Here is a 72089-nt window from a genome sequence, read left to right as displayed (position 1 = left end):
GAATTATTGGGATCGCAGAAGAAGAAGAAAGAGAGAGAGGGGCAGAAGGTATATTGGAGCAAATTATAGCAGAGAACTTCCCTAATTTGGGGAAGGAAACAGGCATCAAAATCCAGGAAGCACAGACAACCCCTCTCAAAATCAATAAAAATAGGTCAACACCCCAACATCTAATAGTAAAACTTACCAGTCTCAGAGACAAAGAGAAAATCCTGAAAGCAGCTCGGGAGAAGAGATATGTCACCTACAATGGTAGAAACATTAGATTGGCAACAGACCTATCCACAGAGACGTGGCAGGCCAGAAAGGACTGGCATGATATATTCAGAGCACTAAATGAGAAAAATATGCAGCCAAGAATACTGTATCCCGCTAGGCTGTCACTGAAAATAGAAGGAGAGATAAAAAGAAGAAGTCAAACTCTCACTCTTTGCAGATGATATACCTATATATATATAGGTATATATACCTATAACCACCAAGGAAATTGAAGCAGTCATCAAAAATCTCCCAACAAACAAAAGCCCAGGGCCAGATGGCCTCCCAGGGGAATTCTACCAAACATTTAAAGAAGAATGAATACCTATTCTTCTGAAACTATTCCAAAAAATAGAAATGGAAGGAAAACTTCCAAACTCGTTTTATGAAGCCACCATTACCTTGATCCCCAAACCAGACAAAGACCCCATCAAAAAGGAGAATTACAGAGGAAGGGGGGGAAAGATGGCGGAGGAGTAGGGGACCCTATTTCAACTGGTCCCCAGAATTGAGCTGGATATCTACCAGACCACTCTGAGCACCCACAAAACCAGCCTGAGATGTAAGAAGATCTGGATCTCTAGGAACAGAATATCGCAGGTGGTTGGTTTTGAGGTAGGAAGCAGAGAGCCGTGATTCTGCGGGCAGATATCGGAGGATAAACGGCAGCGGGAGGGTGCCTGGCCGTGGAGTCCTACACCACCGGTGAGTGACAGCCTTGCGCGCTGCAGACGGGGCACAGACTCGCAGACCGGTAGCGTTGGGAAAGAACTTTAGGGCAGCCCCCGGGGTGGAGGACCAGACCAGCGGGGTCGCGTGCACGTGAACCGCAGCCCCCAGACAGAAACCCGGAACGACGGTCGCGCACACGCGAACTGCAGCCTCCCAGACGGAAACCCGGTGCGCCGGGGTCCCGCCGGTGAACTGCAACCCCCAGGGTGGAAACGCCGAACGGCGGAGTCACGGGCACGTGAACTGCAGTCCCCGGGACAGAACGCCAAGTGGCCGAGTTGCGCGCGCGCCCGAACTGGGAGCGGCTGGCTGTTTTAGAAGCACAAAGGGCAGAGACGTGCCCCGACCTGGAGGCAGGACTGGGAGCGCTGCGGAGGGGCACACAACCCAGGACGCTGCAGTTTATAGCAGCACGGACAGGACAGAAACGGAGACAGTGTGGCCTGGAGAGCTCACTGAAGAACAGACTGCGGTCTCTCTGCTCTGAGGCAGAAGGTTGGAAATGGTCTCTTCCGCTCTGACTTGCGGAAGAGACGTGGAAAGCCACCAGGGAAAGGCGCCAGAGGACAAAAGCCCCAAAGACTGATTCCCACTGAGCCCATCCTCCACCACAGGGGCGCAGGGCAACTCCGCCCAAACAGGATTGCCTGAGTAACAGCGCAGCAGGCCCCTCCCCCAGAAGACAGGCTGGGAAAACAAGAGGCCAGCAACCCTAAGGTCCCAAGAAAACAGGTGCATCTTGCTTGGGTTCTGGTCAATAATTTGGACTCTATACATTCCCTCAAACACCAATCAACAGAATGACTAGGAGGAGGAGCCCCCAAAACCGAAAAGACTCAGAGATCATGACTTATGCTGCAGATTTACAAATGGATGCAGATATAACCAAGATGTCAGAGATGGAATTCAGGCTAGCAATTGTGAAGACAATGGCTAGAATGGAGAAATCAATTAATGGCAACATAGAGTCTCTAAGGGCAGAAATAAAAGGGGAATTGGCAGAACTTAAAAATGCTATCAATGAGATCCAGTCCAATCTAGATAATCTAACAGCTAGGGTAACTGAGGCAGAAGAACGAATAAGCGATCTGGAAGACAGTATAATAGATAAAAAGGGAAAAGAGGAGGCCAGGGAAAAACAACTCAGAATCCATGAAAATAGAATCAGAGAAATAAGTGACACCATGAGGCGTTCCAATGTCAGAATCATTGGAATCCCGGAGGGAGTGGAGAGAGAGGGCTAGAAGATGTATTTGAGCAAATCGTAGCTGAGAACTTCCCTAATCTGGGGAATGAAACAAACATTCGAGTCCTAGAGGCAGAGAGGACCCCTCCTAAGATCAAGGAAAACAGGCCAACACCCCGGCATGTAATAGTAAAACTTGCAAATCTTAGAACCAAGGAAACCATCTTAAGGGCAGTTAGGGGGAAGAGATTCCTTACGTACAGAGGGAGGAACATCAGAATAACGTCAGACCTATCCACAGAGACCTGGCAAGCCAGAAAGGCCTGGCAAGACATATTCAGGGTACTAAATGAGAAGAACATGCAGCCAAGAATACTTTATCTGGCAAGGCTTTCATTTAGAATGGATGGAGAGATGCAGAGCTTCCACGACCGGCAGAAGTTGAAAGAATATGTGACCACTAAGCTGGCCCTGCAAGAAATATTAAGGGGGGTTCTATAAAAGGAGAAAGACCCCAGGAGTGATCTACAACAGAAATTTACAGGGACAATCTATAAAAACAACGTCTTCACAGGCAACATGATGACAATTAATTCATATCTTTCAATAATCACTCTCAATGTGAATGGCCTAAATGCTCCCATAAAACGGCACAGGGTTGCAGATTAGATAAAAAGACAGGACCCATCCATATGCTGTCTACAAGAGACGCATTTTGAACCTAAAGATAGATCCAGACTGAAAGTGAAGGGATGGAGATCCATCTTCCATGCCAGCGGACCTCAAAAGAAAGCTGGGGTAGCAATTCCTATATCAGACAAATTAGATTTTAAACTAAAGTCTGTAATAAGAGACACAGAAGGACACTATATCATTCTTAATGGGTCTATCCAACAAGAAGATCTAACAATTGTAAATATCTATGCCCCCAACATGGGAGCAGCCATCTACATAAGCCAACTGTTAACCAAAATAAAGAGTCATATTGATAACAATACGTTAATTGTAAGAGACCTCAATACTCCACTCTCAGCAATGGACAGATCATCTAAGGAGAAAATCAACAAGGAAACAAGAGCTTTGAATGATACATTGGACCAGATGGACCTCATAGATATTTACAGAACATTCCACCCTAAAACAACAGAATACTCATTCTTCTTGAGCGCACATGGAACTTTCTTCAGAATAGACCATATACTGGGTCACAAATCAGGTCTCAACCAATACCAAAAGATTGAGATTATTCCCTGCATATTCTCAGACCACAATGCTCTAAAACTGGAACTCAATCACAAGAAAAAAAATTGGCAGAAATTCAAACACTTGGAAGCTAAAGACCACTCTGCTCAAGAATGTTTGGGTCAACCAAGAAATCAAAGAAGAACTTAAACAATTCATGGAAATCAATGAGAACGAAAACACATCGGTCCAAAACCTATGGGATACTGCAAAGGCGGTCCTAAGGCGGAAATACATAGCCAACCAAGCCTCACTCAAAAAAATAGAAAAATCCCGAATTCACCAACTAACTCTACACCTTAAAGAACTAGAGAAAAAGCAACAAACGACGCCTAAGCCATGCATTAGAAGAGAAATAATTAAAATTAGAGCAGAAATCAATGAATTAGAAACCAGAAACACAGTAGATCAGATCAATGAAACTAGAAGTTGGTTCTTTGAAAGAATTAATAAGATTGATAAACCACTGGCCAGACTTATCCAAAAGAAGAGAGAAAGGACCCAAATTAATAAAATTATGAATGAAAGGGGAGAGATCACGACTAACACCAAGGAAATAGAAACAATTATTAGAAATTATTATGAACAACTATATGCCAATAAACTGAGCAATCTGGATGAAATGGAGGCCTTCCTGAAAACCTATAAGCTGCCAAGACTGAAACAGGAAGAACTTGACAACCTGAATAGGCCAATAACCAGTAACGAGATTGAAGCAGTGATCAAAAACCTCCCAAAATACAAGAGTCCAGGGCCTGATGGATTCCCTGGGGAATTCTACCAAACATTCAAAGAAGAAATAATACCTATTCTACTGAAGCTGTTTCAAAAAATAGAAACAGAAGGAAAACTTCCAAACTCATTCTATGAGGCCAGCATTACCTTAATCCCCAAACCAGGCAAAGACCCCATCAAAAAGGAGAATTTCAAACCGATATCCCTGATGAATATGGATTCCAAAATCCTCAACAAAATCCTACCTAATAGGATCCAACAACACATTAAAAGGATGATCCACCATGACCAAGTGGGCTTTATCCCCGGGATGCAAGGGTGGTTCAACATTCGCAAATCAATCAATGTGATCGAACACATTAATAAGAGGAGGGAGAAGAACCATATGGTCCTCTCAATTGATGCAGAAAAAGCATTTGACAAAATACAACATCCTTTCCTGATTAAAACTCTTCAGAGTATAGGGATAGAGGGAACATTCCTCAAGCTCATAGAATCCATCTATGAAAAACCCACGGCGAATATCATCCTCAATGGGGAAAAGCTGAGAGCCTTTCCCTTAAGATGAGGAACACGTCAAGGGTGCCCACTCTCACCACTGTTGTTCAACACAGTACTAGAAGTCCTAGCCACAGCAATCAGACAACAAAAAGAAATAAAAGGTATTCAAATTGGCAAAGAAGAAGTCAAACTCCCTCTTTTCGCAGACGACATGATACTTTATGTGGAAAACCCAAAAGACTCCACCCCCAAATTACTAGAACTCATCCAGCAATTCAGTAATGTGGCACGATACAAAATCAATGCACAGAAATCAGTTGCTTTCTTATACACTAACAACGCAACTGTAGAAAGAGAAATTAAAGAAACAATTCCACTTACAATAGCACCAAAAACCATAAGATACCTCGGAATAAACCTAACCAAAGAGGTAAAGGATCTATACTCTAGGAACTACAAAACACTCATGAAAGAAATTGAAGAAGACACAAAAAGATGGAAAAATATTCCATGCTCATGGATCGGAAGAATAAACATTGTTAAAATGTCTATGCTACCCAGAGCAATCTATACCTTCAATGCCATCCCGATCAAAATTCCAATGACATTTTTCAAAGTGCTGGAACAAACAATCCTAAAATTTGTGTGGAATCAGAAAAGACCCCGAATCGCCAAGGAGATGTTGAAAAAGAAAAACAAAGCTGGGGGCATCACATTGCCCAATTTCAAGCTATATTACAAAGCAGTGATCACCAAGACAGCATGGTACTGGCACAAAAACAGACATACAGACCAATGGACAGAATAGAGAACCCAGATATGGACCCTCAACTCTATGGTCAAATAATCTTTGACAAAGCAGGAAAAAACATGCAATGGAAAAAAGACAGTCTCTTCAGTAAATGGTGCTGGGAAAATTGGACAGCCACATGCAAAGAATGAAACTCGACCATTCTCTAACACCATTCACAAAGATAAACTCAAAGTGGATGAAAGACCTCAATATGAGACAGGAATCCATCAAAATCCTAGAGGAGAACATAGGCAGTAACCTCTTTGACGTCGGCCACAGCAACTTCTTTCAAGATACATCTCCAAAAGCTAGTGAAACAAAAGCAAAAATGAACTTTTGGGACTTCATCAAGATAAAAAGCTTCTGCACAGCAAAGGAAACAGTCAACAAAACAAAGAGGCAACCCACAGAATGGCAGAAGATATTTGCAAATGACACTACAGATAAAGGGCTGGTATCCAAAATCTATAAAGAACGTCTCAAACTCAACACCCAAAAAACAAATAATCAAGTCAAAAAGTGGACAGAAGAGATGAACAGACACTTCTCTGAAGAAGACATACAAATGGCTAACAGACACATGAAAAAAATGTCCATCATCATTGGCCATCAGGGAAATCCAAATCAAAACCACACTGAGATATCACCTTACACCAGTTAGAATGGCCAAAATGGACAGGGAAAGAAACAACAAATGTTGGAGAGGTTGTGGAGAAAGGGGAACCCTCTTACACTGTTGGTGGGAATGCAAGTTGGTACAGCCACTTTGGAAAACAGTGTGGAGCTTCCTAAAAAATTTAAAAATAGAGCTACCCTATGACCCAGCAATTGCACTACTGGGTATTTACCCCAAAGACACAGATGTAGTGAAAACAAGGGCCATATGCACCCCAATGTTCATAGCAGCAATGTCCGCAATAGCCAAACTGTGGAAAGAGCCGAGATGCCCTTCAACAGATGAATGGATAAAGAAGATGTGGTCCATATATACAATGGAATATTACTCAGCCATCAGAAAAGATGAATACCCAACTTTTACATCAACATGGATAGGACTGGAGGAGATTATGCTAAGTGAAATAAGTCAAGCAGAGAAAGTCAATTATCATGTGGTTTCACTTATTTGTGGAACATAAGGAATAACATGGAGGACATTAGGAGAAGGAAGGGAAAAATGGTGGGGGGAATTGGAGGGAGAGATGAACCATGAGAGACTATGGACCTGAGAAACAAACAGGGTTTTAGAGGGGAGGGGGGAGGGGGGATTGGTTAGCGCGGTGATGGATATCAAGAAGGGCACGTACTGCATGGAGCACTGGGTGTTATACGAAAACAACGGATCATGGATCACTACATCAAAAACTAATGATGTATTGTACGGTGACTAACATAACATAATAAAATTTTTTTAAAAATTAAAAAAAAAAAGGAGAATTACAGACCAATATCCTTGATGAACATGGATGCAAAAATTCTCACCAAAATACTACCCAATAGGATCCAACAGTACATTAAAAGGATTATTCACCACGACCAAGTGGGATTTATCCCTGGGCTGCAAGGTTGGTTCGACATCCGCAAATCAATCAACGTGATACAATACATTAACATATACAATACAATACATAAAAGAAAGAACAAGAATCATATGATCCTCTCAATTGATGCAGAAAAAGCATTTGACAAAGTACAGCATCCTTTCTTGATCAAAACTCTTCAGAGTATAGGGATAGAGGGTACATACCTCAATATCGTAAAACCCATCTATGAAAAACCTACAGCGAATATCATTCTCAATGGGGAAAAACTGAGAGCTTTCCCCCTAACATCAGGAATGCGGCAGGGATGTCCACTATCACCACTGCTATTCAACATAGTATTAGAAGTCCTAGCCACAGCAATCAGACAACAAAAAGAAATAAAAGGCATCCAAATCAGCAAAGAAGAAGTCAAACTCTCACTGTTTGCAGATGATATGATACTTTATGTGGAAAATCCAAAAGACTCCACCCCAAAACTGCTAGAACTCATACAGGAATGCAGTCAAGTGGCAGGATATAAAATCAATGCACAGAAATCAGTGCTTCCTATACACCAACAAGACAGAAGAAAGAGAAATTAAGGAGTTGATCTCATTTACAACTGCACCCAAAACCATAAGATACCTAGGAATAAATATAACCAAAGAGGCAAAGGATCTGTACTCAGAAAACTATAAAATACTCATGAAAGAAATTGAGGAAGACACAAAGAAATGGAAAAACATTCCATGCTCATGGACTGGAGGAACAAATATTGTGAAGATGTCAATGCTACCTAGAGCAATCTACACATTTAATGCAATCCCCATCAAAATACCATCCACTTTTTTCAAAGAAATGGAACAAATAATCCTAAAATTTGTATGGAACCAGAAAAGACCCCGCATAGCCAGAGGAATGTTGAAAAAGAAAAGCAATGCTGGTGGCATCACAATTCTGGACTTCAAGCTCTATTACAAAGCTGTCATCATCAAAACAATATGGTACTGGCACAAAAACAGACACATAGATCAGTGGAACAGAATAGAGAGCCCAGAAATAGACCCTCAACTCTATGGTCAACTAATCTTTGACAAAGTAGGAAAGAATGTCCAAATGGAAAAAAGACAGTCACTTCAACAAATGGTGTTGGGATAATTGGACAGCCACATGCAGGAGTCCATCAAAATCCTAAAGGAGAAAACAGGCAGCAACCTCTTCGACCTCTTCAACCTCAGCTGCAGCAACTTCTTTCTAGAAACATTGCCAAAGGCAAGGGAAGCAAGGGCGAAATGGGACTTCATCAAGATAAAAAGCTTTTGCACAGCAAAAGAAACAGTCAACAAAACCAAAAGACAACTGACAGAATGGGAGAAGATATTTGCAAATGACATATCAGATAAAGGGCTAGTATCCAAAATCTATAAAGAACTTATCAAACTCAACACCCAAAGAACAAAGAATCCAATCAAGAAATGGGCAGAAGACATGAACAGTCATTTTTCCAAAGAAGACATCCAAATGGCCAACAGACACATGAAAAAGTGCTCAACATCGCTTGGCATCAGGGAAATCCAAATCAAAACCTCAATGAGATACCACCTCACACCAGTCAGAATGGCTAAAATTAACAAGTCAGAAAATGACAGATGTTGGCAGGGATGCGGAGAAAGGGGAACCCTCCTACACTGTTGGTGGGAATGCAAGCTGGTGCAACCACTCTGGAAAACAGTATGGAGGTTCCTCAAAAAGTTGAAAATTGAGCTACCATACAATCCAGCAATTGCACTACTGGGTATTTACCCCAAAGATACAAATGTAGAGATCCGAAGGGGTACGTGCACCCCGATGTTTATAGCAGCAATGTCCACAATAGCCAAACTGTGGAAAGAGCCAAGATGTCCATCGACAGATGAATGGGTAAAGAAGAGGTGGTATATATATACAATGGAATATTATGCAGCCATCAAAAGGAATGAGATCTTGCCATTTGCAACGACGTGGATGGAACTGGAGGGTGTTATGCTGAGCGAAATAAGTCAATCAGAGAAACACATGTATCATATGACCTCACTGATATGAGGAATTCTTAATCTCAGGAAACAAACTGAGGGTTGCTGGGTTGGGGGTGGGGTGGGAGGGATGGGGTGGCTGGGTGATAGACATTGGGGAGGGTATGTGCTATGGTGAGTGCTGTGAATTGTGCAAGACCGTTGAATCACAGATCTGTACCTCTGAAACAAATAATGCAGTATATGTTAAGAAAAAAAGAAGAAGAAGATAGCAGGAGGGGAAGAATGAAGGGGGGAAATCGGAGGGGGAGACGAACCATGAGAGACGATGGACTCTGAAAAACAAACTGAGGGTTCTAGAGGGGAGGGGAGTGGGAGGATGGGTTAGCCTCGTGATGGGTATTAAAGAGGGCATGTTCTGCTTGGAGCACTGGGTGTTATGCACAAACAATGAATCATGGAACACTATTTCAAAAACTAATGATGTAATGTATGGTGATTAACATAACAAGAAAAATTAATTAAAGTTAGTCTATGCCTATCCAACACACCTAGTTGCATTACTAAGTCAAAAACCTCAGTAAACAATCTAAATGGTCTCTATTCATGTTGCCAAAAATCTAGAGACTGAAAATTTCCCACTGAATTTCACAATTAAATTTTCCAAAAAACAAACCTGAGTTAAAGAGAGAAGCATGGTTTCCTCTATGACAGCCTACACTAAGGCAGAGGTTTGGCTTTTAAAAATAATTTTATTTAATTATATTTTACTATTTTGTGTGGCTTTTTGATTATTTAAATGAACAAAATAAATAGGTGAGATGGTATGTTGGTTTTGGTTGATCTTTCAAATCATTTCTTGCAATGTACACACAAATTCAGTTTGCTGGGACATTCAGATACTAGGTGCACAGAATCCTAAAATGACAGATCTTGAAGATGGAACATATCCAGCCAAACTTCTGCATTTAAGAAATAAAGAAATGGCAGTTGAGTAATAAAGGTCATCCAGTGAGCTGGTGGCAGAGTTAGGGTCAGGGTTCAAGTTTTCCAGTAGCAAACAAATATGCTCTCCTCCATCACCATGCATGGAATTTCATCCTTGCCACAAGTCCTGGTCACCTGGTGTGGGACTGTTAAGGAGAATACATAAAAGGAAATAAGATAACAATAAATAGTAATGCTTTGTCCCAGGAAATGTGCTTTCAACAGTGACAGTATGAAGTACATGTTATTACTACTGTTGCTGTTTTGTTAGTTGCTGTTACTGCTGCTACCATCATCATCATCATCATCATCATCCCCTTTTACACTGAGGACATCAAAGTTCCAAAACATTAGGTAATTTACCCAAGGTCACAGAAATAGTAAGTGACTGAACAAGGTTTTTAATTTAGATTTGGCTCCAAAACATTTGCCCCATTCACCAACACATTGTGCTGCTTCCCTATTTCTCCTTTAGCTTGCTTCCTTCAAAAACATTTGGTTTTATGTTCATCTACATAAGATGCACTAAATCTCTGGTAATGACACTGTTCAACATTTCCAACCAGATGCAGCTGAGCAGATCCATGCATGAGGTAAATCACAAAATAGAGTGAATTTAATGGGCAAGTTATTTAGATGTCTTATTATCTATAATTATATAAACTCAGTAGAATTCAAATGAATGGTACCCACATTGCAATGTTTAGCCACACCTGGCTAAATAGTATCTGCTATTATTATTGTTACTATTAACAAAAAATAATATACATGTGTAATGTCTGTTAGATGCCAGCTAATTTATAGACCTAACTTCACATAATCCTCAAAACAACCTCACAATATAGGTACTAGCCATACCATTATATGGATGAAGAAACCAAGGTCCAGAGAATTTAGATCACTTGTCCACCTTTTAATGTCATTTTGGCTGGCTTTGATGTTTCCAGGACTTGGCCTGCTTCAAAGGACAAACCACTTCCCAGTGGGGCTGCGTCCCACATTTTGTTAATCCAGCCAGGGCAGCAAGTGCCTGGTTTGTTTAGTTTTATTTTTGTTCCAATGTATTTCGGTGTATATTGTGATGGTTGCTCAGCAGAACTGGATGGCTTGCACACTGCCAAGCATATCTCTCATTATCCCACAGCTGAGCATGTGCTCATGTTGTTCTCTTGTCCTGAAAAGCCCTTCCTTTTATCTCCAAATACTCAAATCTCCACAATCAAGGCTCAAAAGGCAACTCTTCCATGTTATTTTCCCTGACTTTTCTACTCCAGAAAATATCTACTCCCTCCCAACTTCCATAGAATCTCATTCAAATGACTCCCTAGTTCATTTACTTATTAATCCATTCATTGTGCAAAGGAGGCTCTACTCCCTACCAAACATTGTACTTAAAAATTGGGTTGGTTAAACACACATGTCATTTATTGAAACATCTTATTTTTTAAATTTTTTTATTATTTTATTATTTTTATTTTTTTAATTTAATTTTATTATGTTATGTTAGTTGCCATACAATACATCATTAGTTTTTGATGTAGTGATCCACGATTCATTGTTTTCATATAACACCCAGTGCTCCATGCAGTACATGCCCTCCTTAATACCCATCACCAGGCTAACCCATCCCCCCTCCCCCCTCCCCTCTAAAACCCTCAGTTTGTTTCTCAGAGTCCATAGTCTCTCATGGTTCATCTCTCCCTCCAATTCCCCCTCCCCATTTTTCCCTTCCTTCTCCTAATGTCCTCCATGCTATTCCTTAGGTTCCACAAATAAGTGAAACCATATGATAATTAACTTTCTCTGATTGAAACACCTTATGGCATTTATTACATTCTGTCTTTTGTCCTGCTTATTCATTTTCATTTTTCTTTCATCCTAATACATGCTAAATGCTTTAGGACAAAAATTTTATTTTCTTCATCTTCATAGTATACACCCAAATGCCTAGGAGAGTGCTTTACACATATGTTCAATAAATAATTAAATATTTTGAGGGAAAAAAATGTATTATTTGACAAAATGAGAATGTTGGTTAATTTTACAATTTATATAACCAAATCATTTTTTACAACAATCTAATCCCATGCAAAGTAATCCAGTAGTAATATCATCAAAAACAAATGCACAAACCAACCAACCAGGGAAAGAAAGGAGAGCAATACTCCACATTTCCATCGCTTTTGATCTTCTTTCAAAAATGTTTTTGTTTTGGGGTGCCTGGGTGGCTCAGTTGGTTAAACGACTGCCTTCGGCTCAGTCATGATCCTGGAGTCCCGGGACCCACGTCAGGCTCCCTGCTCAGCGGGGAGTCTGCTTCTCCCTCTGACCCTCCCCCCCTCTCATGTGCTCTCTCTCTCTCATTCTCTCTCTCTCTCAAATAAATAAAATAAAATCTTTTAAAAAAATGTTTTTGTTTTATGTTTATCCAGATCGCTAGTAAAAGTATGTGTTAAGCAAACTGGTGCTGGGGGAAATTACAAAAGAGAAGTGAAACTTACGAACAATCGAGGAAGTCTTCATCACACTATTTGGGGCCACTGACATTCTGCCCCCTCTCTGAGGCCTTGCCCTGCAAGGAAGTTAACAATTGAACCTATTCCTACCTTGACTTCAGTTCTTAGAGCCTGGGACACCTGGCTCCATGTGGTTTTGGTTTTTTTTGTGTTTTTTTTTTTCCATGACCATGTGGTTTTCTGGCACCATGCAGGCTCTTCCCCTCAGTTGGTGACTTCACTTTCTGCCATCTGTGAGCTCACTGCCTGCAACTAGAATCTATAAAACTCTGTGGGTGAAGTTGTTTTTGTAATTGTTGCCTGAGCATTTTTTTTCTCTTTTAAAAATTTTCCTTTGTAACTTTAAAGAATCCTCAGCCTGGTATTAGGTAAACAATCTCCAGGACATTAACTTCAAAACCTCCAGGGGGCCCTAAGTGCTGCCAATTCAAGGTCTTGGGAAAAATACGGGGTTGACTCTTGGTGGAAACTGGGTGTAGATCCCATTTCCTATTCTAGGAATTCCTATTCTAGGACACCCTGGAATCTATAATCTCAAGCTATTAGGGAAGAGTCTTTCTGACCATACCATCTGTCCAAATGATGAAAATCCAGCCCACTTCCAGCCTTTGGGGCTGATTATTTTCAAACCTGCTTTACAAAATTCTGTACATTTTCTCTTGCAGTTGGTGACAGTACCAACATGTGTGCATGAGGGGTCTCTTCAGGGCAGGTCCTAAATTAGCTATGCACATCTGAATATCCTCTATATTCACTAAGTTAAGACCTCCAAAAGAAAGAGATAAAAGAAACAGCTCAGAGGAGAGGGCAGAATATTTCTGAGATACTATGGAACTCTTCCAAAGAGTTTCATTCAGTGAGGTGTGTTTTGTTTTGATGGACTCTCTCTTGCTCACTGGCTCTCTCCCTTTTAAATGCATACCTTTAAAAAAATCACTAATAAAAGTTTGAGAATCCACTAGTAAAAAGATTTCCAAAGGCTGATTGATCAGTTTGCTGAATTTATACTTCCATCAATTACCTAGAGAAATACACCTGGGAGAAGCCCTTCCCCCTTCTTTGACACTGAAAAATCTGCCCATAACTAAAACATCTGTAAATCTCTCTCCTGATTCTTTGCCCCACTGGAGCCATAAAGCTGGGTTGTTATGGAAATGTGGCAAGATGGGGGTTACAATGCACCTTCTGTCTCTGCTATAGAAAGCTCTCTGATGCAAGGCCATTATATTTACTCTTATTTCATAGACTATCATTATAGTAACATATTTATTCCACCTGAAGCACTGAAAGGCCATGGTGAATGGGCTCCCATCTGGGGGAAGACTCAGCCTTATTGAATGGAGTCTTGTGTAAATTCTAGATGTGATCATCTCCTCCATTCTGATGAGAGCAACCACATGGCTCCAGGTTTATAGATAAGCTATCTGTGCTTGGGGAAGCAGGAGACTACTGTACAGAGGAAACCTCCATGGCTTTTTAATTTGCCCTTGCATGGGGAATGTGGAGAATATAGGACAACAACCAGATGGAAATTCAGCTGCTCCGGCTGAAAACACTTAGAAAATCAAAAAACTGGTGTGTTGTAATCGATGAAACAAGGAGAAGGGGGAGAGGCATCTGTAAAGAGATGGTAGCATACAGTCCGTGAGTTAATAAGCAATGCTGTGGGGATCTAAGACATTAACCCAGGTTTCCCATTATGATAAAAATAACTATTTTTGTGTTGAAACACGTTTTCTTTAGAAAATCCCTGTTTGGCAACATTTGTTGAGCCCTTTTTACATATCTAGCCACACAAATTTCCCATGGAGTGGTTAATAGGGAACATCACTTTCAATTCTGTAGTTTGAATTCCAACTCATGTATTGCTTTTCTGGGCCTGTTTCTTTTTTTATACTAAGAAGTAATAACTTTAAATGTTGAACATTATTATAAGGTTTACATCCAGAACACAGTAAAAATGTCTACATATCTGAGTTAGAATTCTGGTCCATCTATGTGACTCAAATGAGTTATTTGACTCTTTTTGGGGCCTTGTTTCTTGGTCTGTAAAATGAGAGTGAGAATACCTACATCTTAGTGTTGCTGTAAAGATAAAATTATATAATGCATGTAAAGTTCATTTCCTGGTTTGCAGCACATAGTTTAGGAACTGAGAAAATGACAGAAAGTTTGACACAAGGTCAGTCATTTCCAGATATTAATGTATAATTTGGATAGACAAGAAACTGAGGCAGAGAGGTTCTGGTTTGGGGTAAAAGGAACAAAGTAGGGTCCACTCTGTCTGGTCCATTGTAGAATGAATGGAGCAGTTACCTAATGACTCCAAAAAGTTAAAAGTAGCAGACCAATCTCATTTTTTTAGTTCTGATTCTGTAGACCTGGACTCAAACTTAGCCCAAATCTTGAAACTTCATACTAGTTAGAGACAGAAAGAGTTTCAAAGGAAGTCATTTATTTCTGGTCCAAAGAATGAGAAAGAGGGTACCTACAGAACAGAGAGAGTACAGAAAATTCCCCTATTTTTTGTTTTATACTTTCATTTTCTTTTATTCCAGTCCTCAGGCAACCCCCAATCCCAAAATTTAATCCCACAGTGGGTGGGTAGCTGCCATCCAAAACCTGAAATTCTGAGAAAGGGGAAGCCTTCTGAACAGAGAAATTGGTATCTGAACAAGATATTGGAGATCCCTCTTGCTTTTCATCTATCTCCTCTTTTTAAAATTTTTAAAATTTTATTTTATTATGTTATGTTAAACACCATACATTATATCATTAGTTTTTTTACTGTTATGTTAATCACCATACATTACATAATTAGTTTTTGATGCAGTGTTGCATGATTCATTGTTTGTGCATAACACCCAGTGCTCCATGCAGAACGTGCCCTCTTTAATACCCATCACCAGGCTAACCCATCCCCCCAACGCAATCCCCTCTAGAACTCTCAGTTTGTTTTTCAGAGTCCATCATCTCTCATGGTTCATCTCCCCCTCCGATTTCTCCCCCTTCATCCTTCCCCTCCTGCTATTTTCTTTTTTTTTTTCTTCTTCACATTTATTGCATTATTTGTTTCAGAGGTACAGATCTGTGATTCAACAGTCTTGCACAATTCACAGTGCTCACCATAGCACATACCCTCCCCAGTGTCTATCACCCAGCCACCCATCCCTCCCACACCCCCACTCCAGCAACCCTCAGTTTGTTTCCTGAGATTAAGAATTCCTCATATCAGTGAGGTCATATGATACATGTCTTTCTCTGATTGACTTATTTCGCTCAACATAACACCCTCCAGTTCCATCCATGTCGTTGCAAATGGCAAGATCTCATTCCTTTTGATGGCTGCATAATATTCCATTGTATATATATACCACCTCTTCTTTATCCATTCATCTGTCGATGGACATCTTGGCTCTTTCTGCAGTTTGGCTATTGTGGACATTGCTGCTATAAACAGTGGGGTGCACGTACCCCTTCAGATCCCTACATTTGTATCTTTGGGGTAAATACCCAGTAGTGCAATTGCTGGATCGTAGGGTAGCTCAATTTTCAACTTTTTGAGGAACCTCCATACTGTTTTCCAGAGTGGTTGCACCAGCTTGCATTCCCACCAACAGTGTAGGAGGGTTCCCCTTTCTCCGCATCCCTGCCAACATCTGTCGTTTCCTGACTTGTTAATTTTAGCCATTCTGACTGGTGTGAGGTGGTATCTCATTGAGGTTTTGATTTGGATTTCCCTGATGCCGAGCCATGTTGAGCACTTTTTCATGTGTCTGTTGGCCATTTAGATGTCTTCTTTGGAAAAATGTCTGTTCATGTCTTCTGCCCATTTCTTGATTGGATTCTTTGTTCTTTGGGTGTTGAGTTTGATAAGTTCTTTATAGATTTTGGATACTAGCCCTTTATCTGATATGTCATTTGCAAATATCTTCTCCCATTCTGTCGGTTGTCTTTTGGTTTTGTGGACTGTTTCTTTTGCTGTGCAAAAGCTTTTTATCTTGATGAGGTCGCAATAGTTCATTTTTGCCCTTGCTTCCCTTGCCTTTGGCGATGATTCTAGGAAGAAGTTGCTGCAGCTGAGGTCGAAGAGGTTGCTGTCTGTGTTCTCATCTAGGATTTTGATGGACTCCTCTCTCACACTGAGGTCTTTCAACCATTTTGGGTCTATTTTAGTGTGGGTGTAAGGAAATGGTCCAGTTTCATTCTTCTGCATGTGGCTGTCCAATTTTCCCAACACCATTTGTTGAAGAGACTGTCTTTTTTCCATTGCACATTCTTTCCTGCTTTGTCAAAGATTAGTTGACCATAGAGTTGAGGGTCCATTTCTGGGCTCTCTATTCTGTTCCATTGATCTATGTGTCTGTTTTTGTGCCAGTACCATACTGTTTTGATGATGACAGCTTTGTAATAGAGCTTGAAGTCCAGAATTGTGATGCCACCAGCTTTGCTTTTCTTTTTCAACATTCCTCTGGCTATGCGGGGTCTTTTCTGGTTCCATACAAATTTTAGGATTATTTGTTCCATTTCTTTGAAAAAAGTGGATGGTATTTTGATAGGCATTGCATTAATGTGTAGATTGCTCTAGGTAGCATTGACATCTTCACAATATTTGTTCTTCCAATCCATGAGCATGGAACGTTTTTCCATTTCTTTGTGTCTTCCTCAATTTCTTTCATGAGTATTTTATAGTTTTCTGAGTACAGATTCTTTGCCTCTTTGGTTAGATTTATTCCTAGGTATCTTATGGTTTTGGATGCAATTGTAAATGGGATCAACCCTTTAATTTCTTTTTCTTCTGTCTTATTGTTGGTGTATAGAAATGCAAATGATTTCTGTGCATTGATTTTATATCCTGCCACTTGACTGCATTCCTGTATGAGTTCTAGCAGTTTTGGGGTGGAGTCTTTTGGATTTTCCACATAAAGTATCATATCATTTGCAAAGAGTGAGAGGTTGACTTCTTCTTTGCCAATTCTGATGCCTTTTATTTCTTTTTGTTGTCTGATTGCTGTGGCTAGGACTTCTAATACTATGTTGAATAGCAGTGGTGATAGTGGACATCCCTTGTTCCTGACCTTAGGGGGAAAGCTTTCAGCTTTTCCCCATTGAGAATGATATTCGCTGTGGGTTTTTCATAGATGGCTTTTACGATATTGAGGTATGTACCCTCTATCGTACACTCTGAAGAGTTTTGATCAAGAAAGGATGCTGTACTTTGTCAAATGCTTTTTCTGCATCTATTGAGAGGATCATATGGTTCTTGTTCTTTTGTTAATGTATTGTATCACATTGATTGATTTGCGGATGTTGAACCAACCTTGCAGCCCAGGGATAAATCCCACTTGGTCGTGGTGAATAATCCTTTTAATGTACTGTTGGATCCTATTGGCTAGTATTTTGGTGAGAATTTTTGCATCCATGTTCATCAAGGATATTGGTCTGTAATTCTCCTTTGTGATGGGGTCTTTGTCTGATTTTGGGATCAAGGTAATGCTGGCCTCATAAAACGAGTTTGGAAGTTTTCCTTACATTTCTATTTTTTGGAACAGTTTCAGAAGAATAGGTATTAATTCTTCTTGAAATGTTTGGTAGAATTCCCCTGGGAAGCCATCTAGCCCTGGGCTCTTGTTTGTTGAGAGATTTTTGATGACTACTTCAATTTCCTTAGTGGTTATAGCTCTTTTCAGGTTTTTTATTTCTTCCTGGTTCAGTTTTGGAGTTGATATATCTCTAGGAATGCACCCATTTCTTCCAGATTATCTAATTTGCTGGCATAGAGTTGCTCATAATATGTTCTTATAATTGTTTGCATTTCAGGACGCCTGGGTGGCTCAGTCATTAAGCGTCTGCCTTTGGCTCAGGTCAGGATCCCAGCGTCCTGGGATCAAGCCCCGCATCAGGCTCTCTGATCCACGGGAAGCCTGCTTCTCCCTCTCCCACTCCCCCTGCTTGTGTTTCTGTTCTCGCTATCTCTCTCTCTGTCAAATAAATAAATAAAATCTTAAAATAATAATAATAATAATTGTTTGCATTTCTTTGGTGTTGGTTGTGATCTCTCCTCTTTCATTCATGATTTTATTTATTTGGGTCATTTCTCTTTTCTTTTTGATAAGTCTGGCCAGGGGTTTATCAATCTTGTTAATTCTTTCAAAGAACCAGCTCCTAGTTTCATTGATCTGTTCTACTGTTCTTTTGGTTTCTATTTCATTGATTTCTGCTCTGATCCTTATTATTTCTCTTCTCCTGCTGGGTTTAGGCCTTATTTGCTGTTTTTTCTCTAGCTCCTAGGTAGAGGGTTAGGTTGTGTATTTGAGACCTTTCTTGTTTCTTGAGAAAGGCTTGTATTGCTATACACTTTCCTCTTAGGACCGTCTTTGCTGCATCCCAAAGATTTTGAACAGTTGTGTTTTCATTTTCATTGGTTTCAATGAATTTTTTTTAATTCTTCTTTAATTTCCTGGTTGACCCATTCATTCTTTAGTAGGATGCTCTTTAGCCTCCATGTATTTGAGTTCTTTCCAACTTTCCTCTTGTGATTGAGTTCTAGTTTCAAAGCATTGTGGTCTGAAAATAGGCAGGGAATGATCCCAATCTTTTGGTACCAGTTAAGATCTGAATTGTGACCTAGGATGTGATCTATTCTGGAGAATATTCCATGGGCACTAGAGAGGAATGTGTATTCCATTGCTTTGGGATGGAATGTTCTGAATATGTCTGTGAAGTCCATTTGGTGCAGTGTGTCATTTAAAGTCTTTATTTCCTTGTTGATCTTTTGCTTAGATGATCTGTCCATTTCAGTGAGGGGGGTGTTAAAGTCCCCCACTATTATTGTATTATTGTCGATGTGTTTCTTTGCTTTTGTTGTTAATTGGCTTATATAATTGGCTGCTCCCATGTTAGGAGCATAGATATTTACAATTGTTAGATCTTGTTGGATAGACCCTTTAAGTATGATATAGTGTCCTTCCTCATCTCTTATTATAGTCTCTCATTTAAAATCTAATTTGTCTGATATAAGGATTGCCACCCCAGCTTTCTTTTGGTGTCCATTAGCATGGTAAATGGTTTTCCACCCCCTCACTTTCAATCTGGGGGTCTCTTTGGGTCTAAAATGAGTCTCTTGCAGACAGCATATCGATGGGTCTTGTTTTTTAATCCAATCTGATAGCCTGTGTCTTTTGATTGGGGCATCTAGCCCATTTACATTCAGGGTAATTATTGAAAGATAGGAATTTAGTGCCATTGTATTGCCTGTAAGGTGACTGTTATTGTATATTGTCTGTGTTCCTTTCTGGTCTATGTTGCTTTTAGGCTCTCTCTTTGCTTAGAGGACCCCTTTCAAGATTTCTTGTAGGGCTGGTTTCGTGTTTGCAAATTCCTTTAGTTTTTGTTTGTCCTGGAAGCTTTTTATCTCTCCTTCAATTTTCAATGACAGCCTAGCTGGATATAGTATTCTTGGCTGCATATTTTTCTCATTTAGTGCTCTGAATATATCCTGCCAGTCCTTTCTGGCCTGCCAGGTCTCTGTGGATAGGTCCGTTGCCAGTCTAATGTTTCTACCATTGTAGGTGACATATCTCTTCTCCCGAGCTGCTTTCAGGATTTTCTCTTTGTCTCTGAGACTCGTAAGGTTTACTATTAGATGTTGGGGTGTTGACCTATTTTTATTGATTTTGAGGGGGGTTCTCTGTGCCTCCTGGATTTTGATGCCTGTTTCCTTCCACAAATTAGGGAAGTTCTCTGCTCTAATTTGCTCCAGTATACCTTCTGCCCTCTCTCTCTTTCTTCTTCTTCTGGGATCCCAATTATTCTAATATTGTTTTGTCTTATGGTATCACTTATCTCTTGAATTCTGCCCTCATGATCCAGTAGTTGTTTATCTCTCTTTTTCTCAGTTTCTTTATTCTCCATCATTTGGTCTTCTTTATCACTGATTCTCTCTTCTGCCTTATTTATCTTAGCAGTTAGAGCCTCCATTTTTTATTGCACCTCATTAATAACATTTTTTGATTTTGACTTGGTTAGATTTTAGTTCTTTTATTTCTCCAGAAAGCGTTTCTCTAGTATCTTCCATGCTTTTTTCAAGCCCAGCTAGTATCTTTAAAATCATCATTCTGAACTCTAGTTCCAACATCTTACTAATGTCCCTATTGATTATGTCCCTTGCAGTCAGTACTGCCTCCTGTTCTTTTTTTTGAGGTGAGTTTTTCCATCTTGTCATTTTGTCCAGGGGAGAACAGATGAATGAGAGATCAAAATGCTAACAGCGTAAAAATGACCCCAGAAAAAAACACTAAATAAATCAGAAGAGACCTGAAACTGGGGGAAAAGAAAGGGAAAGATGAAAGAAGAAAGAAAGAAAGAAAGAAGAAAGAAAGAAAGAAAGAAAGAAAGAAAGAAAGAAAGAAAGAAAGAAAGAAGAAAGAAAGAAAGAAGAAAGAAAGAAAGAAGAAAGAAAGAAAAAAGAAAAAAAAAGAATATGATCAAATATGATCAGGCTGGTGAATAGATCAGTGCTACACACTAGATTTTGGGCGTATTTTGGTCTGTTAGAAGAAACTGCCTCCCAAAATTTTAAAGAAAGAAAAACTTGTATATGTACAAAAATAAGTGTAAATATGATGAAGGGATAGAATATGACTGCAAAGATGAAAATTATAAAAGATTTTATAAAAGGAATTAATAAGATAAGAAGTTGGTTGAAAAAAGAAAGAAGAGAAATTTAAAAAAAGGGAGAGAATGTGATCAGGCAGGAGACTAGAACAAAGCCATACACTAGAGATTTGGGGTGTATTTTGGTCTGTTAGAAGAAACTGTATCCCAAACTTTTAAAGAGAGAACAACTTATATATATATATACCAAAAATAAGGTTAACTACAATGAAGGGATAGAATATGACTCTAAAAATGAAAAATAAAAAAGACTTTTTAAAAAGGGATTGATAAGATGTTGGTTGAAAAGGGAAAAAGAAAAATTCAAAAAAAATAGAAAAAGAAAAAAAGAAAATTTAAAAAATTAAGTTTGAAAGACTAAAGAATCAGGGGGAAAAAAGCCATGAATTCTATATGTTGTATTCCCCTAGTACTGGAGTTCTGCCATTCTCATTGATTGGTAAACTTGGTCTTGGCTGGCTGTTCTTGGGGATCTTCTGGGGGGGGCCTGTTGCAGTGGTTCTCAAATGTCTTTGCCGGAGGCGGAATTGCCCTGCCCTTCCCAGGGCTGGGCTAGGTAATCTCGGGTTTGTTCGCGGTAGCTTTTGTTCCCTGCAAGCTTCCCATACAGCTTTAGAGGATGAGACTGAAAATGGCAGCCTCCCAATCTCCACCCTGGAGGAGCCAAGAACTCTGGGCCCCACTCCTCAGTGAGCCCCTAGAGAAAAGCAGTCAGTCACTCCCGTCTCCCTGGTCTCCGGCACACTCCATGTTCACCTGGCCTGTGACACAGCATTTCTATCTCTGGCACACGACCTCATTTGTAGTCTCCAAACCCAGCAGATTCCTGCGGTGCACTCCTGCACCGCTCCTCCCGGGGGAGGAAAGGAAGTCTCCCCGGATCTGCCACTTGTTGGGCCCCTGCTGGAGGAGCAGTGGCCCAACTGCTCTGCGGATCACGGTTTATGGCAACCCCGAGCTGAGAGCCCACTCCTTGGCTCCGTCTCTGCAGCTGGCTTCCCCACTCCAATACCTGGGAGCTCTGCCACACTCAGGCATCCCCGGTCTTCCTGTGACCCCGAGGGTCCTGAAACCACACTGTCCCAGCAAGGGTTCCACCCCCCGCTTAACAACTGGAGCAATGTCCCTCAGCAGAGCCGACTTCTAAAAGTTCCAATTTTGTGCTCCACTGCTCTATCACTTGCCAGTAGCGGCTGACAGAGGCCCCCTCCCCCGCCGTCTATCTTCCCAAATATTGCCTCAGATTCACTTCTCCACAGATCCTACCTTCCAGAAAGTGGTCGCTTTTCTCTTCAGCGTTGCTGCTATTCTTTTCTTTGATCTCCTGTTGAGTTCATAGGTGTTCAGAATGGTGTGATCCTTAACTAGCTGAATTCCTGGGACCAGATGAAATTTAGGTCTCCTACTCCTCTGCCATCTTGCTCCTCCTCCTCTTTTTAAAATTTTTATTTAAATTCAATTTAGTTAACATATAGTGTATTATTAGCTTCAGGAGTAGAATTTAGTGATTCATCAGTTGCATATAACACCCAGTGCTCATTACATCGAATGTCCTCCTTAATGCCTATCACCCAGTTACCCCATCCCTTCACCCACCTCCCCTCTAGCAACCCTGTTTTTTCCTATAGTTAAGAGTCTCTTATGGTTTGCCTCCCTCTCTGTTTTTATCTTATTTTATTTTTCCTTCCCTTCTCCTATGTTCATCTGTTTTGTTTCTTAAATTCCACATACAAGTGAAATCATATGGTATTTGTCTTTCTCTGACTGGCTTATTTCTTTTAACATAATACCCTCTAGTTAGGTTTCTCTCTAACTTCTTGCCATCTGACCACAGAAGTTCAGAGCTAGCTGTGGGGACTGTGAAGCAAATTAAAGAGACTATAAAACTCCAGCCTTCTAGCCAGAGGACCAAGAAGGGGAGATTTTGGGAGCCAGAGTGTCAGAGAGATTGAAGAGAGGAGGTAGTTTGAGAAAGATATGTTGCAACATTATGTATGAACTTCAGGACTCACCCCACAAGCTGTGCATGCATAGACTTGATACTCGAGGCTTCCAGAACTAAACCATAGGGCTGATCATTTGCCCAGAGTGGCATACATGTAGACCAAATCTGAACAGCATGGCAAAAGCCTTGAAACTGAACTAACATAGAAACAATGGCCCATTAAAAGTTGGTGTGGCCTAAATGTAACTGAGTTGATTACTTTGTTAAAGCAAATAAACAAATGAAAATTTTCTATAGTATTAAAATAAAGATCCAAAATCATATGACATAATATCCAATATGTGTAGGATACAATCCAAAATAATTTGACATATGAAAAATATCTCAACAATTTGCAAAGGAAAAGACAATCAACAGATACCAACCAAGATAACAAGATGTTGAAACTATCAGACAAAGACTTCAAAGCAACTACTTATAATTATGCTCTAAGAAATAAGGGCAAACACTCTTGAAATAAGGGAACTATGTAAAGTCTCAGCAGAAAAATAGAAGCTATAAAATACAATCAGTACAGTAACAAAAAAATTTTTCAGTTGATGGACTTAACAAAAAAATGTAAATTGTAGAAGAAAGAGCCAGTTAACTTGAAGATAAAATATCCAATCTGAATAAAAGTGGGGGAGAGAGGGAAATAAACTTAAAAAAGGAACAGAGGCTCAAGAAACCAGGGGACCATACAAAAGTTTTAACATTTGGAGAGGAGAATGAGTGTGGTACAGAAAAAAAATTTTTAAAGAAATACATCTAATAATTTCCTAGTATGATGAAAGATATAAACTAGGTCTTCAAAAAAATCTCAGTGAATCACCAGTAGAAAAAACTCAAAGAAATTCATGCAAAGACATACTGTAATCAAACTGATGAAGACCAAAAACAATGAAAAAACTCTTGAGAGCAGCCAGAGAAAAAGGAAGCAATACACAGGAAACAGCAATTCAACTGACTGCTAATTTCTCATCACCAATCATGGGAGCTTTAAAGTAATAGGACATTTTTAAAGTGCTGACAGTAAAACAAACAAAAAACATCCTCCCTGTCAATTTAAAATTCTGTATACAGTAAATACCTTTCAGGAATAAAGTTGAAATAAAAATATTCTCAGGTAAAGGAAAACAAAGAGAATTCATGACCAGCAAAACTGCATAAAAATAAATGTAAGAAGGTTCTTAAAGTAGAAGAGAAATGATACTAGAAGAAAACTTAGAACTTTGGGAGTGAAGGAAGATCAACTGAAATGGTAAATATCTGGATAAATTTAACACATTATTTTTCTCATTTTAAATTCTTTAGAATGCACAGGACAGTGTAAAGTTACCTGTTCCTTCTTAGGTCTGTTTTGCTGGTTTGTGGCTTTAGAGGGATTGGTTTATTTTATCTAAAATATCAAATTTATGTGTATAAATATCCATTTAATGTCTGTGGGGCTTGTGATGACATCCCCTTTTCCATTCTTGTTACTGGTAATTTTGGTCTTCTCTTCATTTGCTTTTTCAGTCTGGCTAGAGGTTTTTCAACAAATAGTGATAGAATAATTGGACATCTCTATGCAAAAAAAAAAAAAAAAAAAAAAAGAACCTTGACCCATATCTCACACCTTATACAAAATTAACTCATATATCTAAGTGTAAAACTATAAAACGTCTAGAAAAATAGGGAAATCTCTATGATCTTGTGTTAGGTAAAATGTTCTTATCTATGGCACCAATTGTATGATTCTTAGAGGAAAAAAACTGATAAATTAGACTTCATCAAAATCAAAAAATATTGTTTTGCAAAGACACTGTTAAGAGAATAAAAATTCAACCTACAGATTGGGAGAAAATATTTGCAAGTCACATATTCAACAAAAGACTTATATCCAGAATGTATAAAGAACTTCTAAAACTCAACAATAAGGAGAATAACTCAGTAAAAATGGGCAAGAGATTTGAAGAAATACTTCATCTAAGAAGACATATGGAAGATTTAAAAAAATACATGAAAAGAAACTCAACATTGTAAAGTAAGCTTGTGATATCAGTGCTAATTACAATACAGAGCAACTGGAACTCACATACATTGCTGGTGGGAATGCACAATGGTATAAATACAGCCATTCTGGAAAACAGTTTCTTGTAAAGCTAAACACATGTTTACTCTGATCCAGACATTCCACTCCTATATATTTACCTGAGAAAAATGAAAACATATGTCTACTTTCACACAAACGCTACTAGCAGGTTCATTTATAAAAGCTAAAATCTAGGGGCGCCTGGGTGGCTCAGTCGTTAAGTGTCTGCCTTCAGCTCAGGTTGTGATCCCAGGGTCCTGGGATCGAGCCCCACATCGTGCTTCTCCCTCTCCCACTCCCCCTGCTTGTGTTCCTGCTCTCGCTGTCTCTCTCTCTGTCAAATAAATAAATAAAATCTTTAAAAAAAAAAAAAGGTTAATGTAGAAACAACCCAAATATCCATTAACAGGTGAATAGATAAATAAATGATCATACCTTCATACAATGGATTACTACTCAGCAATCAAAAGAAATGAACTATTGATATACACAACAACATGGATGAATATCAAAGGCATTATGCTGAGTGGAAAAAAAAAAAAAAGCCTATCTCAAAGCTTACATGTTATGTGACTCCATTTATATGGCATTTGATAAAAGAAAAATTATAGGGACACCCAATGGGTCAGTGGTTTCCATGCATTTTGGTGGAGAGAGGATTTGACTTCAAAGAGCCAGCACAAGGGGATGTTTTTGGCTTACTGATACTGCTCTGTGTCATGATTGCAATTGTAGTGACTTAAACCTGTACATGTCTTAAAACTTCTGGAACTATTCACCAAAAAATAATTAATTTTATGGCTTCCAATTTTTTAAAAATTTAAACAATTTATTAAAGCAGAAGGGAATATCATTTAGGTTAGAGGAATAATGGTTGGCTTCATGTCAAAGGTGAGATTTGTGTAGATATTGAAGAAAGATGAGCAAGATTGGAATATATGAGAATAAAGAGTTTTTGGTCTAGTGATTAGCATGAAAAGTGATGAGACTGGGCATGATCTATTTGCTGGACAGGGAATAAATATGCCTTGGCTATTATAGGAGATGGTAAGCCAGGAAAAAAAGTTGTGCGCTAGAATTTTGAAGTAATTGAAGCTAGATTAAAGGACAGAAACAGAGGGTACTACATTAGGCCCTGATTGCCAAGATTTTCACCCCATGATCCAAAAGATGGATAGCAATGCACAACATTCTCCAGTTTGTATGACCATATTGGTGAAAGCCCCCTCTAAATCACTAAAATAACTCATAATTTCAACAAATATAAAATATAGCTCAGTCATGGCACTCACTGTGGGCAGTTACATAGTTTGAAAGGTTCTGGGTTATTCAATTATTTGTAATATTCCACACACTCTTTTATTCCCACTCAAGAAAACATCTTGGAATTTTAGTGACAATGATGCTTATCAGGATAACACTGAATCTAGCATAGGTCATAAAAAGATAAGCAATTTACAAACCTTACTACTTTGGTTAATTTGACTATGTTTAGTAATAAATTACTTGCAATACCATTTTAGGTTGTTGAAACCTTAGAATGAATTTTTACAGTCTTTTCAGCCAACATGGAGGAAATGTGGCATCATCCACACTGCCAGTATGTCATTTATTCTACCACTCAACTCTGCTGGTTTTAAGTGGTGAATAAAGCAGATGAGGTACCAATCCTCACGAAGCTCTAAGTCTAGTGAATGGTTGGGTCATGGTTGAAGGAAATCAAGGCTAGGGAATACAGAGGAAAAGGGAGAAAGAAATTCATGTCACCAGGAGGTAATTTGTATGTGGATGGGAATATTAGTCAAGACTCTTTTTGGTTGCAAATTACAGAAACACAACTCAAGTTAGGTTCTAGAAAGGAAGGATATCACTGGATCCCATAACTAAAAGTCCAGAGCTGAATAGGAGTGCTCAGCAAATTTCACTAGCTCACCTCTCCACTCTGCTTTCCTCTATGTGACTATTCTCAGACTGCCTCTTCTCACATGGGGGCTAGATGGCCACTAGCAGCCTCATGCTTCCCTCCCACAAGCAAGAGAACTTGCTCTTCCCAACTTTTCCAGAAATCACAGGGCTGGCCCTCTTGTCACAGATTGGCCCATAAATCATGTACCCATTTCTGGATCAATTCCAGAAGCATGGAGATAATAGTGGGCTGAGTGGCCAGGGCCAGACCATATTCTACTCCTGAACCAGGGTCATTCAAATTTGAACTGAGAGTGGGAAAAGGGAGATTTGTCAACTGAAATCAAGATTTTGTATTTGGATGAGGAAATGACTGATGGCAAGCAATGCAATTGAAAAAGGGGTCTCTTAGAATGGAATTGATATGGAAAGTAAGCTCAGCTCATTCTAGATCCATTAATAAGATTCCAGAAAAACCCTAAACTGGGAGAGTTTTATTTCAAAAGTCTACTTTCTACAGGTACTCATATTATGGAAGCTTTTTATTCCCACGTTTATCTTAGGCTATAAGTCCCTTCAGAGTTTGGTCCTTTACTGCTGTACCTCAGAACTGCAGAATTAAGACTTTCCCTGGGTGATTGGTAAGGGGAGTGAGTCATTGTCCAGGGGAAAGGCTCATGAACTTGGAACCAGATGATTTGCATTTGAATTCTGAGTATCTCCACTTCCCTGATTCTCAGCCCCTCATGAAAATGCAATTGGTATGAAAATCAAAGGAGATAATAGGTAGAAAACACTTCACTGTTTCGTGTAAAATTCCAGCAGAAGACATTAGTGTGGGTGGCTTCTTACAAGTTGGTCTTGCATTATCAGCTCTATTATGCACTCCTGGAGGCGGAAGAGCATGATTTTTCATCCTATCTAGTATCCCAAAAGGCCTACCACAAGCCTGGGCAGACAGTAGAATTGTCCTAATTTCTTACTGAGTAACTCAGTGAGTAAATGAAGGAAGGAATGAATGACTTTGGGCTTAGATTCCAATACAAATTCCTTAGAATGATTCATTTTATCATGATCAAATTTTTTAACATCAATGGGTAAAGATAAAAGCCTGATTCTCTGATCTCTGGAAATATTGTGTGCAGTTCTGGGCACACCTTTAAAAGACATGAAGAAACTGGAGGAAGTGAGGAGGAGGACATCGAAAATGATCAAGGAGGTAGGGGCAGGAGTGCCATCCAAGGATAGATCAAAATGGACCCCTTTGTTCTGGAAATGTAAAGGCTGAGAAAGAAATGATCAAAGTCTTTGAAATCCTGGGGTGGGGGGGATGGATGGGGCAGAGGAGATTTCCCCTGCCCCCAACATGCCTTAATGCCCACATCACAGACAGAACTGTGGGGTCAATCCAGTGTGGTATTTCTCTGGATTTTAAGATAGTTTGCAAATTGACAATCACTTTTGAACAGGCCATTTTCAAATCTACCTCAGAAATGAAGTTGTTTGAGTTACTTGGACATCTGAATTCACTGAAGGCAAGGCTGAAGAGGAGCTTGTTCTAAAAGTAGTTCATCTATCAGTTCTGCAGAAGAGCCGATGGACAGGGCCAATCACTGAAGAAAAACCAACAGGATCCTAAAACTTGAGGTAGTAAGTGAACAAATATGTCTGAACTTTTACAAATGGGAAGAATTAGGGAGCTGCCCATATAGACTCCTCCTGGTGGAATGGTAGGCTCAGTTTCTCCAGGGAACCTTCTGCAGCCATTAAGTTTGTTGGCATATGACTCCTCTCTGTAATAAGCTCAGGAGCTTGACACAGAGTAGAGTTAAAGTACTGGTTTCACAACTATATTAGTTAGGTGTCATTTTGTGGCAAGTGATAAATAATCTAATTCAAATGGGCTCAAACCTAAAGAGAATTTTTGGTTCAAGTTCTAGCAATTGTAAAGACTAGACAGGGCTCAGATAATGTCAGATTGAAATACTTCTCTCTATTCCCTCTCCTCTTTCCTCCCCCCTTCCCTTCCTGTCTGTAACTCTGACTCTAAGCTAAATTCTGTGTGATAGTTAATTTTATGAGTCCAATTGACTAGACTAAGGGATGCCCAGATAGGTGATAAACACCATTTTGGGGTATGTCTCTGAGGGTGTTCCCAGAAGAGATTAGCATTTGAATTGGTAAGCTGAGTAAAGCAGATGGCCCTTCCCAATGTGAGAGGGAATCATCCATTCTTTGAGAGCCCAAATAGAACAAAAAGGCAGAGGAAGGACAAATGCACTCTCTACTTCAGCTGAGACATCCATTTCTCCTGTCCTCAGACTTCAGTGCTCCTGGTTCTCAGGCTTTCATATTCAGACCAGGACTTACACAATCAGTCTTTTGATTCTCAAGCCTTTGAACTTGGATTGAATTACACCGCTGGCTTTTGTGGTTCTCCAACTTGCAGACAACAGACTGTGGGATTTCTCAGCCTCCATAACCACATGAGCCAATTCCTATAATAAATCTCCTCTTACATGTCTATGTCTATGTCTATGTCTATGTCTATGTCTATGTCTATGTCTTTATCTATATCTATCTAACCTGTTGGTTCCATTTCTCTGGAGAACCCTAATACACTCTTCGTTCTTCTCTGTTTGGCCCATAGAAGCTCATGGATTATTCTTATATAGCCTAGCAACTGAACAAAATTAGAGCTTTCTTTTCCAGCAATTGTAATAAAAGTCCTAGGAGTACCATGAGATTAACCATTTCACATGTCCATCCCTGTGGTCAAAAGGAAAAAAAAAAAAAAAGCTGACCAGCCAGACCTGAGTCACAAGCTGATCCTTGAAGCTGAGAGTGTGGCCACCTCATCTGAACCACATGGACTTGAAGGCAGAGACTCCAAAGGAGAGTCTAAGGTATTAGCAGAAGAGAAAAGGAAAATAGGTCAAAATGAAAATAGAAAACAGCAGAAGTACATTTCAGTTGATGAGCATGCCCAGCATCTCCACTGAAAAGTAGTTTTCCAAGTCCCCATACAGATTTTGCACATCTTTGTGAGCCTTGCTCAAGAGGTACCTCTCTCAAGAAGCCACTCCATGACCACCCTTCAGAGTTCCCTCCTTTCTCAGAATTGCAATGGCACCCATTTGACAGCATACCTTCTCTTTCCCAGGAAGGTCCTCAGGGATGGGAACTATATGTCACATTCCTCTCAGAAGACCTAAGCAATTTCAACTAGAACAATTCTGAACATACATTGTATAGCTGGAAAATAAACCTCTTTCTAAAGAGGGAAGTGTATTTCAATTCAAACTAAGGACAGGCTTTTTAACAGCAGAGCTCCTCAGCAAGACAACAGAATATGGTGCTGCAGTGAGCAATGCTAAGTCCCTCTCTCTGGATAAAGATACAGGCTGGACCTCTCTGGTTAAGGGCAATGGAGGGGACCTATGCATCAGGTGAGTACGTAAGCCTGATCACATTAGGGTGTGGTCCCCTGGGAAAAGAAGGTAAGATGAAGAGTTGTGGACAGAAATTTGATTCGAGAGTGCGCTTGGGAGAATCACATATAGGAAAGGGAGGAAGATTGGATTGAACAGAGTGAAATGAGGCTTCAGCTAAGGAGTTGGTCAATCCTAACAGGAATTCTGGAATAGGAGTGGTTCTTCAGAGCTGTTCCAAACTGAGACAAAATGCTGGCATTATGCATCAGTCAGTTATTTGTTGTTAGGGCTGCCCTCCTCCCCTACCCCAGGAGGGTAAGGCAGTTCCCCATTCCCAAGAGCAACTTCCAGTGAGGGTTGCAGCTACAAGCCAATGCAGCTGGAATTTGCAGCAACTGGGGGTTGGATGTGTTGGTCTTGAAGAGGGGATGTGGATGAGCATCCAGTACCCATTACATATTCCATCTAGCTTAAGATATTGTGAGATATCCAATTGTTTTTAAATCTTAATGTGAGCTATTTGGCATTCTCTTTCTCCAAACTATTCCTGCCAAATCTTAGAACCAGATGTAAGTGGAGTTTGGTTGCATGATCAGTTGCTCAAATCAGAGCGGAGAGAATAAGAAAATAAATGGAAAAGTTGGACCCAATCATATACCCTAACAGAATCATTTCTACTAAAAATAACTTCTTCTAATCTCACTTAAATTCCTTCAAGTGGATCCTTCAGTCTTCCTACCAACCCCATCTCTCATTTAACTGGGTAAGATGTAACCATCAGAACAACTTTTTAAATACTGAAAGGCTTTGGTACAAACAACAACTTGGTCACTGTCAGAGCCATTGCCCAGCCAGAAAGGCCACAGTACCCTCTGACACCCATTTGTGTGGTATACTGGGAAATGTTCAATATCAGGGATTTTTTTGGGGGGGGGATGCTTATTTTTTATTTGTAGCATTCACCTATTTCTGTGGGTAAATACTTCCACCATGGCAAATCAAGCTACCAATGTGACATTGCTGAACACAAAGCTGAAAAAATTTGTACACAATCATCTCTTGCAAGTCAAGACAGGCACACTACTCACTGGGACTAATGCCAGGTTCAGATTTACCAGCCAACTGGGTTGAAATACTGTGGTGTGGTTTTGAAGGATACCTAAACCTATGGCTGATAGAGGCATTCAAAAAATAGAATTGATTTTCATTGTGGTAAAGACAAAGTCTTATTTTGAGAATTAACTTTTCCCAGTCCCAGCCATATCTTCAACATCACAGTGATGGGTATATGTGCAGATAAACTTCATAAAAATACCAGTCTAAGCTAATTTATTGCCCCTAGGGCTTCAGCGCTATCTTTGGGTGAGGTCACATGGAAAGAGGGAGAAAGCACTTACTACTCTCAGCTCTCCCACTCTCTCTCAGAACTTGATTTCCCTCTTCTAATCTCTTTTCTTGCTCATTTCCATCCTATTACCTATTACCTCTTACCTCTTTCAACATCTCTCACATTGATGTTCAAATCCACCTATCTACTTGACTATCAATTATACATTCCCCTGGGTCTTTTAGGTCTTGTGGTTCTATACCCTGCTGCTCTAGGAGCCTATGATTTGGTCCTTTATTTATTCGTTTAAAGGACAATTTAAAAATACAAGAAGGCATGGCTCAGCCCTGTCTGTCAGGACATGTTTGAGGAGTCTTGGGAAGGAGCCCTACAGATGTCTCCTGTGAGGTCTGTCTTAGTCTGTTCTGGCTGCTATAACAGACTAAGAATCTCATAAACAAAAGAAATTTAGTTCTCACAGTCCCGGAGGCTGGAAGTTTATGATCTAGGTCTAGTATGTCTGGTGAGGGCCCTCTTTCAAGCCAGACTTCTTCCTGTGTCTTCACATGGTAGAAGTGGCTAGGGATCTCTGTGGTATCACTTTTATAAGAGCACTAATCTCATTCAAGAGGGTTCCATCCTTATGACCTAATTATCTCCCCAAAGCCCCACCTCCTAATACCATCACCTTTGAGGGTTAGGATTTTAACATATAAATTTTGGAGGGACACAAATATTCAAGACCACTGCATCTGCTCCTGACTTCCCCCCAAATTCATGCCCTTCCCACATGCAAAATATATTCATTTCATCCCAGTAGCTACCCCCAATCCTACTCATTCCAGCATCAATTTGAAATCTAAAATCCAAAGTCTCACCTAAATATCATCTAAATCAGGTGAGGGTGAGGCTCAAAGTATGATTCATTCTGAGGCAAATTTCCTTCCAGATGTGAAATCAATCAAATTGTGTGCTTCCAAAATACAATGGTGGGACAGGCATAGGGTGGACACTCCCATTCCAAAAGGGAGAAAGAGGAGAGAAGGAAGAAGCAATAAGTTCCAATTAAGTGCAAAATCCAGCAAGGCAGATAGCAATGTCATTTTTAGAAGGCTGGGATTGGTCATGAAGACCATCTCCCCACCTCAATTTTTTAATACCCTCCAACAGAAAACTTTTCTCAACTCCTCAATCCAGACTTGTCTCATCTTCCTTAAGCCCCTGGGCACAGACTGGAATAGTGGTGTCTCTGCCCACCTGTCTCTTCCGCCCTTTGAGGAGAAAAAAGGGGCTATATCTGCTCTTCACCTCACATGTCCAGCCATCCTTAGCACAAGGCTGGGTATGTGGTAGGCATCCCCTGAAGGCTTGCCAAATTGCATGTAACTATGTTCTTCTGAGCAGAAGAAAGTATTTGATGAGTTCCTATCAATGAAGTGGCCTTTTCCAAGATCTGGCTGACTACCCAGAAAGACTGAAGATAGAAGGAGCACCTGCCACATGCATTCCTTGGGCAGAGCTCATCTTTTCAGATGCAGGACCGTGGGGACAGAAGTAACACAGAGAGAATTTCTGGGAGAAAGCCCACATTCACTCATCCTCAAACCTGGATCAGCAATAGCTATGTGGGGACCCTGGGGCTGGCCCTCAAGTCCTCTCAGGATTGCTCCCTTCTCAGCACAGCCAGATATCTCTGCCTCTGGTATGGTCTGAGTTTCTCCTAAGGGCTAGGAGAATAACCAGAGTCTCTGAAGGATTTTCCCCTTTATTCTATCATATCACAGACAAAGTCATTCCTTAGATGTCTTTTGTGGATTGGTCTTTGGGGTTGTTGAATTTCTGTTTTGTCTCACCTCTGTTTATTATGACTTGAATATGGAACACCAGAGAAGTTTGTAATCTGTCATAGGCAGTCACTGGCACAAATACTGCAGTGTTGGAGACATGATAGAAAGTCTTCAGAGGAGGCCTCCTTTAGATGAGACATGAGGTCTTAGCTTCACCACTATCCCATCTGGCCCACTCACCCATTAACAAGTGTGATGTTTTAATGTAAGTTGCTCTGGATCTTACAAAGAGCTGTTTTCTGTCCTAACTCCTGTCCCTCTTCTCTCCACACATGTATGATTTCCTCCCTTTCTCCTTTCTGAGATCTCTTTCCGCCTCTCTACCGTACTGCTGTCCAGGGTCAAAGCAGCCTAGTTTGGCTCTAGGCTAGAGGTGAGATCCCTTGGATATCCTGTGGTCATTCCAAACACCATAGACAGAGTGGAACTCATGATTTTCTACAACCAGCCTTGTCTTTCTCCAGTTACTCCATCTTTCCAGACTCAAAACCAGGAAGCCATCTTTCTTTCACCTCCTGCATCATTATTCCCCTTAGATTTGTTACTGCTATCTCTCCTCAGGGTCTCCCAACTTCCCTACAACCTGTACCCTTTGAACAAGCCCTCATTCCCTCTGATCCATACTCCAGGCTTGGTCTCCTACCTGTTCTTCTTATCAACATTTCCCTCCTCTCCAATTCTTCTTTATGCAGCTGCTGACAATCATTTTATAATCATACTTGAGTCATGTGACTTCCCAACTCACAAGCTTTAGATGGCCACCCACTAGGTACAGAATTAGGTAACACTATTTAGGAAGGTATTCAGGCCCCTTTACAGTTTGTACCCAGTCATTTTTGGCTTTCTAAAGGCTGGAAGGGGAAGTCAGAAAGAGCTGAGCTATGAAGTAGTAAGACTTTGCTTAAAATTCCAGCTCCACCTTTCAACATCTTGGTCCTCATCTGTAAAATGGGGATACAAGGCTCTAAAGCTATAGTCCCCCATTTTATCTCTTCCTATTAGATTCTTACCCATCTTCAAGACCCAGATCAAGTGCCATATTGCATTGAAGGTTTCTCTTTGGGCCAGAATATGTCCCTCTAGAGCAGGGGTCAACAAATTCTTTTGGTAAAAATATTATAGGTTTTTTGAGCCATGGAGTCTCTATTCTAGCTATCCAGTCCTGCTGTTGAAACACAAAAACAGCCATAGACCATATGCAGATGAATGAGTGTGGCCATGTGTCAATAAAACTTTATTTATTAACCCTGGGATTTGAATTTCATTTTTTTTCCTGTCACAAAACATGATTCTTCTCTTGACTTTCTTTCAACCATTTAATAATGTAAAAATCATTCTTAGTTCATGAGCCATACAAAAATAGGCAGGCGTGGACCAGATTTGGTCCATGGACCTTAGTTTGCCAACTCCTATTCTAAAGAGTAATTGTTTATAATTATTCTTATTTATTCTCTCTCTCTCCATCTCTTCCTCTCCTACAAATTCTGAGCCCCAAGAATAACCATATATTCACTTCTCTATCACCCAAGCCTAGCATAGGAAAACCTTTCTCCAAAACCACTACACTTAACCCCTCTGCTCTAGGACACTGTTGCCAAGTTCAAGTAACCCTCAGATCCTGCCACTGCCATCATGGTTTGGGTAGATTCACAGGAAGCATAAATGCCAAAAGAGAAAGCATGTTTTCAGGAAATTTCACTTTCTCATTGACACCAGGAGAGAACATCACCAAGTATTTTGAGAGCCGAGGGAAGGGTTTCTCTAAACCCTTCAGATGTCAACATCCTGGTGCCATATTTCTAAACTGCCATCCAACCCACAACCTGGAAATCCTTTGTTATAGACCCTGCTCCCTCCAGCTCAGCCTGCAGCCCTGAATGGGCAAGGATTGTCATCCTATTTTTACAGCTGGGTATCACTGCTGATCGAGGTTAAATAATGTTCTTAGAGGCTCAGCATGCCAACGAGAGAAAGCAGGTTGTCTATGCAATTTTTCCTCTCCTAGGGATAAAGAATTAGAAGTTCATCCAAGACTGCAAGCAATTAAGTTGGGCTTCATTTGCTGAGTCTGGGGCAGACAGCCTGCTCTGCCAGGAGGGTGTTTTTATCATAAATTCTCCTCCACCCTGACGTTATGTTCAGCATTTCCCTTGGTCTTCAGAACACAACTACACATACTCTCTGGGCCTTCCAAGAGTTTAAAACACATCAAACCATTTAATGCACCTTGATTGGTGCTCGTGATAGAAATACCGCTTTTGTCTTTCTGAGATCAAATCTCCTCTTTTCTGGTGATGCTACCTCAATTTTCTTTTGGAAGAATAACCTCTTCCTCATGCTTGGTCCATTGGTTCATGTAGGTCTCATCTGCCAGTTTCAGAAGGGACTCATGACTCAGTCCTGATAATCAAGACTATGTCATCCCCCTGGCCCCCGGGATCAGCTCCAGAATGGAGATGTGACTTGAGTCAGCTAACTGAGGTAAGATTGAGGGTTCTATAGGAATTACTGGCAAAGAGAAGCAGTCTGTACACTGGTTGCTGAGCTATGAGGACAGCAGCCTGGTGTTGCCAGGGCCACCTTGTGAAAAGGACCTGCCTAAGAGTGAAGCAGATACACAAGGGCAGAGCTTCAGGACGGAGGAGAAGCAAAACATCACCTGAGTTTCAGGAGCCATTTGTGCCTGAAGCCTAACCCTCTGCCTTTTAAAGAACCTTTGGGTTCTTCTTCCAGTCTGAGAGGATTTTGAGGCCTCACACCTCTCCTTTTCCCTAAGCCTGTTATCGTCATTTTCCACTCCCTGCTCATGTGACTTCTGTGCTTTGAATTCCCCCTAAGAATGCTTCCAAATCCAGTGCAGACTTTCAGGTCCAGGGCAAGTTCCATGAAGCACACCGGGGGTCCCACAAAGATCTGCCTTTCTCTGAATTACCACATCAAGACTGGAGATGAACAGAGGTGGATGCAATCAGAATATCTTTGGGGAATACAACTAAGAGGATTTATTGATGGCTTTAATGATGGATTATACAAATATGGGACTTTTGTGGCACCAGTGTTTTTGAGCTTGTCGGGTCCATTTTACCATCTGCTCCCACCATTCTTCTCTATTTAAATTACCACAAAATCAGATGCATGATATATATTAAAGATACCTCAATTCCATTCTCATTAGCCTATGACAATTTCACATCCTTTTATTTTATGTAGATAATAAGAGGACAAAAATGAAAATACCAATGACTCAATGTCTTCATCTATAGTAATGAAAGTACTAAAAGAATTCACTGAAAGTGAATATTAAATAAGGTATAGTATATGCTTAGAACAGTGCCTCGCACATAGTAAATGTTGAGTAAATGCTAACTGTTACTACTGTTCCTACTACTACTATTATTTCTTCATACTAATATGATCATAAATTCAAATCTGGGCACTGACTTATGTGACAGGAATCATATAAAGAGATTATCCTAATGATCCAGAATATGACCATGTTAAATCTTTTAGATTCTTTTCAAAATGGGAACACAAAACTTAAAAGAAATCAAGGTCCTGAGAATGCAGAAATGCCAGCCAGATTTGCTAAGAGTTGAAAGTCTGTGCCTATAATATGCTGACCCAATGGGATATTTGGGGAAGGAGTAGCTGGAAGACTAGAGCAGGGATGAGAAGTCAGATTTAGCTAGGAGGTTTGGGGGTGGCAGGCACCTGAGACAGCGAGAAATGGTACCTTTTCTTGATCTCAGACTGAACTGATAGCTGACTACAGCCCTAGAAAATGTTATTAGAACTGCAGCACCAGTGGAGTTCAAATGCATTTTTAATATCTTCTAAATGCTTAATTTGGTTTTGCTGGAGATGTGTTTCATCATTCCCTCCTGCCCCTTAATTAAGCTAATGACTTTATTTCTTTTCTCCTTTCTGATCAGCTCATAACACATTTCCCAGGCTGGCCTCCCTCCTCAAGCCTATCGTTTTGGATCTGATTATTAGCTCTCAAGCTCACATTGTTTTCCATGTGTTGGGACGTTACTGACGGAGACTGATCCATTCAGGAGGCTCAGGGGCTGGAGGGACCCCAGCTGGCACAGTCCCTCCCACTCTTACAAAGAACAAAATCCTTTACATGTGCATACCACCTTACAATTTACTAAGCACTTACATATCATCGCAATTGATCTCCAAGAGAAACCACTGAGGCAGGCATTATTAACTCTACCACTTTACAGATCAAGAGTGTGAAAGCCAGAGACATTAACAACTGACCCAGACCAAATAACATGAAGGTATGAGAGCCAAGATTTCCTACACTCTGGCAAATGCTCTTTGCTCTTCCTTCAACACCACTGTACTTACCCCACTTACTCCGTTGAGCCCATTGTGCTTTTCTAGGCACTGCAGGGTGCACACAGTCATGGTGGTTTAGCTGGACACATGTAGGCCATCTAGGATGCCTCAAGAGGATCAGAGAAGAGTGACTCCATTAGCTCTCTTCTCTCTATGGAGTTGCACTTTGGAGAAATTTAAAGATGACAGCTCCATCCATGATGGGGCAATTAAAGGAAGTTCTGGGGATGTTTTGACTCTTGAGAATGACTTCATGGAAATTATTTGCCAACTCCCCTCGCCTGACCCAGATGCTCCTTTTGGGCTGGATGAATTGGGTAGAAGGGTTCCTAACCCCTTCAGAGAAAGTCAGCCCCTCATCATTAAGAACCGCTGGAAACAAGCACTTATTTAATTCCCTGGGAACATGTGATGATGTTTCAGAGCCATGGGGAAAGTCAACAATGAACTGAGGGAAAATGCAAAACCTCTAAGGTCATTTTAATATGCATCCATTGGGCTGTGCTAATTTAAGCAAGCCGTTCATTTACAGATGAGGAAACTAAGGCTATGATGTGACAAGTGACTTGTCCAAGATCACCCATCTAGTTAGAGATGGTTATCTGGAAAGGGAACATCTGTATTTATAAAGAGTAAGCAACTCCTTACACTGGGGGATGCCTTGTAAAGGTGGATGCATTAGGTGGATGGAAAAGGTAGATGGATTAGAATGCTCTCAGGTAACTTACCTTCTCCCACTTATTACAAGAAATGCCAGTAAGACAACGTTACCTGTCTTTGTCTGAGCTTGATCAAAATTGAGTCACTTACAAAACCACTTTTCTTTATTACGAAGATGAAGCTGCAGAATTCCCAAGGAGACACCCTGGCTGCAAGAAGTCTTCAAGATGGAGCAGGAGTCTGAGAGCACATCTATTTGTTGGACCAGATAAGGGTCTGTGGTAAGAGTTTATACCTGGTGGTCCACTTGTGGACACCTTCCCCTCTGCCCACCACATCCCATTCTCTTGGTGAGAGCTGGAGACTTCAGGGCAGTGGTCCCTGGGCTCAGGAGGATCCTGACAGTTTCTCAAAAATGGGGGGAAATTTAAAGAGACTTAGTAGGCCAAGCATGAGGCAAAAGAAAAATAGGCTTAGACCTCTGTGCCAAAAAGCTGAGAAACAGAACAAAAGGAAGTAAGTTCCCCCAGGCTCTAAAAATGGTCAAGCTGTCACTCAATATGCTGAGAGGTCAGGCAGCCACAGAGAATGAAGAGACTTGGCCAGATATTTTGCTGTAGAATCACAGTCTGAAAATGCTTCTTTCTGGTCATCCTGGGAGTCTCCCCATTTCCAAGCTGCACAAGAAGCTGAATGGGCTCTTTCTCCAATGAATTGATCACTGTGTCCAAGCTAATTACTGCCTTAATAACCTGCCTCCCACAGATGGCAAATTGAGCACAGAGAAGGCAAGTGGCTGGCCCCAAACTGCAGAGTGAGTCAGTGGCAGGGACAGAAATAAGGCTGAGTAACCAGTGGCCCTTTGTTTTGTTGCCCTGGCCAAGAAGCAAGCCTTGCTTTGAACCTCAAGCAAGCCTTCAGCCAGGCAGGGGTGACGGAGTCAGGCCTGCCCCACCCCCTCCTCCCGATCTGCCCAGGTGAGCTGTGGTCTGCAGATATGCTGTGCTCAGGAGAACCTGCGTGCTGCAGGATAATATTAGCTCACTTTTATTGCCTGGGGCTGGACACCCTCTGGCAACTTGGCTGTAAACCTTTGATCTGCTGGGCTCTGGGAGCTGCAGATTCCCACACACTCCATGGGGCAGGCTGAGAAAGGAGAGGCCTGGAGACAGAAATTTGACTCTCTGCAGCCACGTCCAAAGGCAGCACTGCATTGAAGCAATCATGTTAGGAGAGCAGAGAGGCACCGGTTCACCATCCCCTTCTCCGATGCCCACCCGCATGTGCTTTCCAAACCCCAGTCATGTACGTGCCACACTCATCATTTGCTGTGTAATACCTATATTATTTACTTTTTTTATTTTTCTTCAAATTAATTCACCATTTTAAAACTTAAAAATTTATTTTGAAAAAAGTTGCAGAACACTTCCATAAGTAGAAAACTGGTACCACTTACTTTAAAAATCAATATAAGAAAAACAAAAGTCCTTGTTGATTTTAGCCAGAAATTTCCTGCCAAGGGCTTTGATCCTGAAGTCTGATATGATAAGACAGGCTAGCACTTTTTCCTTGGCATAAGAAAAAATGAACTGAAAAAGAATTGCGGAGACCATGAAGCCATGCACCACCTAAAACCAGCAACCATCTCACCTGAATTACATAGACCACCTCTTGGGAGACCATGAACTGAAATCAAATGCTACCTCTGCCATGAAGCCTCCCCTGATTGCTGATGTTCTTTTGACTTCCCCCCAGCCCTTAGCTCCTGGATCCATCAGCACTTTCTACCTAATATTACATGTGTTTATGCACATGTATATCTCTTTCTCATGAAATTGAAAACTCCTTAACTTCTAGTCAACCCCTAATATCTACTTAGAAGTAGGCATTTGTATCTAAATAACCAGCCAGACATCCAGTAAGCAAAAAGTAAGCATTTGACATTTTTCTTGGATTTGGTTTGGTTCATCCTCAATTCCCCCAGAAAAAGAAAGCACAAGAACTTGCAGTAGAAACAGATCTATTGGCGGGTAGTCACAGGAAACAAGTGTAAGGAAGAATTGCTTCTATCAGTTGGATTGATTGGGGATGGGATCGGTGACCATGAGAGACAGTGAGCTCCCTGGCACTGAAACTGTTCAAGTGGAGGCTGCAAGACCTCTTACGGGGGGGGTCTGGATGAGATTCAGAAGTGCCCTCTGGCCCTCAAATGACATGACTCTGAGCCTTTGGGCTCACAGTTAATTAACCCTCCCAATGTTAGGTGAAAACCACGCATGGCCAAGTTTGGTGCGTTTGTGTGTGCACATGTCTGTGCATCCCCATAGGGTCACTTGTGCCTTTAGGTCTGGCATTCCCTCATCTGGCAAGGCCAGATTAACCCCTTGCTGGCAGGCAGTAGGATCCCATGCTCTCTCTCTGCTGACAAGCTGCCTTGCAAAGTCCCCAAGGGGTTAATTAAGTTTTATTGAGTCAGAGTTTATTGCAGCTGGTTCTTGTCTCTCTCCTTAAACACCTCTGCTTCCTGGGAAGCCAGAGTCCTCTGGGACGATATTTTCAACGCTGTTTAGTTTGCCTGTAACTTATATTTTATTTTATTTGTTTTTCAAGATGCTCCAAGGGGAGGGTGGATGAGGTCATTCCCCAGACCCCCACCCCCACCCTGCTCTTTATCTCTTGGTAACTCCATTAAATCAGGTTGTTTAAATGGAGCGCAGATGTTGCCGATTTTTCATATAAAGGAATGCATATTCATTTACATAAATTTCAGTGAATTATGGCAGTTTTGGTTTTACACTGAGTGTATGTTTGTGTGTGTTACACAGACTTGCCTGGCTCACTCGAGCAAAGAACCGTCAAAAGGTATAACTAGAAAATCCTTCATATCCATGATGTGTGCATTTTCTTGCTTTATTTTATTTTTGAGGCTACCAATCCTGCTCCAGTTATCTCTAATAGCTTAATACGATTAGAGATTTCCTCTAATCACTGCAATGTGTTTCAGCTCTATTAAAGATTTATATGAAAGCTTTATGGAACACACCTTTTTAGAATTCAGAAGGATTTTGCGGGTTATTATTCATAACATCTGCCACTTACTGCAAAGGGCCTTAAAGCACCCCTTTAATGTGTATTTAATGCTTCTGATACAATATAATATCAAGTAAGACGTGCTTTATTATGGTGGCCGTGTTTGTGAAACCGCGCGGAAGCTCTGCCGCTGTAGCGAGCCTGAGGTGGAGGGTTTATAACCGCCATAAAAACCTGCATGGAGCTCAACGGCATTTAAGGACCCACAGAGAGGAATGGTGTTTTGTTTTTTCTTCTTTTACTTCGACTTCGTACAATGTGCAGAGAAGCAGTTTGGCAATTTAAAGAGCTACTGAACATAATCTAGAAATAAAACAGTGGTCCTTGGAGAAGTATTAAGGTCAACTATTGTTTAAAAACAGACCTCATCCGCCTGCACTCGTAGATCTGAACAGTAGCCAGTCTAGGCCAACAAAGGCTGTGGGGTTCAGCTGATTCAGCTAGCTGTTTCTCTGACCAGGAGAACACAGCACACCTTTTAGTGTTCTTTTCCCATTAACCTGACATTTGTCCTAAACAGCAACTCACTTTCACATTTTATTGTATGAAAGACTTACGTGGTATGTATGCCTTTGACCAAAAATGTGTGATACGTATTAATCAAGATGCTAACAATAGTTGCGTTAGGGTGGTGGGTTGATTTTGTGGAAGCTGGAGGCCATGTAGCAGATCAGAAAGAATGCGGCCCTGGACTAGAAGTACCCCTCAGTTCCTTACCAGCTGGTGGGCCTCGGGCAAGGCATTGACCTCCCCAAACCTCGACTTGCACGTCTATGAAATGGGAGTAATGTCTGGAAACGAAGGTTGTTTAATTAAATGAAAAACTATATTCGAAGTGCTTAGTAAAGAGTCTGGCATATTGCAGGTGTTCAACATTGTGTCCTATTTTTGTAAGGCGTTAATGGTATTTTTTAAATGAAAGAGATACAAAGATATCTATAATTGCCAATCAGAACTTTGGGCGTGCAGGTAACGACCATTGGGACCACACTGAATAGACCCAAGTGCAGTTACAAGCTGCACAGGCTGCCTGAACACATGATGTCTCTTAGGTTTGAAGGAATATTCTAATTAGACCCCAGAGCCTTAGGGGTCCCAAGATGGGACACCATCAAATGAATCTAAACACCCTCATTTTGCAGAAAGGGGGTCTGGGTCCAGAGAGGGTAAGGAATTTGCCCCAAAAGGGAGAAGGGTGTATTCAGGGGCTCCCTGCTTCTCCCTCTGCTCCTCCCCCTGCTCATGCTCTCTCTCTCTCTCTCAAATACATAATAAAATCTTTAAAAGAGAGAGAGGGGGGTGTATGCAACCCACCACTCCCACCACCCTCTCAGAGCTGTCCCACCACCCCTGATTGCAGCCAGAAGCAGACTGTAGCTCTCATGGGCTTGGAGCTAGTGCCATTTCCCCTCAGTGAAAGCACACTGGAGTAGCTAGCCCCTCAGAACTGCTCTGCTTTTCCTTGCATTTGTTTATCCCTGTACCCACTCATCTGTGGTGGGATCAACCCAACAAGCCCCGTGATTCAGCATATGTGGGCTGCAGGATAGGTGGGCTCCAGAGGAAGATTGCAGCTACCCAGCTTGTCGGTGCGCCCAGGGCAATTTGCTGGGATTGGGTACCACAGGCAGAAGTGCATGCATTACTATACTTGGTAATTCTGAGGCTGGAACTCCCTGAGTGCCCGCCGGCCAAATTTGCTGAACACTTGACTTTCAAACAGCCCTCATTACAGACCCACAGCCATCTACTTTCTGACGGGTTTGGAGTAAATATGTAATAGGGGAGTTTTTAAGCCAGTTCTGTAAAGTGCCGTCTGTGTCTGCTCTTTAGTTATTTTATGTGGTCATCAAAGCTGTTCCAGGGTTGAGGGGGAGGAATGAGGGGCAGGGTGGGGGTGGGGCAGGCATTGATCAAGGATGCTTGCAGCCTGTTCAGCAGAGTTTAGTGACCAACCTGGGTAAACCCGGAGGGTCTGCAAAGCACTCATTCACATACATGTTATGTTCCCACACTCCTGGGAGACTCAGAGACAACAAGGCCACCTGAAAGGGAATGACTGCTCTAAAATTTCTTCCTTTTCAAAAATGTTCTTTTATTGCCAACATTTTATTAGGAAAATATTCAAACATACAATAAAGTTAAAGGAATTTTACAGTGAACCTAGGTATCTAGAGTCTATCATTAACATTTTACTAAGCTTGCTTTATCACATATCTGTCTATCCATCCATTAATCCATCTTATCTGGGGGATATGTCAAAGTAAATTGAAGAGATCATATATTTCCCTCTAAATAGTCCAGCATGGATTTCATTAACTGGAGTTCAATATTTGTTTACAGTTTCTGTTTTGATTGTAAAATTTATGTACAAATGAAATGCACAGATCATAAGTGGAATGCACTTATGATCTGTGCATTTCATGAGTTTTAACAAATGTGTGCATCTGTGTACCCCAAAACCTTAGAAAGTTATTACCATCACTGCCAGAAGGCACCCCCAGTAAATTCTTTCCAGTAAGGTCTTACCTCCATGCCCCAGGAGGCAGGCACTGTTCTGATTTTCCCCCACTGTAGATTGGGTTTGCCTGCTCTAGAATTTCCTATGAATAATTATATAGTGTACACACTTTTATGTAAGGTTTCTCGTACTCAAAATAATGTATTTGAGATTCCTTCATGTCACTACATGTGTTGGTAATGTGTTCCTATTCCTTGCTGAGTAATATGGCATTGAGTGAATATTCCAGTATGTTTATATATTCTCCTGTTGATGGACACCTGGGCTGTTTCCAGTTATGACTATTATAAATAAAGCTGCCATGAACACTCATGTACAAGTCTTTTTGTGGGCACATATTTTTATTTATTGTGGGACAACCCTTAGAAGTGAGATCACTAGGTCACAGCATGTATGTTTAGCTATATGAGAAACTGCCAACCCTTTACAAAAAATAATTATATCATTTTATATTCCCACCAACAATATACAAAGGGTCAAGTTGCCCCACAACCTTACTAATATTTGACATTGTTGGTCTTTTTAATTTTAGCTATTCTGATCAATGTGAAGTGCTATCTCATTATGGTTTTGATTTGCATTTCCCTGATGACTAATGAAGTCCATTTTTCATGTGTTTATTAGCCATTCATAGATCTTCTTTTGTGAAGTGTCTGTTCCAATCTTTTGTTCATTTTTAATTAGGTTGTTTGTCTTTTTATTATTGAGTAATAAGGAGTTATTCATACATCCTGAATACCAGTCCTTTCTCAGATATATGTTGTGACCACATTTTCTTGTCTGTGACTTTCCTATTCATATGCTTCCGTTTACCTTTCAATGAGCAGAAGTTTTGATGTTGATAAACTCTAAAGATCTTTCATCTTTTGTTAAAATTGCTTTTGTGATCTGTTTAGAAAATCTGTGCCTACTTCTCCAAACACTTTATGGTTTAGGCTCTTGCGTTCACATCTAAGACACATCTTGGATTAGTTGTTGTGCATGATATGAGGTAGGAATTGCACTTTTAATATGAATATAGAGTTCTTCCAATACAATCAATTAAAAAGACTCTCTCTCCATTCTATTGCTTTCCTGCCTTTGTTGAAAATGAAATGGTTGCATAAGAGCGGGTCCTCTATCCCATTTCATTGATCTGTGTGTCGACCACTATGCCAATACCGTGCTCTTTACTACCCTAGCTTTATAGTAGGTATTTTTTTCTTTTAAGTAGGCACTATGCCCAGCGTGGAGCCCAGCAAAGGGCTTGAACTCATGACCATGAGACTGAAACCTGAGCTGAGATCAAGAGTTGGAAGTTTAACTGAGCCACCCAGGTGCCCCACTTTATAGTAAGTCTTAAAATCAGGTAGTAGAAGTCCTCCAGTTTTGTTCTTTTTCAAGATTATTTTGGATATTACAGGTCTTTGCATTTCCATATAAATTTTAAAATCAGCTTGTCGGTTTCTAGCAAAAAAATTAAAAAGCCTGCTAGGATTTTGTTTGCAATTGCATTGAATCTTTAGGATGATTTGAGGATAATTGACATCTTAACAATATTGAGTGTCCTCATCCCTGAATATGATATATTTCACCATTTCTTTGGATCTCCTTTAATTTCTCAGCAATGTTTTCCAGATTTCAGTGAAGAAGTCTTGCCTATCTTTGTTAAATTTATTCCTAGGTATGTTATGCTTTGATGCTATTTTAAATGGAATTTATTTCTAAAATTTCATTTCTAATTGTTTGCTGCTAGTATATAAATATATATTTGATTTTTGTGTGTTAACTTTGTTCCCTGAAAACTTCCTAAATTCATTTATTAGTTTGGCAATGTTTTTATGGATCCCTTGAGATCATCTATATTGATCTTTACACCTTTTATTTATTTTTCTTGCCTGTTCCAATAGCTAGCACCTCCACGGCTATACTAAATAGCAGTGGTAAAAATTGGCAGATCTTACCTTGTTAGCAACCTTAGGGTAAATGCAACGAATATTTCATTATTAAGTATGATGTTGCCTGTAGGATTTTTGTAGCTGTCCTTTATCAGGTTGTAAAAGTTCTTTTCAATTTGTAGTTGACTGAGAATTTTTGTCGGATATGGATTTTGAATTCTCAAATGCTTATTCTGCATCTATTGAAATGATCATAGTTTTTCCCTTTTATTCTGTCAAACCAGCCTTGCATTCCTGGGATAAACCCCCACAGAGTTTTTTGGTAACCTAGAATTTTCCTTTTATAATTAACAAGAGCATCGTTTTACACATATTTAGATATGAAAATCAAATATCATTGTTGGACATACATAAAAATGAAAATATAAGGTACACAAGTTGGCTAGGCATTATTACTACAATTTCTTCACATTTAGAGTCCAAATTTTATTGCGTTATTTTTCATCTCTGAGCCATTCAATGCTTTTCTACACAGTGTTGTCTTCTTTGCCATCAGGAGGATTGTTGATACAGAATTTATTAAAACAATGCTCCATTATTACCTTGAGGATTTTATTCCAGGCTGCCATCACCTCTGCTACAAGCTTTGATGGCATACATAAACACTGACAGCCACATTATGACTGCTGTCTGCCAATAGCAACATCAGACACATTATGATTTGAAGAATGTTAAACTGTAAATAAAATGTAGATCTTAGAACTGTTTGAACACAGTAACAACTTCAATTTTTCCCTGTATCACCACAGGGATTTGCAGTGGAGAATTTCATTTACTACCTGACACATTTCTGGTCATGTTTGAAGTTTTACAAGGAGAAAACATTACTTTTACAATCAGAAAAAAATAATTTCTAAATAGATACTTTTAAGAAAGTTAATTATAAACCTTCAGGAATAGTTTATAATTTTTAATACCTGCTTTTAACTTCAGAAGGTTTACAAATAAAGGGGGATTCAGAAGATCATCTAGTCCATTGAGCTCATTCAACAGACAGGAATATTGGCACTTCATTAGTCAACTAGACTTGTAAGCTCCGTGAGAGCAGAAATCAAGACTGTTAAGATCACCACAAAATCCTTTTACCTTCACATTTCCTAAAATGTAGTTGACACTCAATAAATACTTTCTGAAAGAATGGGTGGATGAATGAGGCTTAGAGAATGTCAAAGGTCGTGTGGAGGAGACTTACTGGCTGAGATGTGACTATAATTTATGTCCTCTGACTCCATGGGTCTATACTTGGTCATCTACCATATCCAACTAGAACAGTTGGCTTACTTAGGTTTTCTGATCTTGCAAGGCAGGTGTGTGTGTGTGTGTGTATGTGTGTGTGTGTGTGTGTGTGTGTGTGTGTGTGTGTAGTAACTTTAGGATCTTGCTGTCTGCACCATGGATCTTGCCTGATATGGAATCAAGTATAAGAGTCTAGACCTTGTTGTCATAGCATAATGGGAATTTCTGTCTCCTCTTTCCCCATACCATCACTGAAAGCAAGTCACAGATGCACTATGTGGCTATTAATCACTCCTGTTAGCCAGACTGCATCTCAGTGGCATGTTGTGCATTATTAAATTACGCTATCGCTCACTCTTGAGTTGCTGTGTTTAACTGCATGGAAAGAATTACTAATCAAATCTCCCCAAATACTTTTCCTCTGGTACAAATCAAGCCATTTGTTTGAGCAAAGGTTGCATGGCTAAATCCCATGGATAATCAAAACCATTTGAAGCCCTGGCCCAACCATCTCCAAATTATGCACCATGTGCCAACCACCTCCTTATCTTCCCTCCTGAACTCAGGCATCTTCATTTTTCTCCTTGCCTCTATCCTTTATTCTTATCAAGGGCCATGCCAAATCTTCAAGCTGAACTCATGCTTGCTCTGCTGCCAAGCACACTTGCCTCACCCTCTCATCATGTCTTCCTCATCTCAGGAAATGAAACCTTCATCTACCAGGATTCTAGAACCATAACCTGGGAGACATCCTTACTTCTGCTCCTTTATTCAATCCCTAATCCATAAGTAAGACATGTTTATTCTATTTCCAAAGAGATTCCAAATGTGTGCACTTCTTTCCATTCCTAACATTTGATTTTGGGCTACCATATTGCACCCAGAAGCTTCCTGTCTGAACTCCAGGCACCTACTCTTGCTCCATACAGACTATTCTTCCCACAACAGCCAGAGTGATCTAAGAACACAAATCGGATCATATCAGTTCTCTGCTCAAGATCCTTCAGTGCCTTCCTATTTCTCATGGAATAAAATCCAAACTATTTATCAAAGCCAACAAGACAATGCATGATCTAGTCCGTGCCTAACTCTCCAACCACAGCACATAGGACTCTCTCCCCTCACTGACCATGCATCAGTCCCACTGGCCATTGGTTTCTTTGAGCACACCAAGTTCATCTCCACTCCATGGTCTTAGCACATTTTTGTTTCCCCTGCCTAGATGGATGTCCCTTAGGCTGATTCTTCACATGGCTGAACACTTGTCACAATTTGCATATCAGTTTAAATGCCACTTCCTCAAAGAGGTCTTACTGAGCTCTTTATACAAAAGAGAGTCTTCCATGATTTTTTGTTTATGTCTCTCCTAGCACTTACTACAACTTGGCCATTATTTTATGTGTCTGATTATTTGTTTTTGATTTGTCCTCTCTCACTAAAATTTAAGTTCCTTGAAGGCAAAACTTTGTATTGTGCAATGCTAGCACATTGCTTGATACATGTTACGCTCATATGTATACACCACATACCCACACATGTATATACATATATGTGTGTGTGTGTGAATAAATGAATGAAATCCCACTTCCCCCATGAAGTCTTCCCAGCCTACTCCATCTGCATGCATCTCTCCCTCCTTCTCATTTGTCCTCACTATATGTGACATAAATTCCCACAACTGTATACTTCACCATTTCTACTCCTTTCCTGGCTACTTTTCAACTATCCAACATGATTGTAATTTTCCTTATAAATGGGATTTCTAACTCCTCAGCATATAAACACTTATTTTCATATAAATATTTGATGAAGTTTGTACACTCTACTTTGTATTTCAGTGACTTCTGTATGCTTTACCTTGTCAGTGGCAGAAACTCATCTCAAGTTTTAAGCAAAAAGGAGAATTTATTGATTCATGTAACTGAAAAGACCAGGGCAGTGCCCGAATGGATTTAGGTGCCCCAGTGATATTATCAGGACCCAATCTCTCCCATTTTTAGGTCTCCCCTTCTCTGAGTTGGCTCCAAAAGTAGGCTTTACCTGGTAGCAAGTTGGTAGCCAGGTGCTCCAGTTGCATATCCTCTACGCTGGAAGCTTTCCTGAATCCCACTCCAATTGGGTGGCATCAAATCTCCTGCTCTCCTTTGAGCCAACACCAAGGCCCTGGCTATCTCTGACCTGGTTTCTACCTCCACGATATGGGGGAAGTGTGCATCCCCAAATCAAAGCCAGAGACTGAGCTGGAGGAAAAGGGAATGGATGCACAGTATGTATGTTTGGTTCACTCAGTAAACATTTGTGGGGCCCTCCTGTGAACCAGATGTTGGAGATACAAAGATAAGTAAGCTCTCAGGTCTCAGCCCTGAGGAGTAAGTGAGAAAAACAGACAGGTGATCAAGCACTGAATTATGGTGAGACAAATGGGTAGGCTAGAGGAACGTGACAGGTAGTTTGGAAGCTTACATGAAAGAGGAGGGCTTCAGGCAGACACTGGCAATTGAATGGGGCCACAAGGAAGAGGAGGCAATTGCCAGCCAAAGAAGGGAAAGGACCTATTAGGGCAATGGAATGGGACATACAAGTCCCAGAGATGTGAAAAAGAAGGCCTAGTTTTTGTGCTGGGATTGGAGGGGCCATGAGCATGGTGACATGAGTAGAGACAAAGTTCTAGAACAAAATTTGGTGCATAGTTTACAAACTGGTAATCTGTACCCAAACCCTGCTTATACCTGTGTTTTGTTTGACCAGCATAGCATTTTAATATTTTTAAATAGTTTTCAACTTTTTAAAGTCAACAATTTTGCATCCACTCCAGATATCCAGCTTCTCCTAAAACATTAGATGTGGCATTGTAGGTCCAAATTCCTTCTTGCCAGTAATCAAGTGGAGTTCACAATTACTGCCCCACGTAGATGGGATAAGTGAGTTTTATTCCTCCATAGTCCCCACCCAGCTCTCTGCATTCATTCAGATGACCTGACTGACCCTGGTGAAATAACTTGACTCTGGATTGGTGAGTGTTTTGTGTGCCAAGCTAATGCATTTAGACTTTATCCTACAGGCAATGAATATCCTCTGACAGTTTTAAAATAGGTGAATGTCATGACTAGTTCTTATCCATCTTTATAGTTTCTCCAGCAATTAGCACAATGGCTTGCACAAAGCAGGTGTTAAGTCATTATTGAATGAATTAATTAAAGAAGGAATAAATCTTAAAAATTAATGAGTAACAACCACTTTGGAAAACTTTTTGGCAGTATGTACCAAAGCTGAATATACACTGATTCATGACCCAGCAATTCCACTCCCAGGAATATATGAAGCAGAAATGCATATGTGTGTTTACTATAGGACATGGACTAGGATGTTCATAACAGCCAAAAATTGGGGGGACAAAACAAATGTCCATTATCAGCAGAATGAATAAATAAATGGTGGTATATTCACATAGTTGAATAGTCGCATAATGCAATGAAAATGGATGATAGGATTACATACAAGAACATAGATGAATCTTACGAGCATAGTATTGAGTAAAAGAAACAAAACACGGCATACCCTATGATTCCATTTATATAAAGTTACCAAAACAGGTATGCCATTAGAAGTCAATATTGTAATTACTCTTAGGGAAGGGTCCACAGAGTAGGAGGGAGCCTGTGAGGATCCCAGGGTCCTACATGTTCTGATTCTCTATTTGGGTACTGTTACACAGGTGTATGTGGTTTGTGAAATTTTACTGTGCTGTACCCTTAGGGTATGTGCACTTTTCTGTATGGAAGACCAATGTGTGAGTCCTTTTCTGAAATCTTGCAACATCCAGCATAGCAGTTGCTCAATATGTTCTGAGTGATCAATTTAGGTGAAATCTGTTCTCTCATAAACTATTGCTGGTAAACATGTCTTGTATTAAGTTGATTAATCTGAGAAGATAGAAGACACCTCAGCAGGATGGGGACCTTGGGAAGAAGCCATCTGAAAGCAAACAGCCAGATTAGAGCAAGAAGGAAAAGACCCTAACCTCTGAAGCCTGGCAGGCCCTGGACAGGACCACCAGGCCTAATTAAAGCACTTGGTGGAAATTAATGCTCTTCCAGAACATTAGCAGAGCCTGGTAACTCAATTAGAGATCACACACTGCATGAGGAAAAAGAAATTCATCTGGTGCCCAGTGAATCCATTCAATAGGGCTCTATCAAGCACTTGCTAAGAACAAAGCCAGCTGGATCTGTGGGGGGTAGCAACAATGGGAAGGGAAGAAACTGCCCTCCAGATGCTCATGATACAGTGGGAGAGGGAGGCCTGTAACTAGGCCTATGGATAACTGAGAAACAGTGAGGAGGCACACACAGGTTCCTCTGGACAGCCATTCTGATTGGTCCAAAAAGGAAAGTGGGAGGTGTTCCGGAAGGATGGAGGACAAGTTCCATGGAAGTTATGAGGGTTGGAAGCTTTCCAGGCTGGAGGGATTATAGCAACAAACCCCTAAGGGGTGAGGGATCATGTGTGGCTCCATGTGGGAGGCAGTCCAGGCTAGCTGGAGATCCAAATGCATGGAGCCCTGTAAGAGGTGAAGTGGGAAGGTTACAGAGGGTTTTGAATGGGTGTGTGGCCTTCATCCTACAGGCACTTGGTGATGGAGGGAAGGAAATGGGCAATCCCATCCAACCTGTTTTCAAGAAAGATCAATCTGATTGGTTTAAGGTAAAAGATAAACCCAAATATGATTATAAACTCAAATGCCCAGAGTAAGTCATTCAATGAGGGAAGAGGGCTAGGTGGTGATATTGTAAATGTTATGACAAAGGACAACTGCTACTCCATCATACCAGTGGGGCAATAGGGAGTGGTGGAGACTGTGGTGAACTGGTTGTACATTTAGTGGGGCAGCCAGTACTCAACTCAAACTATTGTCATGCAGGGATATGGGCCTCGCATTATTCCATAGTCCAGTTTTGCTAGAGCAGCTAGGAATCTGGATGTTTACACATAGGCAATCTATTCTGACTTTTTTCCAGAAGCATTATGCAGCCTAAATGAATTGTATCTGAAGACAGCTTAAGCCAGCAATTTGTGACCTCTGCAAAATAAAAACCCATATCACTCACATATTCCACTCTACCATCATGTTCTAATAAGTTTGATTAAACACTGGATGGAAAGAATGTATCAGAACATCCAAATACCTTTTTGCAATAGCTGAAAAGATCTGAAACAGCTGCTAACTGTCCTATTTTGGAGACGTCTGGGGTATATTCGGGACAACATTGATCATCACAACAGTGCTTTGTGTGTCTGAGTCTCATCCATTTGTTATCTGCACGGCTGGGTTTTTTGCCGTCAATATTTTGGGTGAAGAGAGATATCTCCCTTTAATGACACCCTAATCATTACTAATTTCCTCTGCACGGATTGTACGCCATCAGGTGTAATGAGCACATTTGCTTTTAATGCTCCTTCTACAAAGAGTGCTCAGGAAATGTTTTGAAGGCACGTGCACAAGCCGACAGGAGGGAGCTCAGGAACATCACCGGTGTGGGAGAGAGTAGGAGGTCAGCAGGTGGTGAGAGGGCCCTGAAGCCAGGGCAGGACAGAAGCCAGCTGGATCTGAGCCCTCCCCTCACCCCCATAAGCTTCCTCTCACATTAATAATCTTAACTCCCTGATTTGCAATTAACCCAAAAGCTCTGTAATGATAATGGGATACGTGTGTAATTCTGTGCCAGAAGATGATAGATCAGCAAGGCTGGAATCTTTATTAATCTCTCTGTTTTGTCTCTCTGAGTGAGGTGGGGGCCACCTTATCCCGTTGTCCCTGCACAGGGATCGGTGAGTGAGGTCTCCGGGTGGGCCAGCCTGGGATGACTTAGAGCTGGTTGGCCCCTGAATTATCCATGGGAATGCTAAAGAATTGTCATGGCCTGCCTTTTCCCCCATGGCTGAACACTGCAGTGTTTTGCTAGCTTACATGACCTCCTTGGGAAAATGTGAAATCATTATTTACAAAACAAGAGATTTATTTTTTTTTTTAAAGATTTTATTTATTTATTTGAGAGAGAGAGAATGAGAGAGAGCACATGAGAGGGGGGAGGGTCAGAGGGAGAAGCAGACTCCCTGCCGAGCAGGGAGCCCGATGCAGGACTCGATCCAGGGACTCCAGGATCATGACCTGAGCCAAAGGCAGTCGCTTAACCAACTGAGCCACCCAGGCGCCCAAGAGATTTATTTTTTAAAAAATCTGGATTTGGGCTTCTTTAGACATATGGGAAGATCTAGCAATCCCAGGCTCACATGCCCAGGGGCTGAAGCACTGGGGGCACACACTGGCTATTTGTCTTGGCCCCCACCTGGCCCACTTCACCTGCATACCTACCTGGACCCACAGGCAGATGTGTTTGTGCCCACTTGGAATAAGGAGCCCCAAATCGACCTCAAACATGGAAAGGTCTCCCCTTGCCCAGCCCAGGTCTAAACCTGGTTCTTCCCAGTTTCATGTGCTTTGCTCTTATTTGGGTAAAAAAACATCAGGAATGCTTTCTCATTCAGAAGTCCACTGGGACCTGGGCTTGCTCTTTTGGCAAACTTTATGGATGTCTGTCCTAGGACTCAGGTATAGGGCTCACTGGGGAAAGGGTCAAACACATGTATAACCACTGGGCAAGACTGGGGAGGTGCAGACTGACTAATGCCATGGGACCCCTGAGGGCTTAACAGCATCATCGGGTGCCAGGACAACAAATGGACCTCACTTGGAAGGCCATCCTTGATCAAAAGTTGTGGCTGCCCACAAACAGTCCTGAGGCCCAGGTAAGGCTCAGGAGGAAAGAACTCCATGATTTCTGAACCCAGTCTCCCCAGGGCACAGGAAGAAGGAACTGGAAGCACAGACCATGTGTTTGGAATCCCCAGTCCAATGACAAGAGCAGCAAAGTGAGACTCCGAAGACCTGGGTCTTGGTCCCAATCTCTGAACCTCCTTGTCATGTGACCTGGGCATAGGCTTACCAGATAAACCACAGAAGTGGAATTACAGGTAAATAAGTATATCCCATATGCAACATCTGGGACATACTAACAAAAAATTATTTGCTCATCTGACGTTCAAATTTAATGGGGCATCCTGTATGTGTATTGCTAAATCCACTTTGCCTTTCCCTCTCAGCTCTTCAGAGTCCTCATCTATAAAATGGAGTCAAACAAGATCAATTCTGCCAAAGAGATTTAGCTATAGAAACTTCCTTCAAAATTAAAGCATCTGTAGAAGCCACAAGTATAACACAGATCAAACTGAGGCTGCTCTAGTAGAAGATGGGGTGAAGGTGAGGGCCTCAGGAGTCACTGCCAACTTTCACAGAAACGGCTCTGTGATTCCAAGCATCATACAGTGAGACGACGCTCACCTTAAGGGTAATGATAACGATAATAATAAAAATATTATTTCACATGTAACATTCACTGGGCACTCCCGTTGGCGGGGCGCTTTGCATATATTACCTTTGGAGTCCTTGCAGCAACCTGACATGTAAGTACCGTGATTACTCCTATTCGACAGATGAGAAAGCCAAAGCACTGAGAGATTTGGGAACAAGCTCAAGCCCATGGTAGAGCCAGGATTGGAATCCAGAGAATGTGATTCCAGAGCCCATGCTCTCAACGCCAAAGAGCCATCTAGAAATAATGGATTCATCTACAACTCAAGTTTTGAGCCTCCCAGCTCTGAGAGTGGGCAAGCAGAGATGAGTGACCATCTTTGAGTCTTGCTTGGGGTGGTTTATTGATCTCTCCTGTGGGCAGGGGTTAGACTCAGCTAATCTCCAGAGTCCCTGCTCCAATGCCTTGTGGATCTGTGGCTCTCAGGGATTTTACTGATGTATATGAGACCTTGATCTTCATTCCTAAAGATTTTTAAAAAAATTAATAAAACCCTTCCCTAATGACCAGACCCATTCATTCCCGTAACGATTATTTGGTAATTACTGTCAACCCACTAGGAATCTTAATACAGCTTCTTTGCTACTTTGGCTTCTTACACTAAATTATAATTGTGCATAGAGAGACCATTAATTGAGGTTAAATTGCACCTGTCCTTGCTGGCAGGGGTTGCTATAGCTACTTCCTCTGCCCACCCTCAATTTGGAGTTGGACTGGACAATTCCGAAAATTGCAAGAGTTGCAAAAGCATTTAGCCTAATCTCAGGGACATTTCCACAGCAAAGGAATGTAGTCCTGTCCCAGTCCAAGGGAGAGAAGGAGGGAAAGTGGAGAAATGCTTCAGAAAGACCAAGACCCACAGAAGTGTCAAGGCGGAAGTCTCCCAAATATAGCTGGTCTAACCTGCCATCTGACGGAAATGGAATCAGAAAGACCAAGACCCAAATCCCATTTCTGCTGCCTTCTCTATGACCTCGTATAGGTTCTATAACTTCCCTGACCTCCGTTTTCTCCTCTGTGACACCTGCCACACACACAGAGTGAGACGTAATAATTCACTGACATGACATGCATGGTATGCTGAGCCCATAATAGTCACTTGACTGATGATAGTGATTTTGATCATTCCCTGGGAAGATGCTCAGGAACCCAGGGTCCCGTCCCCCACCACTATTTTCAATTCTCTGTGTGAATATGGTTATTGCTGGGATCTTTTTCACCTCTGATATTTGGGATTCTTTGTATCTAGAGCCAGAGTCACAAATCAGAGGCCTTCAGGGGCCAGGCAGAAGATCATTGAGAGATGCTGGCCAGCTCCAGGTGTGAGTGCACAAAGCCAGTGAGTGATGCAGGGGTCCATGGTAAAGCCAAGAGAACACACATCCCACTCTTCAGCTCTAGCTAGCCATTGCTGTTTGGTGATACAAGCCTGGTCTTCTCAGACCTTCTCATTTTTTTCAAGAGATCCCAGAAATGGGAATATTTTTTGGAGATGGAATTCCCTGACTCTTCAAAGTTGGAAACTTATTTTTTTAACTATTTTTTTTTTGGTTTTTTTATTTATTTTACAGAGAGAGAGATAGCGAGAGCAGGAACACAAGCAGGGGGAGTGGGAGAGGGAGAAGCAGGCTTCCCGCTGAGCAGGGAGCCCGATGTGGGACTCGATCCCAGGACCCCGGGATCATGACCTGAGCCGAAGGCAGACGCTTAACGACTGAGCCACCCAGGCGCCCCTTAACTATTTTTAATAATTCTTCAAGCCAAACAAGACATGCCTTTGGGCTCAGTTTGACTAGGAGACCCTCATTTAGGAACCACTGATCTAGATCATTAAAGGAGGCTGAGAATTATTTTTCTTAAAAAGACATAAAAGAAGTAAAAGCCCTGAGAGGTGTGTGGAAATGTTGGCCCAGGGCTGATTTATACCAGTCCCATGATTCTAGGTAAGGAATCCCTTTACTGCTCACTGAGACCACAGTGCAGATCTGGCCCTGAGCCTTGGACTCAGCCACTGCGAAAAGGGAAAAAAAGGGTCAAGAGCCCATGGAGCATAACCCAACATTGTCACTTCTGCCATAACTCAGGCTTTCCCACAGCTCTAGAACCAGGAGCCCAGAGCCTCCCAGTGCAGCACAGGCCCATTTGAGCAGCACTGTCGTCTACATCACTCTTTACATGTGTGCGCACACACACACAGAAATACATACATGGAAACAGACACACAAACACACACACACATAGAGACACAGACAATATGCAGATACATACATAGACACAAACACACAGACACATGTGGACACATAGACACACACATGTAGACACACACACGCACAAACACAACTCTTGAGTAGAAAGTCCAGGAGGAAGGGCAGGCAGGATGCAGAAGTCACATTCCAGGTTCCCATTGAAATGCGACTGATGGTTTTGGAGAGAGGCACCTGTGTCTTTTACCTACAAGTCAGTAATCCAACTCCAACAGGTTCAAGTAGTACAGGGAATAATTTTACCATTTCACCATAACCTAAAAACCCAGGAGTGCTCAATCTTATCAGGACTCTGTCTCTCCCTGTTTCTCGGCTTTGCTTTTTTTTCTATGCCTTTCCCTGTCTTGAGAAAATAGAATTGGCTTGATTCTTAGATAATGCAGCCAACAACACCTTCAGGCTCACATCCTACTGGCTTAGACCCCCCAGAAGAAAAAAGATCACTTATTTCTTGATGGTTCCACAAAAGTCCTGACTATCACCCCCAGTGGTGTCCACCCTTGAGGTGGGGACAGAGTCGTAGCATACCTAATGGATAAGAGTGGGAAGGAGTCAGGGACCTAAATGAAAAATGAAGCAGGAAGATTAGTGCTGAGCAGGCAGAGATGACTGATGTCCCCAGCAGCACCCCACCACACCTGCCGCGGCCCGACAGTCCTGGGCTCCTAGCTGTTTTATGCTCTGATAGAATCCTCCCTGGCTTTCCATATTCCGGGGTCATCTCAACTTCAATTGTCCTCTTCTAATCTCATGCTGATTCAGCTGCAGCAATGTCTCCAAATAGCATGCCCAAAGGGCCCCCATCCCACCCCCAGCAGGGCCCCTCTCCTGACTGGGCTACAACCTGTGGAAGGGTGTGACTAAACCTGTGAGCCCTGCAGCCAGTCTGCCTGGTTTGTACACTGACTAGTGGTATGACCCTGGACTCTGTTTCCACAGCTATAAAATGGGGGTAGGGGTAATAGTATGTACATCATAGGTTGTTGTAAGGCTATAAGATAGTTTATGTAAAGTGCTTAGCATGATTGCAAATAGTAAGTGCTCAAAAATATTAATTGTGTAATAATAATAATAATAATACCAAGAATATTTCCACCCTGTCCACCTCCTCTTCAATTTACTAAGTAAAAGGTTGAAAGCCATATTTACAGGAGAGAGGTAACAGGCATCTCTCTGTCTCCTGCGGCTCAACCCAACTGTTTTTTCCACTTCTCACGGGTGGGAAATGGCCAATGTAAGGAATCTGAAGGGGGCGCTTTGCCAGCTGGCTGGGCATGCTAATGCCAGGATCTCCCAGGGTGCAGCAGAGGGGCCCAGGAATCTGTCTATGGCAGCATCTGTGGGGGTCTCCAACCTGTCTCAAGAGAGGCCTTGCCTTCATCCCAACCCAGCATGTCACCTGCAGGTACGGAGGTACCAACTGACCCCCTTGCTGACCTCTTGGAAACATCCAGTCCTGGTAGCTCCCCTGGGAGGCCCTCCAACACTGCCCAGTGCCCCCGGCTCCTGCCATAGCTCACTGACCACTTGCCACTGACTAGTGCCCTTGCTCACGATTTCCAGAAGGCAGCCGAGGCATGGGGTCCAGCAAGGCACCTGAGACCCAGGGGACTGCAAATGAATGTCCAGTTCCCAATAGACATTTACCGTAGCAAGCCTCCCTGGGTGATTGCAGCACTACCATCACTGTCCCCACCCTCTGCCACTCTCCTTATAATCACCAGGCAGAGCTGACCACGTTCCTCTGACAGCCTTGCAATGGCTCCCAGTGCACTTGCCCTGCCCCGCACCCCCCACGCCCCATGAGGTCTAGCCCCACCTCCCCTTGCCATCCGCAGCCCCTACTGCTCCTGCCACGCCTCCTGGACTCCACACACCTTCCCTGGTCCGGCTTCAGGGACATTGCCCATGCACTGCCTGGAACATTCCAGAGCTGTCTTCTCATATCCATCCCCAGAGAAGCCACCTCTGACCACCCTCTCCAAAGCAGCTCCTTCAGCACAGCCAGTCATGGCTTCCATCTGCTTGTTTCCTTCAAACCCTTTCTCAATGATCCTTTTTCACCTCTTTATTCAGTTGTTAACTCCCTGTCTTCCATACTGGAATGCAAGCCCTGTCTTGGAAACAGCTGCATCCCCAGGACATAGAACAGTGCCGAGGCATGCCGGGAACCCCGATGCGTATTCATCAAATGCATGCCTCGCACCCTCTACTAAAAGCTATCCGTCGTGTGTCCTGAACCCAACTTTCACATTGACTCGCAGTTTTCTTTTCTACATAAGTTCTTCAGGGTCTGGGTTTAGGCTGCTATTCCTGGGTGATGCTCCTCCGTGGACACTAGGCTGTGGAGGCCCCTATTACCTTCCCATCAAAGCCCTTCCCACCGCCCTGCCTCTACGCACCCTTCGCCCCCAGCAAGGCCAGGGTGCAGGCCCCGGGGAAAGTAGCCCCGGGCTGGCTTCAGGGTAACAGGAGCCCCCGGAGCAGGGGGCAGAGCTTGGCCTTAAATATTAACTGCCCACAACGAAGGGAAAATGAAAACCCTTTCCCAGGGAGCACACTTGTGTACTATGATTTATAGTAAGAAATATTTCTGTCCCCATTTCTGGCACAGAGCTCCTAAAACCCTTGGAATTTCCTAGGCGTAGAGAGCAGTAAAGGCGTCTTTCGTTATGTTATTGAGATGACTTTTGGAAGCACCTAAGGCTGGGGGCCTGTTGACAATGGAGCCAAACACGTGATTAGAGGGTTGGAGTCTTCAGTCCCGCCCCACTGAGCTCAGGGGAGGGAAGAGGGGCTGGAGTTGGAGATCTTTCAGCAGTGGTCAATGATTTAATGAACCGTGCCTGTGTAATGTAGCCTCCATAAAAACCCCACATGGACGGGGTTTGGAGAGCTTCCAGGCTGGTGAACACGTGGATGTTCAGGGAGAGTGGTTGCGCCTGGAGAGGGCACAGAGCTTCCCCCAGACCTTGCCCTGTGGGTCGCTTCCATCTGGCTGCTCCTGAGTTATATCCTTTTATAATAAACTGGTAATCTAGTAAGTAAAATGTTCTCTGAGTTCTGTGAGCCACTCTAGCAAATTAATCCAACCCAAGGAGAGGGTCATGGCACCTCTGATTTATAGCCAATTGGTCAGAAGCACAGGTGATAACCTGGACTTGCAATTGGCATTTGAAGAGGAGGGCAGTCTCCTGGGACTGAACCCTCAGCCTGCGGGATCTGATGCCATCTCCAGGTAGTGTCAGAATGGGGTTGAATCATAGGACACTCAACTGGTGTTGGAAAATTTCTTGGTATAGGGAAACTCACACGCACACACATTGCCATTGCTACCGGAATCTTATTTTCATCTGAGTGAAGAAGCAATGCACCGTTTGCAGCAAGGGACCCCAACGTATCACAGCACAGCAGTTAAAACTAGTCCTTTGTTGGGGCACCTGGGTGGCTCAGTCGTTAAGCGTCTGCCTTCGGCTCAGGTCATGATCCCAGGGTCCTGGGATCAAGCCCCGCATCAGGCTCCCTGCTCCACGGGAAGCCTGCTTCTCCCTCTCTCACTCCCCCTGCTTGTGTTCCATCTCTCGCTGTGTCTCTCTCTGTCAAATAAATAAAATCTTTAAAAAAAAAAAACAAAAACTAGTCCTTTGCTGTCTCTGAAGCAGCAGGAAACAGAACAATGCATTGTCTGGGCTTCTTTGTACCCCCAAGAACTGCCAGGCCAGACTCATCCTTAACCCCAGCAGAAGATGCAGCTCCAACATAGCTCCGGAGAATCTAAAGCCAGCCTGTGTGGGTTCGTACCTGGGCCCTACCACTCACTGGCTGGGTGTTCTTGGGTGAGTTACTTAACCTCTCTGTGCCTCAGGTTCATCACATGTAAAATATATATAAAGAGAATTAGAATCCCTACCTTCTTAGAGTATCCACAAGGAATAAATGGGTTAATATGTGCAATACATTAAAATAATATCTGGAAGATAGTAAATCCTCAAAATATGTTAGCCCTGGTCCTGGCCCCAAAACAGGAGAAATGTACACTGGATGGAAGTAGCCTTGAAAAAGGAAATTTCACAAGCACCCAGGAGTTTAGCTATAAGTTAGCCCTGTCTCAGAGTAGAATTGAGAAGCAGAAAATGTCTGATAATCTTTCTTTTGACTCCTTTTTGGGGCCCAGGGCCCCAGATCCAAGTTCTGGCTTTGCTTGCAGCTGAGCCTGGCTCTCAGGCAAATACCGTGTTCCCCCTGCAGGGGTCTCTCTAACAGGCTCTGTATTCAAGGGAGCCATGTTCCAAGAATCCCACATGCTTGCACTGCACACCCACAGGGAGCCCCCATCTCTACTGGTTGACATGTACTCATACCCATTGCTCAGCCCAAACCCACAAGTCCAAGAAGTCTTCCTTGTCTTTCACCCACTAACCGCTACCATTAATCTCTCCTCACCTTTCCCTCCCCCACGTGGCTCTCACTTTGTTGCGCCTGTATGCTGGGTAGGTACCACAGCCCCTGGAGTGAGGTCAGAGCATGTGGTATCCTACAGTGGGCATCCCACCATCCATAGCCAATCTCGGGGGCTGCTCACACCTGCAGCCTTGTCTGTCCTACTCTCATTTTGTAACTTTCCCTCCAGGGAACCCCTGCCTGCTGTGGAGACTCAAACTTTTCAGACCATTCCTCTCTTGTTGACGATCCTTCTGCTGGGGAAGATTCTACCTCAACTGACTCACCAGGCGATGCTTACTCTTTCTTCAAGATCCAGCTTAAGCACCTTCTCAGTCTACCCTCCCCACTGCCTGACCTTCAGCACCACCCTCTCCACTCCAAGAAAGTAAAATGATCTTATCCTAGGGTCATCTTGCCCTTTAGACTGTGAGGTCTCCTTGCATCGGCTCCAGACCACAGGGCCTTTGCACTTGCTGTTCCTTTTTGCTGAATACTCTTTCCCCACTCTTCATTTTGTCAACTCCTTCTCATCCTCCAGCTCTCCATCATACCTCACTTTCCTAAGTTTCTCATCAAGATTCAGTCCCTTGGTTACACTATGTTATGTGCTGAACTGTGTTTCCTCAGATTTTGTATTTGAGTGTGACTGTGACTATATTTGAAGACAGGGCCTTTAAAGAAGTGGTTAAGTTAAAATGAGGCTTTTGGGGTGGGCCCTGATCCAATCTGACTGGTGTCCTTATAAGAAGAGAAACACCAGAGAAGCATGTGCAGAGAAAACAAAACAAAACAAAACCATGTGAAGACACAGTGAGAAGCTAGCCAAGGAGAGAAACCTTAGAAGAAATCAAGCTTTCTAACACCTTGATCTTGGACTTCCAGCCTTGAGAACTGTGAGAAAGATATGTGTTGTCTGGGCCACCCCAGCTTGTGGTATTTTGTTATGGCAACCTGAGCAGGCAAATACACACTCTGTCACAGAAGTCTGTTCTTTTCCTCCATAGGTTCATCCCAGCCTGTAAATACACATGTGTGGTAGACACCTCTGCTGCTCACCAGTATTTCTCATCCTGCATCATCTTGAAACATGGGAGGATCGGACTTCCCAGCTCCTGGGCGTTAGGAGTGTCTATGTGACTTACTTTTGCCAAGGAAATGCAAGTGGAAGTGACACATGTCACTTCCAAGTGACAGCGTTAGGAGGTCAAACCCAATTCTCTGTGCTCTCTCTTCCTCTGCTGTGGCCACCAGGGAGTTTGTGCTGACATAGAGATGCCAGAGTATTGGAGCTACCAACACGGAGGGACAGTGGTTCTCAAGAGCCACCTGGACCTGCAGTAAACTTGAGTGACCAAGAAATAAACTTCTGTCATGTTAGGTCACTGAGATCTTCGGTTTATTGTTGAAATATAACCTCACCTATCTGGCCTGCTGCAATATGTATCTGCATTTCTCTACCAAGAGAATGTAAGTCCCATAAGGGTAGGGCTTTGGCTCCTTTGTCCCTCTCTGTATCACAAGTGGCCAACACACTATTTGGCACATAGTAGGTGCTTAGTAGAGTTTTGTAGAATGAATGAATGTGGGTTCCCCTCAGTGCCCAGGACAAGACTTGGCACTGTCCATGCTGAGTAAATGTCTCTCAAACTAAGTAGAATTGAATCGGGCTTCTCCCCATGAAGGCTGATTCCTCCCCACCTCACTGCCACCCCAGACTCCAACCTTATCTCCTCCCCAGAGTAAGCAAATTGTCACACCACCTCACAACCATCACGAAGGTGTTTCAAGGGCTCTTGGGATCACACCTCACCATTTGCCATTTGTTATCTCAAGATTAACAGTCCGGCAGGTTTTGCTGACACAGCACTTACACCGTTCTGGGTAGGGACAGTGTCCCAGACAGCAAGACAGACACACTTCTTCCCCTCCTGTGACCACACTCAGGCAGAGGCACTTTTGGACTCCCACAGAGTGATGAAATGGGGAAAAAGCCAACAGCCTGGCAGGTGGGGTTGCATCTCTGCCGCTTCTCCAAGACGCCCTCCTGTCCTGGACTGAATACACCCCTCGAACAGTGTCCTGAGAGTAGGGGTCCCTGCAAGGAAATACTGTCCTAGGCATGTAGGCAAAGTCAAAAACTATGCTATGGTCCCCACATCCTTGCCCTAGCACACTGTATGTCAGGGATGGCCAAAAGGTGTCATCTCACATGTCAGCTCCACTAATTCAAGGAGGCTTTAGGAAGGTTCTGAGGCTGACCCAGTCAGAAAAGCTTCTGTCATCAACTTGCAATATCTGCCATGGTTATGGGGTAGTGATAGAGGGAGGGCAAAGGCATGCATGCCACATTTCTATCATTCCCATTGCAAATACTCTATAAATGTTGACAGAAGTCTGTAAAACACTAAGTTTTCCCCAAAACAGCCAAAGGATACTTGAAGGGAAAAAGCCCTCAATAGGTCCATAAGTATAAACTGAGAATCAACTGTGTGCCCAGTTCTCTACAAAGACAGACAAGGGGCTGGGCTCTGCCCTCAAGGAACTTCTAGCTTGCTCAGGACACACACACACACACACACATACACACACACGCAGGTAGGCACACACGCATGCACAGCAAGAGCTAGGAGAGCTGAGAAGTCTCTGTTCCTTTTCAACAACAAGAACAAAAGCCATTGGAGTTCTGTTATTTTGTGAGGATGAGCAGGGTGGACCCCAGGGAGAAGCAGCCCGACAGGAGGTGCTGATGTGCTTACCCACACAGCTGAGACTGGACTCCCCCACTCCGGAGAAGGCATTGCCTGATCACACAGGATGGTGTGAAGAAGTACTGTATGCAAAAAACTCAGCCATTTACAAGCCATCTGCACAATATTTGCCATATTCCTGTACCACCTCTGTTACTCTGCACTTAATAATTTTTGTAAATTAACAACCTTTTGACCTCAATGCACTTATTTTTGAAGATGAACTTTATAATACTCCGGTAAATGAAAAGACAATATCACTCACCATTAATAGAAGGTCACTGTCAAACAACTGCATTAAATAAACTGCATGAAAATAAAAATATCCATCTCTATGCCTCCTGAAATCACTTGTATGACATTTTGGGGAACATCGGTCCAATGGAAAGGGAACTAAACTAAAAATCAAAATAGCTGGTGTATGTCCTGGGGCTGCTCTAAAAATTATGGTCATTTATTGAGAGCTGTCTGTGTCAGGCATTGTATTCCAGTCCTCATGCCATGTAGGTATTAGAATATTCATTTCTCAGGTGAGAAAATTGGGGTCTCTAGGAGCATAAGTAATTTACCCAAAGTCCCAGAGCTAAGAATCATCAGAACTGGAATTTATGCTCAGGTCTGGCTGACCCCAAGCCCTGGGTTCTTCTTATGAAGACCTCTCTGCTCTCTTGGTCTCTCTGCTTCAGTGTGGTCATCTGCAAGATGCAGGCACCAGACCAGATGCTCTCTGAGGGTCTTGGACTCCAGAGGCTGATGAGACTGCAAACCAAGGAGCACTCTCGCCTCTGGCTCTGGTCTAAGTGAAGCACTTTGTTTAGAAATACCCAAGCAGGATTAGACCCCTGAGGGAATGATTGGAATGTCCTGATTAATAAAGGCTGCCGGCATGATTGACTATATGCCTAGAAGAAAACAAAGTGAGACCTCTGTCTGACACTATTTACCACAAGAAACTCCAGGTGGATTAACAATTTAAATGTAAAAAAGACAAAAAATTAAACACCAAAGTTACGACCATATCTATTGTCCACAATGTATTAAGTGGAAGGAAAAGCAAGCTGCAGAGAAATCTATATGGTAAAATCCCACTTGGGGGAAAAAATGCAAAAAAAAAGAAAAAGCCCAAATAAGAGTATATATGTCTGTAATTATCTGTCCAGGCTTGGAGAAAAATCTGGAAGCATAGACACTGGGCAGTTAGCAATGATTACCTCCCTTATGGAGGGGAGGGTGGGGTAGGGAAAGGAGATAAGAGAAGATATAAGAAAGAAAGAAAAAAGGTTCATTACAAACTGGAAAAATTTAGCATAATAAGTAAAAATATAAGCTACGACATATTATCTACAATATCACTGCACATATTTACAAATGAAGCAAGCATGTGGACAAGGGTTATAATGTAACAAAGAAAACAATACTGATTTTATTAGGTAATAGAATTGTGGGAACTTTTTGTCTTAGACCTCCGCTGTTGCGATTTTTTTCAATATTGTAACACAGGAATAATGTATTGCAATGCCTAAAGTCACTAAAAGTAAAATTTCCCCAATATTCTGGGTATGTCCAGAAAATAAGAAGATATTTCCTGTACACTGCCCAAAGCACTGTTGCATGGAGCACCCCAGCAGGGTGAGCACAAGCAGTTCTGAATGGCAAGGCTAATACTCTCTGCAGTTATCCTCTGTCTGAATTTCTACAGGATTTTCCAAATTAGAGAAAAAGCCCCTCATAAACTGTGGTCTAATCTGTAAGGCTTTCATTTTAGCCATTTAATTTGGATTCAATGAGCATGAAGAAGCTAATAGCAAAAATTCCCGGATAACTGTGCTCTCATTGGCCAGGTTGGAAACATGGTCATTGGTTGACTTTTTGATTTTGACTTTTCCAAGGCACCCCTGAGTCTGACCTACTGAGGTGGAGGCAGTCACAGTCCTCCTTAGCTGGGAGAAATGAAGGTTTTCATCTTTTATTAAACACTGGCTAAAAAGTGATACCTCAGAGAGGCAAGGTTTAAAGAAGCAAACTGATATATTTTGCTAATTAAACCATTAAAAACCTCATTTAGGTGTAAATAAGGAAGACCCATTAAATCTTAATGTACAGCCTGGGGTGTGAGCTTGTCTCCTGTGCTAAGTGCCTAGGTCCCGACCCCAGGAAAGTGATTAAAAATAGAACTCCCACCAAAGCACCGTGTAGCCTCTACCAGAATAGGAGGTGTTCCCCCCCCAAATGAGACACCGTTTGTACCGTCGCTCCCCAAACCCAATCCAATACACACACAGAACACAGGGAAGGGAGGGTCATTCCCCCAGATGATTCCCTCCACTCTCCTGGCCTCACAGTTCAGGGAAGAGCAGCGTTAGGACCCCGCTGGGGCCAGAGGGGCCCCTGGACAATCTTCTGAGCAGCTTGGGAGGCCCAGTGGTTCCGAATTGGAGCACAGCTGTGTGGATTCTGGCACAGCCCCTTGCTGTCCTTAGATGACTGAATGTCCCTGGGCTGGGGTTCACTCCACTGATAACACAGGATTGGGCAGCAGCAAGCTCTGTTCACAGAATTTAATGAGGATTGAATGAGATCATGTGTATGAAACCAGCTACTGAAGGGTTTGGTATATTATATATGCTCAATAAATATTTTAGAAACCGTTTCTGAAAAATAAAAATACACTAAAAATTCTTGGAAAATATACATGAAAATTTTAACAGTGGCGTTCTCTAGGTGGTTTTGATCTATTATTACCTGTCTATATTTTCTATAAGGAATTTATATTACTTGTGAAAACTTTAAAAGTACTCGAAAGACCTTAATTTTCTGCGAGCCTACCAGTCTTTCTTTTTTTTTTTTTTTTTTTAGTTTTTATTTAAATTCTAGTTAGGTGCTGTATACACTTTCGTAACTTTTTAAACCATGTACATGCATTAGCTTTTTCAAAAATGAAAGAATGAATGTATTGATTAAAAATGAAAATATTTTTATTGATAAGTAGGGAAAACAAGGCTCTGAGAGATAAAATGAGTTGTCAAGCTGCTAAGTGAGGGTTCCATCCTCCCAGCCTGTACTCTTTCCCCTCAGCACGGTTTTACTTTGCACACTACCCTCTTGAGAAACATTTACTAGAAAAAGAAATTGTCTTGCTTCTAGAGAGATATGGCTCATCAGGGACATGAAAAAGAACACAGGTAAGTGTGGGGATAATGGGGGTGGCTGTGCATCTGCCTGAAGGACTGTGAAGGAAAAAACCACCGGAGGCAGAGGGTGCAAGTTCATCCAGGCATGGGATTCATGAGTTATCGGTTGAAAGAATTATTCATTCATTCGGCAAATATGTATTAAGTTTTTGCCATGTGCCAAGCACAGTGCTGAAGACACAGAGGTGAACAAAGCAGGCTTTCATGGAGCAGCTTGGAGTCTAGTGGGGGAAGCAGCAAGTAAAAAGTGAAAATGAATACATCTCACATCTTGTTGTCAGGGCTGTGCAGGACAAGCCAGGGGATCAGGTGATGGAGGTCAGTGAGAGGTTTTCTAAAGAAATGCCATATAAGCCAAGACGTAAAGATGTGTAAGGATCACCAGGTTAAGAGTGGAGGGAAAACCATTGTAGAAAGAGGAAATTGCATGGATGAAAATCACGAGACAAGAATGGGTATAAAGTTTCAGTTTATACAAGATGGGTAAGTTCTAGAAGTCTGCCATAAAACCTTGTGCTTATAGTCCATACAGTATGGTGTGCTTAAAATTTTATGAAGAGGGTAGATCTCATGTTAAGTGTTACCTCAATGAAAAGTGAGAGAAAGGGGTGGGGGAAGAGGAAGAGAGATAGAGAAAGAGGAAGGAAGGAAGGAAGAGAGGGAGGGAGGGAGGGAGGGAGGAAGGAAAACGGCAAGGCAAGACAAGCTTTCCAATGGCCAGGGTGGTTGAAGTGTACTGCAGTTGGAGGGGGGATGGGGTGAGTCAAGGATAGGAATTGGGGCAGCCACATTAATTTGGAGATTATCCTGAATGCAATGAGGAGCTACAGAAGTTTGAAGCAGGGGAGTGATATTACCTGCTGAGAATGGATTCGAGCTGGGGCTACAGCCTGGAACCCATGAGGAGGCTTGCTGCAGTCCACCCAGTGGCTTTGGGGATGGAGAGAAGGGGACAGATCCGAAATGTATTTAGGAGTCAGAACTGGCAGACCTTGTTGCTGGAGTGGATACAGAGTTGAGTGGGGAAAAAGAAGAGTCCATGATGATTTCCAGGTTACTAACACGAGAACTATTACAGAGAGAAACTAATGGAGAGCAAAAATAATGCTCTACTTTGGGACCCCTAAAGCATCTGGGATGCTGTGCAGAATGGCTGAGGGTGCCTGAGCCTCTTGGAGAGAAACACGTCCCCCCAAAAGAAAACACACTATGGGCAGTTTAACGAGAGCAACAGAAGTCCATGGAGGCAGCTGGCAGAGGCTGGGTGGGTGCAGTGGACCTGCCTTCATGACCTTCTAGATCCAGGCCTCTGTATCCTCACAGGCATTTGGGCCCCTGTCACACACAGCCTGAAATTATCACCAAGGTCTATACAGGAAGTGGCAAGAACCAGGGGTGGGAGACTGTCAGTCTATGAGGGTATCATCTAAGTACTTACTGAATGCCCAGCATGCTTCTATGCCTTTGGTAGAGGATGCAAAAATTCCAGACCTTAACTTACAATCTTGTTGAGGAAGCAAAATACATGAAATAAGGTGTCCCATCCAGATCCATCTCTGCTCCGAAATGATCTGTTCTATGCTCTTTCTCTCAAGACCATGTGGGTGAGGTGCATCTCGTAATCAATCTTGACTTCCATCTCATAATAATTCCTGTGTTTTGCCAGGACTGGGGTTAATGTTGTAAGTCAAGTATGACCACTGTTGGGTATTAATTTGTCATGATGGAGACTGTGGTTGCATGAGAGGTCCCTGGTCTGCCAGCCCAGGATGTATTTCCAGGGTCCAGGAAATCACCATTGACAGGCCTTATAGAGTCAAACCTCACTGTCCTGTCACTCCTCTCACTCTGTGTTTCAGCCACATCAGTCTTCCTTTAGTTCCTGGAAAGTGCCAAATCTTTCCTGCCACAGTGCCTTTGCACATGTTCTATCCTTATTCTCTTATACTCTCCCCCATCTCTTATCCCACTTAGCCCCTCTTAACTTCAGTGGTCAGCTCAAAACTCACTGCCTAGGGAAAGCCTCCAAACTCCCTCTTTCCTCCTAGCAAGGTTAATATGCTTCACAGGGATTTTCCAGTTCCCAATAAAACACTGTTTAGTGTGGTTATTTCATCACTGTCTATCTCCTCCACTCATCAACAAGTCCCATAAAAGCATAAAAAAAGTCTGTTTTTTGGTTATCCCCATACAAGTGTCAAACCCATAAGGCCCTTAAAAAAAGAATAAAAAAAAAAAAATGAATGAATGAATGAGTAAATGAATGAGTGAATTCTTTCATGGCAGCATGTGTCTTGCATGTGCTTAGTAGTCTTAGCACTGGGGCCATGCCCCTAGCAGCCCTAGCCAGAGCAATTTGGGAGGTGCTTTCACAGAGGGACTGAATTTGTCTCACCAGTGCTTGGAAGGGCCTTTCTTTTTTCTTCCATTCAATAAGGCCAGAAATGAGCCAGAAGTTGTACCAAAAGATGACTGCAGACATCAGTGCCCCTGAATCCATGATATTGAACAATTCCATCATTTCTGGCTGCTGATTCTAGACCAGTGACTCATGATGGGGGAATGGAGGAAAGTGCTGGATAAAACCCCCCAGTGACTTTCCTGCTTCTGGCAAGCCCTGAGCTGACATAGGATTTAGGACATCAAAGCAGGCAGGCCCCCCAGTTTGATCCCCTTATTCAGGGCCAGAGATCTTCCCTCCAGAGGAGGAAGCTCTGTTACTTGTGCACTCTTACCCTTGTCTACAAAATCCCAACAGCTTTGCCCATTTATCTTCTGTCCCTGTGTGTCTCCAAGACCTGCTATAATCTTCCAGTTTCTAGCACTGGGGAGTGGGGAAGCCCACCAGGCACATAACGAAGCCAATGACGCTGGGAAACGGGGTGTGAAAACAGATCTCGTCAGAAACCAAACTGAAGGCCAACACATTGGGAAATTTTTCAGGAGGAGGTGGGATTTGGATGGTATTTTACAAAAGAAGGGGAATCAGAAGGTGGGAGAAGGGGAGCAGGGCAGTGGTCTCAAGCCCTATGCTGGTGCAATGATTGGTCCAGGCTTGACAGAGTGACTGGGAGGTTGTTGTGAGCATCCTCTGCTTTGCTTTTAGAAGCACGAGGAAATCAGCCAGTGCCTTGGGGAGAAAGATGATTTCCAGGTGGCCCAGCAGGTTGTGTGGTGTCTAAGCCACCTTTGGGGTTTGGGGTTGTGTCTGCCTTCATGACAAAGTGAGAATGGTGCTCACCACCTCCACTTCAGAGGCTGCTTTTTTTTTCTTTCTTCTTCTTTTAATGTCTGGTTGACACTCAGAATGCTCCACTGCACTCTGCATCTCACTTGCCCAAGCTGAGTTGTAATCTTTCAAGAGCCAGCAGCTCATCACATAATAATCAAACCAAGATGGATGGAGGAGGAATGCAAACAGCATCCCACTGGCTTGGCTCAGAGTCAGGCAGCCTTCCCTAGTGAGAGAGACAGACAAGAGAAGAGGCTTAAGTAAACCCCCCTTTCTCAGGTTGAGTGAAACCTGAGAAACATGGCCTCGGACATATTGTTCAACTTCCTGAATCTTTCTCTTCTCATCTGTAAAATAAGATGAAAAATACTTAATGGTCCAGGAAGCCCTCTCTGAGGAGGTGATATGTGAGCTAAGACCTAATTTTGGAAAAAAAAAATCTAGATGTGAATTTCTAGAGAAAGCACTCTCCAGGCAGAGGAAACAGAAAGTGCAAAGGCCCCCAGGCAGGAGGAAGCCTGGCTTATTGGAAGAATAACAGCAACAACAACAATAAAACTGGTATGACTGGAGCAGAGGCAAGGTGGGAGAGATGGTAAGAGATTTTGTCAAAGTGGTGAAGAGCCCATGTGTATGACTTTAGAGACCATGGTTTTTACAAGGCATGATGAGAAGACATCAAGGTGTTTTAGGCAGGAAAATGATATGATATGATATACATTCTTAAAAGAGTATCCTGGCTGTTGCATAAAGAATTGATAGAGGTGGGTAGGAGACAAGGTGTAAGCATAAAAAATATTTATGAGCCCACTGAAGTCATTCTAGCAAAAGATGATTGTAGGTAGGGCTAGAGTGATAGAAGTGGAGGTGGAGAGGTAAACAGATTGGGGATATATCACGGAAGTGAAGTCAAAAAGATACTTTCACGCATGACTTATAGAATCCCAGAAGTCTGACAGTCTTCCTTCATTTTGTTCTGTCTCTGTCCTCTTCAGTTCAAGCTGGCAGCATTTCTGCTGAGATGGCTGAATGAATCTATAAGTCACACATAGAATCTCTTTAGCCAATGGTTGTCCAGCCACATGCCTGTTCTCTCCAGAGCATGCATTCTCATTTTTTGTAATAAGGATAGGCTGAGAATTTTCCAGATCTTCAAATTCTGGTTCATTTTTGGGTAACAATTCCTTCTGCAATTTATTTCTTTTCTCTCACATTTTACTATAAGCAGCAATGAGAAACCAGGTCACACTTTCAACACT

This window comes from Halichoerus grypus, chromosome 15 (assembly GCF_964656455.1).
Source record: "Halichoerus grypus chromosome 15, mHalGry1.hap1.1, whole genome shotgun sequence".
Classification (NCBI taxonomy): domain Eukaryota; kingdom Metazoa; phylum Chordata; class Mammalia; order Carnivora; family Phocidae; genus Halichoerus; species Halichoerus grypus.
Note: the sequence above shows the minus strand (reverse complement) of the source record.